The 50,602-nt window shown below is 42.6% G+C and overlaps 1 protein-coding gene across 1 annotated transcript; it reads right to left on the reverse strand.

The window, feature by feature from the left end:
• Window positions 1–4,704: 4,704 nt before the first annotated feature.
• On the reverse strand, window positions 4,705–50,208 carry LOC309383392 (uncharacterized protein C14orf132). The gene is made up of 2 exons (XM_081935883.1): window positions 49,693–50,208; window positions 4,705–10,288 (listed from the first exon to the last, which is right to left on the reverse strand). The coding sequence occupies exons 1-2, from the start codon at window positions 49,717–49,719 to the stop codon at window positions 10,064–10,066; spliced, it is 252 nt and encodes an 83-aa protein (XP_081792009.1). The 5' UTR covers window positions 49,720–50,208; the 3' UTR covers window positions 4,705–10,063.
• Between the last annotated feature and the right edge of the window lie 394 nt (window positions 50,209–50,602).

Below are 50,602 nucleotides of genomic sequence, written 5' to 3' on the forward strand. Positions count from 1 at the left end.
CAGCTTTTATTAATATTACCAATTATTTCTCAGCTCTGCCTCTTGCACTTTTTATCAGATCCGCTGCCCCATTTTTCATTCACAGTTCACACTGCAGTTTATCAATTCTGATATGGCAAGAATAGAAACTGCCAAGTTCAGGCTGTTTGGGGACCTCCACATTATGTGGAGAACTACGGCCTATTTAAGATTCTTTGCATGTGGGGAAAGGAGTGGAAGATACATCTCTCTCTCTCTCATACATACTATAAAAATAACATGATTAGGACAGATCACTATTTTCATTTCCTTTTTTAAACTTGTTCATTTGTATGCAAGCCCATTTTTTTTATATTGATCCTTCATCCACAGAAAGTAACCCTACTTGATCATGAATCTAAAATAAGTGAAAACGCAGAAAATAGAGATGTTCCTGAATAACAACCACTGGGATTCTTAAGAAATATCTCTCTCTCTCTCTCTCTCTCTCTCTCTCTCTCTCTCTCTCTCTCTCTCTCTCTCTCTCTCTCTCTCTCTCTCTCTCTCTCTCTCTCTCTCTCTCTCTCTCTCTCCCTCCCTCCCTCCCTCCCTCCCTCCCTCTCTCTCTCTCCCCCTCCCTCCCTCCCTCTCCTTCCTCCCCTCCTCTCTCCTGCTGCCATTCTCTCTTAATGTTGTCAGAGTCATGTCCCGAAGTCAACTGTTAGGACTGCAAACCAGTCCTAAGTGGAATAGAGCAATGACACCAGCAAAGTAGGACACTGAGGCAGTGAGGCTGTTCATCATAATATCCCTAGATATTTTGCACAAATAGGACCTGTTGCTATAACAACGTAGGAAGAAGGCTGAAGCTTTTCCACACTCTCCTTCGGCTCAGATAAGATATCTGGCTGCAATGTCATTAGCACACTTTCCATGTTCTGCTCACTTTGCTGGAAGCTTTTTTTTTGGGAGGGGGAAGGGGGAACAAGAGACATTTTAATCTCACCCTTGTGACACAACCTGACAGTGAAAACACTGCTAACTAAATTTATGCTGTAGGAAATGCCTTGCAATGACCTTATGGTATAAATCAAAGTTAGGAAAAAGAGATTTAATTGGTTTGATGATTGGAAGTTCCTAATGGGAAACGGAAGGGGAAAAAAAAACTTTATTGCACAGAAGACAGAAATGCTTTTAGAAGGGGTTTAGCATTTTTTCTGCCTGTTTTATGAAGTGAGAGATTAGAAGTCTCTGGGTAAGGAATTGAAAATTTATTTAAAGTTCATTTTTATTTTCTGCCCTTAATGCTTTCTTAGAAATGCATAATCTGTTTTGCTAGTGTGGGGGGGAATTGTACCACAAAGGAAAACGAGGAGCAAAAATAAATTTAATTCTGAGGAAGATTCATTTGAATAACTGGTTACAATACATTAGGAAAGTCTTAGTGAATGGAGCAAAAAACATAGGTGTTTAGACCTTATTCCCACTAGACATTCCCACAAGCTTATCAGAAGCATAGTAAATGGGAGTTTGGAAACCAAAGTTGAGGCACTTTTGGTCCTTCCTCTCTTTTTCCCCCTTTGCTCTTTCCTCCATATTTTCTTTTCTCGCCCAGAAAGCTTCTGGTAGTTTGCAACCAAAGGAAACAAACAGGGAAGGTTTCCATGGAAGTTTTGACTATGAAGAAGAGTTATCAGGGAGAGCTCCAAGCAACATAGAAAATGAGGGAAACATCACCATGATCTGCAAAGTATATGCAATGTTTGTCTTCAACATTCTTGTCTTCAAGGTCCCAAATTACTACTCCTGTAAAGGAAAGCTTGTTTTCTTACTGACAGAGAAAGTGAAGAGTTCCAGAAGATATGTGGTTGGACTTGGACTGTGGAGTTCTTGGTGCTTTCTGAGCTTGCTTGCTTGCTTGCAGGTGTTTCGTTATGCAACTAGATAACATCATCACTGCTAGGGAATATGGGATTTTCTCCGTTTATAGAGAGTAGTTTGCCTTGCTAGTGTTGGTGGAGACTGTTTCTTGATTAGGGTATTTTCTACTTGATTGTTTGTCTGGTGTTAACCCCTGCTTATCTAGGTATAGGCTCCTGGAAAGGATGCATTCTGCTCTTTTTGTTTCCTTCTTAGCTTTTTTGTCTTTTTTTGCATGTGTAAATATGTAAATACATTTGCAAAATGTGTAAATCATTTGTACTTGTGTAAACATTTGTACTTGTGTAAACATTTGTAAATGTGTAAACATTTGTAAAATATATGTGTAAATCATTTGTACGTGTGTAAACATTTGTAAATGTGTAAACATTTGTAACATGTGTACACATTTATAAAATGTGCAAATATGTAAACACATAAGAGATATTTACACACCATGCAGATCATGTAGTCCACCTCCCTCCCCAATGCAGGATTGTACTACAATAGCAGGTACCTATCCAAACTTCATTTAAACACATCCAGTAAAGAAAATACTATTACTATTGAAGGCAGTCTATTCTACTGTTAAAAGCTCTGTACGTAGAATTTTTTATGTTCAAAGAAGTATATATCCTCAAAATTTAAGCCCATTATTTCTTGGTTTGTCGTAAGCAATTTGCATGTAATCTCTTTGCTCTGGATAGTCAAAAATCTCTTTTTTACCTTCACTAATTCTCTCAACCTTGCTTCATAAATAATTGAATCAAAATATTTTTGATATGGATTGATTTCTTTATGAATAATCTTTTGTATAAGTCATGTAACTGAAACAAATCTCTTTCTGAATAGATAATTACTAGTCACCGGTCCAATTCACTCTGCAGCCTCCACGTAGCCCAATTAGTTTCTGTGTACGTTCATCTCATTCATATCTCATTCATAATGTTGCCTAGCAGAACAAATCTTTTTCTCGAATCACTTAGCTCAGAACGCTGCACTCTCTTTCCTCCCAAATATCTGGTTCTTCTTAATCACTGTTAAACGGAGCGTAATAGGCAGCTATTATCAACTGAAGCTTCCTACTTCCTTGCACATCCAAAACCACCGAGGTGATACGAATTTATTCTTTCTGACATAGTTTTTAGCCCTTTTATTCATAATTAAACCTACCCTTTCACTTCACTGCACGTGTTCACCAACTGCAATGAGTCCAGTTTGGATTTCTGAATTGGTGCCACACGTGGCATTGTCCTTGAAAAACATTTGGAAGCTCAAAGTTTGTCAGGACCAAGGAATCTAAAACGACACAAGGAGTTACTTCTGAGTAGTTTATTGTTGGTTGCCTATGAACAGAAATCTGGCTAAAGCAACCATCCGCACAACTGTTAGGCCACTGCCATCACCACTCCACAATTCATAGAGCTTCTGGATGTTCTTCAGGAGCAGCCCCATTGCACTGGTCTCCAATCTGGTTTTACTTGATTTTTAAATATTCCCTTCATCGCTAAGAATAGTTACTGTGAAATGGACGACTATATAAACTGCTTAAATCAACACTCCATTAAGAATTTTGAAAACCGATCACAAAAGTCAAGACTTGTATTAAGAATCATGACATTTCCATATTTGACATAGTATTTCTTGGAGTACTAAATGTTATAAACAAGGGATTACTGAGGATTCCATCATCATTTTTGGGAAAGCTTTTATTCAAATTCCATCTATCCAAATGCAACATTCTATACAAGATTGTGCAAGAAATTTCTGCTCAGATGATGAAAATCCTCATTCATTTTCTCCTTCTTACAAACACTTGAATCGTTCCAAAATGTTTTGAAAAAGCTTGAAGTTGAAATAAGCCAATACTTTTTTTCAATGGATATTTTTTCTGCTGATGGACACGGCATAGAATACAGAACCTATGGCTGTTAGTGGAATGCAATATAAGGATTGTGGATAGTAAAACAAAGAAAGATCAGGTCATGATGAATGGATGGTGAATGTGTGAATGAAAGTAAAATAAATACAACAATGTATTTGGTCATAGAAACTGAATTAAAGCGAAGCTGCAAAAGAAATACATGAAGAAGAATGAATGGGTCAAATGTGATTGAAGATAATGGGCTGGATTCTCAGGAGTACATTCCAGAGGAGTAAGAGCCAACTCAGTTCAGTCAGTTTGTGTGGTAGAAAGAGGGTGAAGACAGTCCCTCCCTAGTAGTTATCGGAATATATGCTTGATTTAGATAAGAGTGCTAGTTTGGCAAGGCTTTGTCTATAGATGTGGAATAATAAAGAAATCTGCTTGGAAGAATCACCATGTCTGTTTCTTGATTTTTGGGATCTGATAAGAAGAGATTGAGACAGTTATGTAGAATGAGATTAACGAGATCCTGAAAAAGGTAGCAGTGAGAAGTTTAAAGAACAAAAGGCAATACATGAAGTAGAACGTGGACTTCGTCACAGAAGAGTTTGAAAGGATATCAAGTTACGAAGAGGTAGAATGAATGATTGGGCATAAACCCGATTTAAATTCATTATTTCCCCTTATCTTTCATCATTTCTTATTCTCTTTCAAAGATATACGTAACATTGAGTGTGCTACATTTATATGTACTTATGTGAAAAATCTGGCTTGCCACAAATCCCTTTCAATAGATTTCATAGTGTAGAAGATCCATCTTTGATCTGGGAATAAATCAGTTAAATAAATTCTTTTCTGGATCCACAACAATATGATAAGTATTTTTCTGTTCATATGGGAGATAAGGGATTCATGAGAAAAAAACTTCCATCAAAGACACTGTTTGATATTGTGGAAGATCCATTTTTTTTGCAAGAATCTTTTATTTTTATCAAACAAACACCACAAAAAAAATCATAATCTTACATTACATCTTGTAGAAAGTGTGTCAATTGGTTACAATTAGCTTTCATGCGTCTCTTCCACAGTCATTACTTATATTCATATCAAATGTCAAAGATTCTTAATAAGTCTTACTATCAACATAGCATAGTTCTCATTTGACTGAAGTTGTTTTAGTGTCCTTTTGCCTAAAATAATCTATAGTTAAAAACACAACCACCTGATGGCATTTCATTAATTATTACAAAATCATCCAATAGCCTTAAGCCTTTATAACATATTCTAAATAAAGATTACTTGACAAAGTTTCTAAGCCTTTTTTCCCCAAGTCACTGTTTACAATTTGTGTCCAGGTTCCTTTTGTAATGGTAGTACATATATATATATTATTAACTGTATCCCTTATCCTTATCATTCCATTATTAGTTGTTATAATTAATATTGGTTAACAGAAGATCCTTTACTGTTTATATCCATTTTCTTCTCATCAAACCAACACATATGTGTGCCTTATTGCCTTTATCGATTATTTATTTAACATAACAATCTAAAAGTTACTAAACTATTACTTAAACATTGTAGTACCATTTGCTTAACTCAGTCATAAATATACAAGTTGTTTTGCAAAACCCAAGTAAAAAGAAAACATCTGGATTTTTCTCCCCTATTCAGAACCCCCATCTAACAAGACTATCTTATAGGAATAAAAGTATCAGTAGACCAAATGTACAATTGATGATGTTTCCCAAAGAACAAACTAGTATAAGAAAGTGTTTAAAGCAAGAATATATCAAGTATTTCATCAAAGATTATGAGTTTATCATAATCTTATCAATGAAGATGATAATTATTCTAATTATCAATATGTAAACTTCATCTTTACTTCATTCTGTAGCTTCTCATATCTTTTTCCTACTGTCATGCAAGCATACAATTTACCTGAGCTAAGACATGTTTAGAATAGAACGTAATTGATGACCTTCATTATTTTCAGTTCTGACCATTCCATTCTCAGTCTTTGAATGAGACAGATTTAAAACCAAGTGTCTTGGTTAAAGACAACAGAATTCACTTATACGAGGGTTTCTCAACCATGGGAACTTTTAAGAAACATGGACTTCAACTTCTAGAATTTCCCAGCCAGTCATGCTGGCTGGCTGAATTCTGGGAGTTGAAGTCCACATGCCTTAAAGATGCCAAGGGAAACTCTATTCTACACAATCAGGAACTATACAAAATAACCTTTTCCTCAGATAAAATGTTAAAAACCACTTCCAAGTTAACCTGGGAAGCTTGACATTTGTGTTACGTTATGTTAGCAACATAGAACTTATTTGGACTTAATTTTCATTCTTTGTTACATCCCTCTGTTTTTCTTATCCTGGATAATTTCTACACCTATCCAGGGATAATATGTCACCCAATTTCACCTGTGATTTATTCACAGTGATGGATATCTTCCTATTTGCTTTACCTCCAGATCAGTAATAAGGCTTGAACCAATGGCAAATATAAGGAGACTGATTTGGTCCTGTTGTTGGGCTTATATTTGACAATGGCAGTGCAATTGTCAGTGCAGTGCAGATAAACTCCTGATGGGCTTATTTGACAATGGCAGTGCAGTGCTCCAATTAGATGGAACGTAGAGATACCATTTTAATTAAATATATAGTACCTTGGTGTAACACTCATAAAATTTTCAAATGGCAGTTTCAGTCCCCAGTTCCTTGTTTCTTAATGGACATTCTTAAAAATTATTAAAGGCAAAATATTTAACATTAGTCCCATGAAAATACCAGGTTTCTAACAAAACCAGTGTCAGAATTTTCATTTTGGCACGCCCTACAGTATACATTTTAGGATTACTCTACTTGCCTGAATGGCTGCTGCCTTAAAATGCTTAAGAAAAGCAAGGAGGGTATGTTTTGCAAAACAGTGGCATGTTGTGCAAAGCTTCATAAACATGTGAACGATTATCACCAGGTTGCAAAAGAACAGCAAGAGAGAATACACACAGTCTTGCAAAATAGTTTTAGTATAAATAAATGATCTATCCACCTACTATAGAACTACCCACATTATAAATTTACATCAAAATTGTTAACACAGAACGTTGCAACTTTGTATACAAGATGCATTTTTATAAACAGCTTTGATTCTAAAGTTGTTGTCAAGACGGATTAGAAAATGCAAAGCAGCAACAGTTTATTACATCATACACCACCTGTTCACAGTTATCAAAACAAATGTTTCTCATTTATATTACTGAGGTTTCCAACATGATGTATGATATTTTCCCTTCTATTTAAAATGAATTCACATCGTTTTATAAAAAAGATTTAAGTTTGTAATTATCAGGAATGTCTGAAGAAGGCAGTGACCTAGCCTCAGTTGGCAAGGGCAAAAATACTTCTGTGTTGTTGCCAAAAAATACTAAGATATCCCCATGAAGCCACCTGGTGTCAAACTCAGCTGAAGAAAGAATGCACTTTTACTGATTACAGTCTTAATGCACAAGAGGACACCGTGATTTTAAAATGTTTGAGAAAAATGGGATCATCCAGGTGATGTAGAGAGCAGAACAAAATTAATGCAGGGTATAGGATTTGAATTAAGCTCCTTCATTACAGAAACTAAACAGTCTGTTTTAAGAAATGATGGACTATTCCTTACTAGAGGTATTTAAGCAGAAGTTAAATGACTATTTATTTGGGTACTGTTAATAGCAAGATTCTTGACTGAGCTAGGGGTTACAAAAGATGGCATCCCTTTCATCTCCATAGTTTGGTGAGAATGAGAAATGACAGAAAATCTGATCACTATGATTCATATTAAAAAATGGGTCCTTCTTGAACAATAATTAGTACAAGAGAAATAATCACATACCTGCAGTAACAATTTTGGTTTCCTCACAGTAAAGTATATTACAATGGTGTCATCTTTCCATTCGGTACTGTGGAATTATGAACAATTATATATTTATTTTTTTAAAAAACCTGACCTGTGGTAATTACCAGGTCAGCTTGGATTTCTCAAGAAAAAAGCCTTGTCAATCAGGAAACTTCCTGGCTATACCGTATTTCCTCCTCTGCCTCAATTCATCCAATCTAGCTGGACTGATGACTCTCAAAGTAAGTGTAGTCAGGAAGAGAAAGGATAAGAAAATTTCTACTCTCTTCCACAAACAGATCTTGCGTTCAGACATTTTTGGAGGAGCAACTAACATTCACAGAATGAGAATCAGCAATTCATGAGACAATGTGGAGATGGAATCTTGTTTTCCATGATAATTACACATGTTCCACAAGGTTACTTTTTATCTCTCTTTCTAAAATATTGTCAATTCTATGCTAGCTTTCTAGTTAATTCTAGTCTTTTCTTTATCCATAGAGGATATTTCAAACTTTTAAAGAGAAAAAGAAAGTACAGGTAGTTCTCTACTTATAACCATTCATTTAGCGACTGTCCGAGGTTGCAATGACACTGAAAAAAGGGACTTATGACTATGTTTCACACTTATGATCATTGCAGCATCCCCGTGGTCATTTGGTCAAGATTTGGATGCTTGACAACTGGCATATATTTAGTGTCCAATGGTCCTGGGATGACCTTTTGTAACCTTCTGACAAGCAAAGTCAGTGGGGAAGCCAGATTCATTTAATAACTATGTTACTAACTTAACAACTTCACTTAACAACTGTTGCAAAACGGTCATGTGTTGTAAGTAGAAGACTACTCATGCTGCTGACTTGGATAAAACCTCCATAAATTAATCTGAGTGAAACATTCTGCTAGCAAAATCAGAATGAGCAGCTGCGAGGGGGAAAAGGAGTATAATTTGCTGTATTCCATGAAGAAATTATTTGCTGTTTCATAGTATATGGAAAAATAGGTCTGCATTGTAAGATATGGCAGAACTGTGGGACGTTTTATATGGGATTATATGAAGGGAAAGGAGAAAAGTTTGGTACATCAGACGATGACAGCCAGTGTCATATGATGGTTTAGATATTGGAGTAGGAGCAGGGTCAAGTCCTTCTTCAATAGCCTTAAGCTAGTATTTCTTAGCAATCCAAGTAAAAAGTTCTTAGTTAACTTATTTCTCAGGGCTGTAGTAGTAAAAACTTGGAAAAGGAGTTTCCTTAAATTTCTGGAGGAAAAAAGATTATAAATGAATTAGATAAACAAAAAAAATCCATTATGTTATAAAGGAAACCAAGCAACCAAATTACACATAAATATGTGTGATTAAAAAATTTCTGAAAAGGATCAAAAATAGCCATTTTAAAATACATCTCCATAAAATTGGCAAAAGGAGAACAGATTTTATGGCATACAGTTACAGAATATTTCCGATAAGGTTCTTGGTCTTAAGAAAGATTGGTGCACCCTAATTTGCACCATAAACTTGAGGTGAGATAACTTTTGGAGTTGCAATTGGTTACCTCTAAATTTCTTTTCTCAAGCCCTCCAAGCCTATTCCAATTGGATAGTTAAAATTCAAGAAAATTATAACACTCTCAAAAGGAAAGATTCTTAATCCATCCTGTCCAATCAGTCTCCCCCAAATGAGAACTTCTAACTCCTAGGGCTGTTTTCAAACTCAGACATGTGGATATTTTTAGGACTCCTCGCATTTTTTTTTCTCCCAGAGAGAAAGCTTTGAAAAATTAAATCTGGCCTACAATAGGAATCTATCCATCTGTGAAATTTCTGTGAATAATGTACATTTCACTGGCGAGGCTCTGCACTACTTAACAGTAAACACCCTGACCTTTTTTCCCTAGCAGACTTCAACACGAATTGAAATTTCATTTGCTCTGTGTCTTTAGAGAGCACTAGAATTACACTGGTGTCTGCCGCAGAATATAACAACTCGGGGGGGGGGGGGGTTACAACAACAAAACAAAAAAAACAACTATGGAAAAAAAAGGTATCCAATGTTTAATCCAAAGGTTATTTAGATACCTTATAGATTCACAATAGAGGCCTTGATGAACAAATCTGCTTTTCCATTTATATACATTGACCTTTCATGTTAGATCCATATTTAATTGGCTATGATGTAAATTATGTTTACTCTCCACATAATATAGAAAAGTCTTTTTTTGTAAAGGGTATTTTGGTGATTTTGCTTGCCACTTGCTGTTAATTGGGACCTTAGATAAGAAATTACATCTACCTACCAATATGTATAAAGATTTACATTTTATATAGGTATGTGCACATAATGTTACATACATACACATACATACATCTGCTCTTAGGAACAATGGCAAAACAACTCTTGTCTCCCGGAGTTGTCTTCTTTACTTCTCAGAACGTAAATGCATACACAACTCCAACAACTACAATGTTCCCAATTGTGGCTATAATTGCAATCCATAACAAAATGGCATCATTTGAAGAACGAGATGTCTCTTCTGGCTGGTTTGGCAATGAGGCAGCAGGGTAGACATTGGCAGATGAATTAAACAAAGAATATTCTGTGCTGAATTCTTCATTGGGCGAGTCCATAAACACTCCTCCCATAACTGGAAGCTGCAGAACACAAATTTAAAACATAAAAGTTAATGTCCATGTGGAAGATGACTATATAGATACATATTGCATACAAAAAAGTAGCTAAACTCCACTGGTCAGCCAAGCTGCCGACTATGCTTTAGATAAGGTTACCTGTTTTTAAAAATAAGTTTTGTCTAAGCAGATGTACTGCATGAAATAAATATGTTTTGCATTCAAGTTACAGCAACATCTCCTTTCAAAGGATATCAAAATTTCATGAGCCCTACTCTTCCATGAAAAGCATGAAAGATTAAGGGAGGTGTCCAACAGTGGGTGATGAAAGTAAAATGCCCTTACAAGTAGAATATGACTATATGGTCCTCCAAAATAACACAGCCAGGCGCATCCTTGCTATGGATGCTTCAGAACGCACAATACTTTTATTGGGTTGATGGGCTGCAATTAGGCAACATAGTTAGAGGAGTCGGATATGATTTAGGACCTCCTCACCTCCTCCCCCTAATGGAGTCACTTCCCCTACCAGACTAGAATAAACATAGTTTATCATATTATCTTAATCAAAGAAATTATGTTTAGAATGTCATCCAAGCCAGCTGGCTGGGGAACTCCGAGAGTTTAAAGTTTTCATGTTTGAAAAACAATTTTTGAAGGAAACCCCTACTTGGAATGAGAGTTGATTAGAAGTAGGAAAGGGGTTTTGAATTGGCAACTTAAGCCAATTTATTTTAACCTTTCAAAGGCTCATTTTTTTTCTTTCCTGGCTATTGATTCTGTTCTCTCTTCACTCTTCCACTACCACCACCAACCTGCATTGGGTAAATAAATAGGAAAATGTTGTCAACTCTAAAACCATTGCTTTGGCATCTCCACATTTGCAAGCAGTTCATGATAAATACAAGTCAAAGATTTCCAGCTTTTGTTAGTATTGTCCAAGTGCTATTAGGAAGGAGAAGGAAAATAGGATTCACATAAATATCAATTATTCAAATGAAAGTATGGTTCAAAATATGAAAAAGGCTTTAAATCAAGATGTGCAATGAGCATTTTTAACTTTTATTAGAAACTTTCAATATAATAAAATATAGAAAATAAACAAGACCAAAGATAGAAAATAAGAAACACAGAAAAAATAAATTGACAAGAAACCTACAATTGTGCTTTCTATTCATCTTTTTATTAATTAATTGTCATAAACCCTTCCCAACTTCTTGTCTCATTTTCAACCTCAATGAAATTAGCATTTTAGAAAGCCCTTCATTTTATACAGATTATGTTCAATCCATTATCTTCATTTCATATAACTTTTCTCATTTGTTTAATGAAAAAGAATGATGGTCCTTACCTGAACGTTTCTTTACAGTAGACGAGAGGGAGGGGTGATTCCTAGGATATTCTCATAGCCTGATTGGTCCAGAAGACTGAGGAAAATCTCTTTTAACCTCCTTCTTTCCCTATGGTTCCCAGTTCCTCAAAACCGCATGAGCAAAAACATGCTGTCAAACAGACAACAGACAAGGGGACAACCTTCCCCCAGCCCCTCACCCCGACTGACTACCAATTACGTCTTAACAGGGGTGGGATGTCGCCCCTCCCTCTCATCTACCGAAAAGAAACGTTCAGGTAAGGATCAATGTTCTTTTTTAGACTCGAAGGAGGGGCGACTCCTGGGACGTACCCAAGCTCAGTCCCTGGGAGGGAAACTAAGACTCGGGGAGAGGGGCGGCCGCTAACTGCTGTAGGACCCTACGGCCAAAACACCCCTCAGTCGATGCAAAGGCATCCAGCTGGTAGTGGCGAATAAATGGAGTTGGGGAGGCCCGGCAAATGTCTTCGAATGGAGCCCTCATGGCCCAAGCTGCTGTAGTAGCGGCACTCCGTGTGGAATGGGCCATGATCCCCGAGGGGGGAGGCTGGCCCGAGGACTCGTAGGCCATAGAGATGGCCTGTCGTAACCACCTGCCAATGGTGGCTGAGGAAACTCTGGCTCCTAGAGAGCCGAGTTGGAATGAAATGAAGAGGGTCTCAGTTCTACAGAAGGAAGACGTGCGTTGAAGATAAATGCGCAAAGTGCAACGCACGTACAGCCTGTGCCAAAGTTGCTCCCTTTCATGGGAGGGAGTCAGACAAAAATTGGGGAGGATGACTTCCTGAGCTCGATGGAAGGGCGAAAGGTAGGATCCAACCTCAGGACCACTCTATCCTGGTGAAACTGGCAGAAGACATCCTTAGATAACAGAGCCCCTAACTTGGAAATGCGCCTGACCGAAGTCACGGCGACAAGGAACGCCATCTTGAGAGATAGAAATCTAAAGTGGATTGTGCGCAAGGGCTCAAAGGGAGCCCTTGTCAGGGCCCTAATTACAAGCGGCAGGTCCCAAGTCGGGAAACTATGAACGGGGGGTGTCCGTAAATTAGCAGGGCCCCTTAGGAACCTCTTGACAAAGGGGTGGTGAGCCAAGGACGAGCGATCTTCCCCTGGCAGGATCGAGGCCAGGGCCTCTACCTGATGCTGTAGGGTATTAAGGGAGACCCCCTCATCCAGGCCTTTTTGTAGAAATTCCAGAATTTGAGTGATTGAAGCCTCAGTCGGACAAATTCTGAGTGGGCTGCACCACTTAACAAACGCAGCCCACATGGAGTTGTAAATCCAAGTGGAGGGGCGCCTAGATGCCTCGATGGTTGCTATAACTCGGGAGGACAAGTTGGCACTTCTCAGGAGGCTCCGGTCAAGCGCCAGGCGGTCAAGTGGAGCCACTGGGGCTCCAGATGGATTAAGACCCCCTGGCACAGAGAAAGCTCCTCCCGGGAGATCCATCACGGGGGGTAGATGGAGACTGGACGAGGTCCGCAAACCAAGGCCAGTAAGGGGAGATCAGAATGATGTCTGCCCTCTCTACCACTACCTTCCTCAGAGTCCCCGGGATCAGAGGGAGAGGGGGGAAGGCATACAACAGGTCCGGAGGCCATTTGCTCTGGAGAGCGTCCGTCCCTTATGCAGCCTGGGCTGGAAAACGGGAGAAGAATTTCGGGAGCTGGGCATTCGTTGGGGTCATGAACAAGTCCACCAATGGATCGCTGAACATCTGACAAATCTTCTGGAAGAGTTCTGGTAGAATCTGCCACTCCCCATGGTCTACAGTCGCACAGCTCAACCAATCGGCCTGGTGGTTGGCTGTGCCCGAGATGTGCACTGACACCACTGACGCAAGATGTCTCTCCGCCCAGGAGCTAAGTTTCAGTGCCTCCAGCCAAAGGACTGTGGAGTGAGTCCCCCCTTGGTGGTTTATGTGGGCCTTTGTGGCCACATTGTCTGTCAACAGAAGAACGTGACGGCCCTCTATCGTGTCTCTGAACTGTTGGAGAGCCAGCCTGGCGGCCTTCAGCTTCAGCTAGTTTATATTGCGGCAAAGGTCCGACCGGGTCCAACGGCCCTGCGCCATCTCGGAGTCCATGAGCGCTCCCCAACCAAACAGGTTCGCGTCTGTAGTGATTGTCACTCGATCCAGCTCCCAGAACCCCAATCCACGTTGAAGAGCCAGAGACAGCCACCACCACAGAGATAGACGCACATTCACTGGCAGATGGATGAGTTGTTGGGAGTTGCTCAGGCATTTTTGCTGGAACGGGATGAGGGCCCACTGCAGAGTCCATGAATGAAGCCATGCCCAGGGAACAATCCCTATGCATGACACCATCTTGCCCAATAGGCGGGACAAGGTCAGGATGGAAGCTGACTGCCTTGCCAGGGCCCGGAGGTTGACCAGCTGGTCTGAGGATAGATGAACTGTGCCCTATATGGAATCTATCACCACCCCCAGATGTAAGATCCTTGTGGGCGAGAGGTGGCTTTTGGGAAAGTTGACCAAAAACCCCAGGGTCTGCAAGGTTCGGATGGTTAGATGGAGGTCGAGAATGGCCTGAGCATAAGAGGGGCCCTGCAAGAGAACATCGTCAAGATAGCATTGTAGTCTCACCGGGACCGAGCACAGATGAGCCAACAATGCCGCCAGGACCATTGTGAATGTGCGTGGGGCTTAGGTCAACCCAAAGGGGAGGGCCCTATATTGGAAGTGGAGCTTGTTGTGGGAGAAGTGGAAGAACCTGTGATGAGCAGGAAGGATTGGGATGTTGAGATAGGCTTCTGTCAGGTCCACTGATGCTAGGAAATCCCTCTGTCTGATACCCTGCAGAATGGACCTGAGGGAGGACATCTTGAAGTGCCTGTACACCAGATAATGGTTGAGGCACTTGAGGTCCAGTATCGCTCTCCAGCCCCCCGAGCTCTTCAGAACGAGAAAAAGGTTGGAGTAGTGCCCCCAGCCCGTATTCCATCTCCAGGACTGGATCTACCGCCTGGATGTCCAGCAGATGTTGAATGGCTAGGGACATCTGACGACGGCATTCCTTTTTTTTTTTCCAGAAAATTTTATTGGTTTTTTAAAACATTTATAAGGAAAAGGGTAGGTGGAATGGTATACAAATTTTGGCAGTTGCAAGTATGGCAGACGCCCCCTCCCTCCAAACTCATAAGATACATCTATGTATAAAACATTAATACAAAATCGTATAAAATCAGCAATTAATTCTATAAAAAATTTTCAATCAGCTTATATGTTATGATATATAGTCTAGATATAATTTCATTATTACTTTCGGTCTGTTTATAACAATGTGATTTTCTTATTCATTTTTGTGATCTGAGCTTTCTTAGTGTTGCCCCTTCTCCCCCCGCTGGCAGAGCTCCGGCCCCTCCCATGTCCTGTGTGACCGTTGAAGAGTCTTCTGTTTTTTCTAGGTTCGCTTTATTTTTTTCCATAAAGGCCTGAGCCTCTATGGGTGTATTGATTCTGATTCTTGTCTCCTCCCAGAATATCAGCATCCCTTCAGGCATCAACCATCTAAACCACACCCCTTTCTGGTATAATTTATTCGCCAATTGCGAATAATTTTTCCTTTTCTCCCTAATTTTTTTTGGGATCTGCTTCAAGATGGTTATCTCCCTGTCGTGATATGTCAATGCTTGCCCCCTTTCTACACCCAGAATTATGTCTCTTGTGCATTTCCTAAGAAATTTGATATGGACCTCCCTGGGTACATTGTGTGTTCTGGCATATGCTGAATTCACTCTATAGACCAGGTCTATCTCCCATTCCATCTGTTGTTTATCTTTGTGTATATATTCAGCTAGGATATTAGTCATGATGTCCCTTATATTTTCCCCATCTGCTTCTATAACATTTTGAAATCTAAGATAAAAGGACATTCTCTCAAATTCTGTTTTCATTTGTTGGATATCAAGTTCTTTGTTACCCTTCTGCAAAGCTTCTACTCCCCCCCCTCGCCTCCGCCACCCCACCCTCCACAAGGTCCAGTCTCTGTGAGTTCTTATAAATTTGGACTTGATTCTCTTTAATTTCTTCCTTCATTTCCTTTAATTGTTTCTTAATTTCTTCCTGGCCCTGTATGAGTTGCTGAAGCATTTTTTGCAAATCCATCTCTGTACTCTTAGGTTGCATCAGTTCTGTAATCTTTGACTGTGTGGCAGGACTGGATGTTGCAGATGTCGGTGCAGAGGTAGCAAAGCCAGGTTTTCCAGGTGGTGGTCTTTTTGGAGACATAGTTTATAAAGCAGAGAAATCAGTCAGAGTAGAGACTGGACAGCTGAAGAAGTAGAGCAGGCAGATGAGTTCAGGAGGCAGAAGATCCAAGCAGCTGGGAGTTTCTTTAGTCAGTCTAGCAATAGAGAAAAATTTTCTCTCCAGAGAGTTCAGGAAATAGCAATCCACAAGAGATTCTTCTGGGTGACACGGAGACAAAGACCGGAAGCCTGAATTTTAAAGGTGGAGTCAGGTTTCACAGTTCATGAAGACAACGGAAGTGTGCCATCTTGCCCTGCCAGCTTTGGGCACAGAGGCATAGCAAAATTTTAAAAGTTCAGGAAATTCTCAGTTCACCCATAAGTTCTGGAACTAAATCCAATGAAAGTCACTTTTACAGGGGTGAGGCATCATTAGTTGGCTCTCCCCCCTCCTCCTTCCCCTGGGGGCGAAAGCAAAATCTTCTCAAGCCGTTTGTCCAAGGGGGGGGGGGGAAACTCCCCCTCCCTCTAGCCGCACCTCCAGCAAGAATCCGAAAGTTTAACTTTTAAAAAAACGCTGAAAGTTCCATCAATTCAAAAGAGAGGGAATGAAGAAAGGAAGCCTCTCACCATACCGCCGCTGCTTCCTTCAGAAGTACGTTGTCCGATCGGCATGGAGCGAGACGCATGCGCGCCCTCCGAAACTGCTCCCCGGTGCCTAGAGCGAAGCGGAGAAGCCTCCACCAGCCGCCGCCGATGCCAGGGCCCTCCGCGAGCCACTCCCTTGGCAGGACGCCTCTCCAGGGCGTCCTGTGCCCCCCCAGAAGCGGGGGAAGCCCATCGGGAGAGCGGGAGCAGGCAAAGGCTTTCCCGTCGCCGTAGCCGCCGGAACCGGAAGTCCTGACGACGGCATTCCTGATCCCAGGATGGCGGAAAGGTTCTGAAGAAGGTCGGGGGCATGGAGAGGAAAGGTGAAGTCCGTTCCTGATCATGGACCGAACCCAGGCATCTGAAGTCACGCGATCCCACTGATCCGCAAACAGTTTCAGGCAGTCTCCTATGGGAATGCTTGGGTTGGAGTCATTTCCCTTTGTGGAAGGGGCACCCCCCCCCCTACGAAAGGACCATCTGAACTGGCCCTGGAACCTGCCTGTGTTCTGGTAGTAGGGCCTCTGGAAATACCTATTGGACCTATAAGGGGTGTATCTGTTGCTGGTTCTCCAGTTCAGGGGCCCTGTGCCTGTGGCACGAGGACAGGCAATTGTCCATGTTCTTGGTGTTGGTTGGCAAGACCTTCTTTTTGTCCTTATTTCCTATGAGAAGGGGATCTAAACATTCACCAAAAATATTGGGTTCAGAGTAGGGTGCAGCTGCCAAGCCCCACTTGGACTTATTGTCCATCTGCCAATTGCGCAACCATAACAGCCGCCTAGAAGTCACCGAGGTGGCCAGGGCTTGGGATGAGTACTTTACAGCATCTAGGGTGGCATCCGCAGAAAACTGCATGGCAGCAATGATTTTTGTAATATCCTGATGAAGTCTCTTGGATTGGAGTGCGATCCTGTAACTGACAAAGCCACATAATGGCTGATCGGTTGAAATAGGAGGCAGCTGCAGTGGACTTTATTGCCCACGCAGAGGCGTGAAATTTTATGTAGTGTAAGTTCCGCCCGCTTGTCCTCCGGTTTTAACTTATCAGCCACATCCCCTGTCACTACAGAAGCAGCATTAGCAAGGGAGGCTACTCGAGGGTCGAAGTTAGGCAATTGGAGAGCCTGGGAAAAGGCCTTCTCCATATTGTAGAAGCGGCGGTCGTTGTTCCCGGGATTGGGAAAGGTAGAAAGGTGAGCCTACTTATTCTTTACCAACTCTAGAAAAAGGGGAGGAGCAGGAACCTCCTCCATATTGGCTGCTGTATTAGAGAACATGACCAAGTTAGGGTCTCTGGGAGGGAGAAATGACAGGATCCCCTGTACCGACCTTAGTGGTCTTTCTCGCTTTGTGCAATAAAGGTTTAAACATGGGGGGAGCAAGGAGATTGGGAAAGGCTGGAGGATCTGGGAGAACCATCTCCTCATCCTTCGAGAACCCCATGTCCTGGCGCGGATCTTCCCTTAACACTGAGCCCTTGCTAACTACTGAGGGAGAAGGGGGCCTCGCAGAATGAAGTCTAAGATCAGAGGAGGCCCCTGGCTCCCTATAAGATTGCTGATCCCTCAAGGAAACTGCAGAGGCAACTCCCTTTGAAATGGCAGAGGAAATAAGCCTCTTAATGCTCTCAGGGAGTAATTCCAGATCCTATTCTCAGAGTGTCCCGGATCAGGGCCCTGTGGAGCTAGGATGCAGGGAGGAAGGAATCCCCTAGATGAACCCTCCGATAGGTCCTCAACCACCTCCCTTGAGCCATGAGGAGAGACAGGAGGGGAAGGAGAAATTTCCAGGCCTGATTGCCTGCATGCCCCAACAGGAGAGATAGAAGGGGAAGAGGTACTGAATCCCCTGGGGGGGACAAGCTGAATGAGCAGATTCCGGCCTTAAAGAGGACCTAGATCTGGAAGGAGAAGAATGCTTGTTGGCTTGGGCCTGCTGTTCTGCCCTAGCAATCACTTTTTCTAGAGCCTTCTGGCACCTGGTCTCATCCCTCTGGGTTGCGCTGGAGGGCCGCTGGGCCGCTGTAGGATTGACTGCTGCTGCCCTGGTTCTGGGCCCCTCCCTCTCCTCGGACACATTCTGGGCACCCCCTGGGGCCATTGAAGTGGACTGCCTGCTCTCCACCATTGGAGCTACTCACGTGTCCTGAGGGTGCTGCTGCATAAAGTCACCAGCCAGTGCAAGGGCCTTGTGGGAGGAAGGATTGGGCTACCGAGGCTAAGCTTGCTGGCCCTACATTGGCCGCGATGCAAACAGTAATTTTGGGGGCTTGCAAATGGCCGCTTCCACATGCGTGCCTCCAAAATGGCAGCCCCCACATGTGTGTGGTCAAGATGGTCGCCGTAAGGCTCCGCGCGCTGCAAATGGCTTTTTTTCTTCAGCCGCGGCTCGAAAAGGCTTGCTGCGGCTCGTTGCGACCAGGCGCGGCTTGTAGAGCTGAATTAACAGCCTGCAGCCTGATCGCAGCCTCTGGCAGGCAGCCCTTCCCGTGAAGCTGCGAAAAAATGCGCCTGATACCCTCTGCATTCCAGGGATCAGTCAGAGCTACCGAAGAACACAGGAAGGGAGCGGAGCCAATTTGCTCTCCCCCCCGGCTTGCTGCGAGATGGAGGACCCTGTCTCTGCAAGATAGCAGCTCAGACAATTTGGAATTTAGAATAGCCAATATATACAATCTAATCAATTTCAAATTTTACTCACTCATTCTGGGAACTCAAACACAGTGCTTGGACCAAAAGACTGAGAGGAACTGGGAGCCATAGGGAAAGAAGAAGGTTAAAAGAGATTTCCCTCAGTCTTCTGGACCAATCAGGCTGTGAGAATATTCCAGGAGTCACCCCTCCCTTGAGTCTACCAGAAAAAAATAGCATTCCCGAATTTTTAAAATATGTAAAAAATGTTTCTAACACGATTTCTGGCTATATCATAGCTTTAAAGGCTAGATTATTTGCATCTTCCTCCTAGAAGATGACCACCTTGATATTGTTGGATACTTCGGTGGCTCCAATGATCTTAAGAACTCTGCTGGTGGATGTGGAAACATCTCATAGGATTTCCTCTAGTGATAAAATAGAAACAGGAGAGTAGAAATTAAGGGTAATCCATAATGGGGAAAGAAAATGTGAGGCTTTGTACACATTAGGATTCCCTAAGAGATGCAACCCCTAGCATTAGACCTGAAATAAGGCAACAAAAAAAACCATGTTTCTATTAATGGCACAAAAGCAATGTGGGTTTAGCGGAAACATTTAAACAAGTTTGAGTGTCAAATGATATGATCCCAGGTTGAAAAGCATTGGGACCAGTATTATTAAAGTAATAAACTTCCAGATGAGGACTGATGGTGGATTAAGCAACACTGAGTACTCTGTGAGTAGGGACAAGACTGTGGTGGAATTGAAGCCAGGAGCTACTCTCTGGTTGACAAAAGTCCCTCTGGAGGCAAAGAGAGATGTTTGGGATTACCAAATTGCACTCTTGGAAGGAGACCATAGAAACCGAGCTTCTTGTGTTCTGTTGCAAGTTAAAGTTTGGGAACGAGGGGATTTACAATGTGCCTTCAACCATTGCGAAGCCTTAATGGATATTTGACCAACACATATGCCACTTTCTTAGACACCTCTGGACTTGTATTCTGAATTTCAATACAGAATATTCTGTATTCTGAATGACAGTGGAGATCAAAGACTTTCGGGAAGTACCAACTTCTTGAAATTAAGAAAAAAAACTATTTCAGTGGATTGGCACACTAAATGAAAAAATGGAATGGAATGTGTAAATCAGTGATCCATGTGAAAATATGGAATTGGTGTGTGCTTAGCTATAAATCTATAAACTACAGAAACCTATCTGTCAGCATTCCTTCCGTAAGAAACTCAAGACCCACCTGTTCCGGCTAGCTGGCCTAGCCTAATCGTAATCATAAGTACAATCTACTACTGACCTTCCTGGATGGCTTTTTAAGGGGCGGGGCCAGAACGTACTTCCGGGTTCAGCGCCGAAAGGGAGCGCGCGATCCGGTGCGATCCGGCAGGAACCCACCACTGGTCTGGTGATATTTGATGTGCTACTTTATAGTACCAGGCTGGGTTATATTAGCTGAATATTGTAGATACGTCAAAATACTTCGAGACAATTACTTTGAGGGGTGGGGGGCAGAGGCAGAATTGCAAAGAAATCTGAATTATAGTTCCTTAGACTTTAAATCTAGCAACATCAAGTGGAGAGTAATCAAATATAAATGAAACTGAAACGTAAATCATGATGAAGTCCCAGTTCACTTTCTGGTAATTCTGGTTAAAAAAAGGCTTGTCTAAGACACTGATGTCAGTTAGAGAAATTAGACTGCGTAGGTAATAGCGTGACCTGATACGCAAGGAAGCTTCTTGACTTATTAATAATTTTTTTCGTCTGTAAAAATGTTTTACCCATCATGAAAATATTTCTAGCCTTTCCAAAGGTTAAATAACTCTCATGCAAGCAGAAAGGGATTAAATCAAGTATATTTTCATTTTCCAACTAAAGCTTTACTTAGAAAGGTCCCATGTCTTTGACAGCTGAGAAATTGTTGGGAAATGCTATACTACCAAAAGAACTCTCCATAATAAATGTGCAGAAAGCAAACAATCTAATCACCTAGCATTCATTTTGGAAATCCAGTCCTGATGATTTTGACAGTCAAAACAAACACAGATTAGATTTTAAAGGAAATGATGCATCAGGGGTATGGAAAAGGACAATGAAACTTTGCCAAGAAATTTAAATGAACAAAGAAGTTTAAAATGGGCCAGTTTATTCTTACTAAATAATAGATAGAATGGCTTTTGAGGAGTACTCAGAATCTACAAAAGCAATTCTTCTTAGTGTAGCCTTTGAATTATAGAAAGCAGCCACTTCTGCATGTGTGTGTGTCTGTGTATACACGCTAACATAATCACAAACACACACCATGTTTGTATGAGGTGTAGCTTTCACCAATCTTGTACTTTCAAACATACCACTCCACCCAGTTGATGATGACAATGATGGTGAATATTCTACGCTTCTTCCCAAAGGATTTCCGACTGATGGAACGTGTCACTCATGCTCCTAATGGCAAAGAGATTCATACCCTGGAGGCTATAGCCTGAAGCCAGGAAAAAATAAAATTGGGGAAGAGGCTAATGCCAGTAAGCTGACAGCATCCAACTATATACCATCAAAATCTAAGTACAGGTATTCCTCATTTACGGTATTTTTTGGAGTATAAGATGCACTCCCACCTCCCCACATGTGGGTGAAAATGTCTGTGCGTCTTATACTCCAAATATTGCAGTGGGGGAGGGGGGCTGGTGCAGCGCCAATTAGTTGTTCTAGAATGGACCACGGGGGCGAACGTGCCATGGTGGCAGCAACGAATGGGCGATGGTGAATGAGCTGGGGCGAATGGGCAGTGGCAAAGGTGAACAGACGCCGGCAACAGGCCACGCCAAACGGGCCATGCCGGTGGCAAACAGGCCAGATGAATACCAGATGGATGCTGGGAGGCAGATCCTCTCCCCAAAAGCTAGGTGTGTCTTATAGTCCGGAAAATACGGTAGTATAACAATTGGGACTGGCAGGTCTGTCGTTAAGCAAAGCAGTCACTAACTGGGAAATCACATGACTGTGACTATGTTTGCAGTTTTATTTTGCCTTTCCTTTTCCCCCCACACTCCCATCCTTGGTAATGTTTATTCCAGCCCTGGAATAATTAGAAGTTAATTATTGTTTGTATTTACAGTCATTGGAGAGGAAAGGATTATAAGCAGGCTCACAATGGGGAATATATCAGGGTTCTTGAAGCTCCCAGACTGAGTGTACTTAGGGCTTCCAAGCTACCACATTCCTTCTAACGTGTATTCCCCACTGTGCGCCTGCTTATTCTCTTATAATCCCTTCCCCTTCAATCACTCCTCTCTGCAAGGGGTGGGGGAAGAAAAGAAATCTTAAATGAAAGTTCAGATATCTCTCTTTAAGGTGTTTAGCCAAGTCTCAACAGAGAAAGACTATTCTCAAGAAAAAAGAAAGACTTTTGTGGTATATCAATATTAAAAAACATTAAAAAAACAAATAAAATACAGTTCTATATGTTTTGTACATTTTATAATATGGTACAGTTGTACAGATGCTTACTCAGAAATAAATCCCACTTATTTCAATTGGACTTCTTCCCAGTTAATTGTGAAGTAGACTCCAATTTAATTAATCTGTTTATTTCGATTATCACTACCAGGACACAAATAAGGCATACTAGTCTTTGCCAGAAGCCTGGTTATGTTTCCTGCCATTTTTGATTGGTGAATTAAGATGGATGAAATGTGCTTTACAGTTGGAACCAAGCATGGAAGGAACTCTTAAAATCTCTCCAATGCATACAATCAACCATCTAATGCCAAATGGCCATAGGATGGTCATTTTTCCCAACATCTTGAACTATGTGATTGTGTAAATATATTTCCAAGCTTTATGCATCAAACTATTAAATTCTCCCTAGGAAAACCTGAATTAACTTTAAAGATCCCCAAAATTTGGAAAGCTGGCTTATTAAAGAGTTTACGTTTTTTTCATATGCAATTCTTTTCTAAAGTTGATGCAAAACAAAAGTATGACAGTATATTTACATTACCTTATTATTTTCTCCATTTCTGAAAATACAGGATAAACAAGAGTTAAGCCCATGACACGAATCTGGCAACCTTCAGAGGTATGGAAGTATAATTCTCAGAAATCTTCACCATGTGCTGGCAAGTATTTTGGGGAGTTTAAGGTCTTTAAAGGTCATGAGGCTATAAACACTGCTAGCCACAGGGTTATTTTGGGAAGAAGATAAACAATAGCCGGATATCAAAAGCTGACATTTTATATTAAAAAGATGGCAAAGCAGCATTTCAATTGCCTCTTGGGTGGGAAAGCCAACGTAAACTAAGAAGTTATCTAATTCAGGAAGAAGTCTTTCTAGAGGGCAAGAATCAAGTTTTTAATGATTGTTAAATAAAGTTAATGAAGATAAAAATAGGTATATAGGTAGAGATTAATATGGAACAAAAATGCAGGACAGACACAAGAGGAATAAAGAAATTATTCCAAAATATTTATGTAGAGATGGTTATAAGTCATCATTCTGACCATTGATGAACGGAATTATAGTAGAACAAATGAAAGTGACATGGAATGGAAAAGACTGATTTAGATAATTTAATATAAACTGTAATGCTAACTAAAGGCTTATATGAGTTCGACTAAGAGTATGGCAAACTATGGAGGGAGAGTCTAAAGTACCTGTGGTTGCAAAATCACAAAAATTTATAATGTTCTGGGTGTGGAAACAGACAAGCACAGTTAGGCTTTGCAGGCAACAAGATGTAGGACGAAGTAGACCTTTGGTACCATTTGGCAGGGTTCCTCTTACACCAGCATTGTACTGGTACTCAGAATGGGGGATAACTTAATTTAAATTATAGGCTGTTTATTTATAACTGCCAATGGAGGAGGAGGAAAATGCAGGATGCAGTTGAAGGGGATCAAAGGCAGAGAGTAGAGACAAAAGATTTAAGAAGAGAAGGCAGAGGTAAATATTGGTAAAAGAAGGAACGGGGGCAAAGCAAAGGATCCTGGGAAGTGGTGGATAACATGGGGGAAGAAAACAGTGAACATCCTGGGTAGGACATGAAGGCCCCACAGTTGGAAGACATTTTGAGAAAAAAACGTATCTATATTTATAGGAAGAAATATCTGCAAATAGTAGCATCTGGATACATATTTATATTATACAAACTCCCATACCTTATTTCTTCACATATACTGTTATCTACTAGATTCCCCAAATCATCCTTACTGATTCATGATTAGTCTGCATAAGCTAGATCACTGTATTCATAAATTTTAATGTACCTCAAGGTAGAACAGTTAAATTGATGCACCTACAATGATAATAGAATAGTATTTCAATTCTCATTTAAATAGTGAAGCTATTGCTATACAATCTTGAAGAAACATGCATTCAAATTCCTTTATCCTGGAGAAAGGAAGAAAAAAACTACTCACAACATGTGACATGTAGTTATTTTCAATATATCACACATTTGCACAGCCTGATGTACAAAATACTGAAAGTTTGAATAATGCTAACTTGGAAGTCTGAAGTTTACCAACTAGCAATTAAAATGTTATTTTCAAAAGCATTAGTACATGTAATATCCTTATTTTGAAATTCCTTTTATTTTTCTTCATGTACCATTTTGACATTTTAATGGGGGTTAAAATGCACATTTCTAGACTGATGGTTCCTAATACGAGTAGCCATTTCCCATATTGTGTTATTGTGTAGATTTATAAATTATTTGTAAAAACCAGTTATTAGTCTAGATGTCTTCTGTAGCTAATAGATAAATTAACAGAGAATACAAATGCCATAGCTGTTACTCATAATATTATAGCCCGGACGTCTTCATCCATTTGTTCTAGTGGACATCAACTCTTATAATTTCCAGATATGCTGTCTTGGAATCATGGAATATGAGGTCTAACACATCTGAAGGGTTTCAGGTTATAGAAGAAGAAACAAAATGAAAAGACTATTTTCTTGTTCAAGGCTACCTATAGGCAGGTTAGGATTTTGGCCAAAAAAAAAAAAAAAAAGATGGTATATTAGATGGATCTTTGTTCTGATCTTGCAGTTACATTATTTCTCGGAATAGCAAGTCATTCAAAAGAGAAAGAACGTTGGTCTTACCTGAACGTTTTTTTTCAGTTGAGTGGAGGGAGGGGTCACGCAAGGGTTAACATAGCCTGATTGGTCCATTTGACTGAGAGAAAACTTCTTAGCCTTCGGCTTCTCCCGTTGGTTCCCAGTTTCCGCGATGTCACGGTCTGCGTCTGTATAATGAAAGAAACAAGGACAAGCCCCCCAGGGCCTCCCAATCCTACCCCACCCAGGACCCTGTCTAACTAACTAGGGTGGGAACATGACCCCTCCCTCCACTCAACCGAAAAAAATGTTCAGGTAAGACCAACGTTCTTTTTCCAGTAGAGTGGAGGGAGGGGTCACGCGAGGGACATACCCACGCTAAGTCCCAGGGGGGGTAGACTGGGTCCCAGGGGAAGGATCGGCCGCCACCCTCTGGAGAACCCTCCGCCCAAAGGACGCCTCAGCCGAGGCATAAGCCTCCAGGCGGTAGTGCCTAATAAAAGGCGTGGGAGAAGCCCAGGTAGCCGCTTGGCAGATATCCTCGAAGGGCGCCCTGGTAGCCCAGGCCGCAGTGGTGGCTGCACTACGGGTGGAGTGAGCAGTTATCCCCGAGGGGGGGGGATTTCCCCAAGGCTCCGTATGCCTCAACTATGGCCAGCCTAATCCATCTCCCAATAGTGGAGGAGGACACCTTTTTCCCAAGCGAACCCGGTTGAAAAGAGACGAATAACGCCTCAGTCTGTCGAACGCCCTCCATCCGCTTCAGATAAATGCGAACGGCACGACGAACATCTAACCGGTGCCACACTTGCTCTCTCTCCCTTGATGGATTGGGGCAAAAGTTTGGTAGCACAATCTCCTGGGCCCTGTGAAAATGCGAATTCACTTTCGGGATGAACGGAGGGTCCAAACGCAGGACAACCCTGTCCTGATGAATAATACAAAGGTCACTGCGGGAAGAAAGGGCCCCCAACTCCGATATGCGTCTGGCTGATGTAATGGCCACTAGAAAAACCACCTTGAGAGTGAGAAGACGCATGTGCACCGTCCTAAGTGGCTCGAATGGGTAACCCGTCAGTGCCTTCAGAACGAGGGTAAGATCCCAGGTTGGAAACCTATGTACTGGGGGCGGACGGATGTTAGCCGCCCCTTTTAGAAAACGCTTTATCAACGGGGAATGGGAAAGGGTAGAGGACCCCTCCCCCCCTAAGATGGTGGATAAGGCCGCCACCTGCCGTCGAAGGGTATTGTGGGACAAGCCAACCTCCAGTCCCTTTTGCAGGAACTCGAGCACGTCCGGAACCGTGGCCCTAGAAGGATCCATCCCAATGGGAACACACCACTTCGCAAAGGCCGCCCAGGTGGCATTGTAAATTCTAGTCGTGGACGGCCTCCTAGATGCCTCTAAGGTAGCTATAACCCCCGAGGACAGCCTCTTTCCCCTTAGGATCCCCTGCTCATGAGCCAAGCGGTCAGATGAAGCCACTGCGGCTCTGGGTGATGTAAGACTCCCTGGCAAAGGGCGACCTCCTCTGGGGGTATCCTCTAAGGATCTGTTACCGAAAGCTGGACCAGGTCTGCGAACCAAGGTCTCCTCGGCCAGTACGGGGCTAACAGGATGACAAGGGCCCTCTCTGTTACTACCTTCCTTATGGTTCTGGGAATGAGGGGAAGAGGAGGAAAGGCATAAAGAAGGCCCGGAGGCCACCGGCTCCTGAGGGCATCTGCTCCTTCCGCTGACGGAGTCTGGAACCGGGCAAAGAATCTTGGCAGTTGGGCGTTGTAGGGGGAGGCGAACAGGTCCACTAGTGGCGTGCCGAATCTGCGACAGATCTTCTGAAACAACTCTGGGGACAGCTGCCACTCACCATTGTCCAGAGTTGCTCGGCTCAGCCAGTCCGCCTGGTGATTGGACACCCCCAAGATATGTTCTGCCACAATCGAGGCCAAGTGTCTCTCTGCCCACAAGCCCAACGTCTGCGCCTCCCGCCATAGGGCGCGGGAGTGGGTCCCTTCTTGACGGTTGACATGAGCTTTTGTTGCTACATTGTCCGTGAGCAGGAGGACGTGGCGCCCTTGCAGATGTCAATGAAAGGTCCGGAGGGCCAGTCTCGCGGCCTTCAGTTCCAGCCAGTTGATATTGTGGCTGAGATCTGAGGCAGTCCAGCGTCCTTGGGCCATGTCGGTGCCCATCACGGCCCCCCAGCCAAAGAGACTCGCGTCCGTCGTGATGGTTACTCTCTCCGGTTCCCAAAATGACGCCCCTTGCCGTAGCGCTGGGGACATCCACCACCGGAGGGAGAGTCTCACCTCTGCTGTCAGACGAATCGGGCGCAAAGAGTTGCTCATCATCCGTTTCTGGGCCGGAATCAAGGCCCACTGAAGAGGTCGCAGGTGCAGCCGAGCCCAGGGAACTATCCCTATACAGGACACCATCTTCCCCAGGAGCTGAGATAAGATCAGGATGGAATCAGACCTTTTTCTTCTGATGGAAGCAACCAGCTGTCACAGACTGGTCAGGCGGTCCGGGGATAGGCGAACCCTCCCTGACTTGGAATTGATCACTGTCCCTAGATGGAGAATCTGTTTGGAAGGGGACAGGTGGCTCTTGGGGAAATTCACCGAAAACCCCAACATCTGGAGCCAACGGATCGTCAGTCGGAGATCCGACATGGCTCTGGGGAGGGACTCTGCCTGGACAAGGACATCGTCCAAGTAGCACTGGAGCCTCACCGGAAGGGATTGCAGGTGAGCCGCCAGTGCTGCCAGAACCTTGGTGAATGTTCGTGGCGCCGAGGCCAGGCCGAATGGGAGGGCCCGGTACTGGTAATGCCTGCCCCCGTGGGAGAACCGGAGGTAACGACGGTGAGCCTGAAGGATGGGGATGTGAAGGTAGGCCTCTGTCAGGTCTACTGAGGCCATATAATCCCCCTTCCGTATGCCCTGCAAGATTGACTTCAGGGACGCCATTTGGAACCGCCTGTAGACTAGGTAGCGGTTCAGGCGCTTCAGGTCGAGGATTGCCCTCCAACCCCCCGAGGCCTTCGGGACTACAAACAGGTTTGAGTAGTAGCCCTGTCCCCTCTCTGGGTCCGGAACGACCTCTACCGCCCTGATTTCCAGAAGATGGGAGACGGCGAGGTCCATGAGACGACGGCGTTCCGGATCCCGTGCTGGGGGAAACACCCTGAAGAATCTCGGGGGTTTGGAGAGGAACTCTAACCTTAGTCCGTGGCGAACTGTCGCCTGGACCCACCTGTCTGACGTGACCTGGTCCCACTTGTCCGCGTACAGGGCCAGGCGGCCGCCGATGGGATGACTCGGGTTCGAGTCATTTCCCTCTGTGGAAAGGGCGGCCGCCCCCCCTCGAAAGGGCCGCTTGGACTGTGGTTGGTACCTGGAGCGGTCCTGATAGTTTTGCCTATTGAACTGCCTGTCCTGCCTGTACGGTTGGTAGCGCTGTTCCTGATCCCTGTCATAGGTTCTAAAGGAATTCCTGCGATACGGGTGACTACGGGACTCAGACTTCTTGGTGGAGGTAGGCATGACCTTTTTCTTATCATTGTTCTCCACCAATATCGGATCTAAGGCAGACCCAAACAGGTTAGGACCTGTAAAGGGGGCAGCTATCAGGTCCCATTTTGCTTTGTTATCGATTTGCCAGTTCCTGAGCCAAAGGAGCCAGCAGGAGGCCACAGACGTGGCTAGGGCGCTGGAATCGAATCTCACAGCGTCCAGGGTCGCATCAGCCGAATACTGACACGCCGCCATGATCTTTGTTAAGTCTTGGTGGATACGGTCATCCTGGATCGGGATACGATCCTGGAGCTGGCGGAGCCACATCACCGTCATGCGGTTAAAATACGAGGCTGCGGCCGCCGCCCACACTGCCCATGCAGAGGCCTTGTAATTTTTCCGCAAAGTGAGCTCCGCCCTCTTATCCTCCGGCTTAAGTTTGTCTGCCGCATCCCCCGAGACCGCCGGGGAAGAGGAGACCAGGGCTGCGATAGGTTGATCTATAACCGGGAGCTGGAGGGCCTGCACAAAGGACTTCTCCATATTGTAGGCGTGACGGTCGTTGCTGCCCGGAGGAGAGAAGTTCGAGGGGTGAGCCCACTGACTAGTGGCTACCTCCAAGAATAAAGGAGGGGCTGGGATCTCTTCCTTATTCGTGGCCGTATTTGAGAACATGGCCATGTCCGGATCCCTGGGTGGTGGTACCGTGGGGTCCCCTGTCCCCACCTTGGTGGTCCTCCTAGCCTTCCTGAGTAAGGGCTTAAACATAGCCGGGAGAAAAAGGTTGGAAGAGGGAGGCGGCTCGGGGGCCGCATCCTCATCCTCAGAGAACCCCCAATCGTCCTGGCGACGTGCCTCCCCCCTGGAGAAGACCTCACTCATGAGCGAGGGCGAGGAAGCCCTAGACCTGCTAAATGGGGTGACCCTACTATGATGGGAGGACCTGTCTCTTTGAGCTATACCCCTAGAGATGGCTGCAGAGATTAAACGCTTCAGGTTTTCTGGAAGGTGTTCCAGATCTTCCTCATCACACTCAGAATCATAGTCCGGTGGAACCGAACCCCTAATAGGCCTCCTACTCCTGGAAGGGCCTGCAGAGGGGCCTTCCAATAGGTCAGCCCTATCCATTTCCCTTGCCCCAGGGGAAGCAGTTGGGGAGGGTGAATCCCCCTGCCCCTCGCTATCTGACCTGGATGGGGAAGCAGAGGGTGAGGAAGGGCTAAATCCCCTGTTAATGGATGGAGAAGGACAAGAAGCCTCAGGTCGGGGAGATCTGGATCTAGGCCTGGGATCCCGGGCCTTCTTCTTCTCGGCCCTCTCAATGGCTTTTTCAATCGCCCTGGAACGCCTGAGCTCATCCCTTTGCAGAGCTCTGGAGGGCCTGTCCTCTGCAGAAGGCCTGGAAACTCGAGGCCTAGTTGGGGCTGTGGGGCCTGCCTTATCTTCCTGTGCCTGGGAAGGCGCGGTTTGTGGCGCCTCGGATCTCGCCGCCATCGCCCCACTCACGTGCCTCAGAGGATTGCAGGTAGCCTCGGCCCTTGTGCTGGTGGGAATTGCCCGCTCCAGGCCTCCTACTGGCCTGTCCTGGCACCTAGGCTGCTTCGGGCCTTGTTGTGCTGCAGGCCCGTTCCACGTGGCCAAAATGGCCGCCGGCTTCGCCCGTTATCTTCTTCAGGCGGTCGCTTCAACAACGCGCCGCCTCGATCCTCCCCAGTAAGCCTCAGAAGCTGGATCTCTGTTAAAAAGGGCACGCGCCGCTGCTGCGGGCTGTAACCGGCCCGAGAGAAAGGCGCGGTGAGAATAAAGGCGATCTGCCGCTTTTGCGCCGAAAAACCCCAGCGCGCTGCGGCTGCTTACCAGAAGTGTATTCAGTCTCGATGCGGGCAGATGGGGGAGGCTTGGAGAGCTGCGAGATCGCCCGGCACGCCCAAGGCTCCAGGAGTCAGTCCGGAGCGATCAGCCCGCAGGGAGGGAGAGGGGAGTAACGGCCCCACTGGGCTCTCCTAGCCTCCCGAGGACAGTAATAGACTGTCTTGCTGGGCGCAGCTAACAACTACTAATATTTTGTTAATTTGGAATACTCAATTAGTCAAATTTATCTGAAATAGTTTAAACTAAGCACTAAACTCTCTCACTAGGAACCAAACCTTAGTCTTTGGACCAGACTGAGAGGAAACTGGGAACCAACGGGAGAAGCCGAAGGCTAAGAAGTTTTCTCTCAGTCAAATGGACCAATCAGGCTATGTTAACCCTCGCGTGACCCCTCCCTTCACTCTACTGGAAAATCTACAGATTTCACTGTCATTTTGGACATGGCACATTTCATAAACCTCGGGCCCTCTTTGAATGAAAACATATCCATAAAATAGGATCGATATAATCAGGGGTAGGTTCTGCCCGGCTTTACTGCCCTTTCGCTCTCTCACGCACATGCACAGTTTAATTAAAATTGTTCTGCGCATGCACAGAACTAAAAAACAAGATGGCGATGACGACAACAAAGGAACCAATTCGGGGGCATGGCAGGCCTGGGTTACTACCGGTTCCTGCGACCCAGGCTGTCATAACACTAGCGGTTTGGCTGAAGTGGGCTGAACCGGTAGGAACCCACCACTGAATATAATTAACTATCATTAAGTGCTGTACCTTATGATTCTTGATTAATGTATCTTGTCTTTTTATGTACATTGAGAGCATATGCACCAAAGACAATTCCTTGTGTGTCCAATCACACTTGGCCAATAAAGAATTCTATTCTATTCATGTCAAATCCCACTTTTCTGTGTCATTGTGATGTGTGTATGTGCCTATTCCTTTGTGGGATATTTAAAGAACCCTGGGAGTGTATGCCAAGAATACATAATCCCAACAGGGTCAGCCAAAGCATGAAGGCATGCCAGCTACCCAGCTAAAACAAACAGGGATCTATATTAGGTGGTAACATTACAGGAAGATGTTGTAAGCGAATGTTCACTTTAGTGACAAGTGTAAAGGCATCATTTCATACTGTGTGGGAGAAAGCAACTTGGTAAACCACACTGATACTTTAACAAGAAAACCATATAGATATACAGTGTAACTGGATGATGGGCCCCTTGGGTCAACTGGCACTTAACATGCTGAGGAAAAGCTAAGAATCTTTCAGAGTAGAAATTGTGGTTATGACATGACTAGATTAAAACCTTTGGGACATCTACTTCCTGATATTGCCTTGCAGGAAAATAAGATCTGAAACTGCAAAGACAGAGAAACGTAAACATAGGAAAACTCAACACAGTGGAAGATTAATGAATAACTTACACAGGCATTAGCAAATTAAAATGGACAGGAACTGGACTCCTTCAGTCAAAATATATTATTTACTACTTAGAACATGAACAACAATGAAGGGACAGTGTTGTTTCCATAATAAGGAAAAATATAATAAGGACACTACTTGGTGCAATGTAGTCAATGATCAAGTAATATCAATTAGATTTTAATATGATGAGTATCTAATTTATACTCCAACCATGCATGCATAAGGGAGGTTTATGAGTTTTATGATCAACATCAGGCTGAAATTCACATAACATGGAAGCAAGTTATTCTGCTTATGGTTGGAGGCAGCAATGTTTATGCTTTAGCAAAAAATAAAAAAATAAAAAAAAAATCCAAGAACTTTAAATTGTGTTCATGTTCAAACTCCAACTAGTATACAGAAAAACAGAATGGCTATAGTTGGCAAAGAAATTAGACAAAATTTATATACTGTACTACGATATGGGCATACAGCATGTGTTCTACATTGGCGAAATCGGACAAAAGCACTCCACAGAGCATGCCCTGAATAATCAGGTATTGACTCCGAAGCAGTTAACTCTAGCAGGGGCAGTTCAGGGTGGTGGCGGTTGTGCCGGACAGACCGGGGGGGGGGACGGGACACCAGCGTACTAACCAGTAGCTAGACGTCCGTAGGCACAATGTCAGCGAGGGATTGGAAGCCGAGCTCTGCACTGTGGCTATACCGCCGCTTTATCATTCTAGACTGGCTCTGGAGTTTGGAAGTTAGAGGAACTGTTCTACATTGGATTTTTTTTTTCTGGGGCTAGTTCTAGTTAGTGTTAGTGTGTGTACGAGGGGGAGATCTAGCTCTAGGTTCCCCTTATGTGGGTTATCTCCCCAGATATTGTTGGATTTCAGTTAACATCAGCTTCAACCAATAAAAAGAAATATAAGAATTTGGAATGTTACAAATTCCTCTTCCCCGATTTATAAAAAGACTACAATTACTGGGCAACTTAGAAAAATTAGAAACATAAATGAAGCCATATAATTTAAATATTAATGTTTCATGAATAATAATGATTTCCAGATTTATGGGTCATTTCAGATAACTGCATTCAGCAAGCATTAATTATAGTGGAATTCCTCTCTTTCCAATCTCAAATGTATATTTATAGACAAAAATATAAGTATTTTCAAAAGGCTGTATTGCGTAGTCCTTGACTTACAACCACAACTGAGCCCAAAATTTATATTGTTGAGACATGTGTTCAGTGAGTTTTGTCCCCTTTTATGACCTTTCTTGCCACAGTTATATGAATCACTGCAGTTGTTAAGTTAGTAATAATAATAATAATAATAATAATTTTATTTGATTAGCCGCAACCCTCTCCCGAAGGACTCGGGGCGGCGTACAATCAAACAGATAAAAATACACATAAGACAAACATATATACAAAAGAACAGAGACATATACATATGTGCATGGAGGAGGATGGACTTAAGTGAAAGACAGTTAAAAATACAATTTAAAATCCCCTAATAAAATTACCAAATTAAAAAACCCATCAGGAGCGTTACTAAGTTATGGTCGAGCCAGGCCAGCTATTTGGAAAAGGTGGGTCTTGAGCTTGACACGGAAGGAGCGGAGGTCAGTAGTAGTCCTAATATCCGGGGGGAGGTCATTCCACAGGGCTGGGCCCGCCACAGAGAAGGCTCTGCTCCTAGGCGCCGCCCCATGGCACTGTCTGGTAGACGGCACCTGGAGAAGTCCCCCTCTGTGCGAGCGGATGGGTCGTAGGGATGTATGGGGCAGAATACGATCCCGCAGGTAACTAGGTCCTGAGCCATGGAGCGCTTTAAAGATCGTAATCAAAACCTTGAAACGCACTCGATAGACCACAGGAAGCCAGTGCAGCTCGCGCAGGAGAGGTTTCACATGGGAGTACTTGGTACTCCCCATAATCACCCGCGCGGCCGCATTCTGGACCAACTGCAGTCTCCGAGTGCATTTCAAGGGAAGCCCCATGTAGAGAGCGTTACAATAGTCCAGGCGAGACGTCACCAGCGCATGGGTGACTGTGCGTAAGGCGTCCCGGTCCAATAGGGGGCGCAATTGGCGCACCAGGCGAACCTGGTGGAACGCCCCCCTGGCCACGGCTGTCACATGTTCATCCATGGACAGCCTGGCATCCAGGAGGATGCCCAAATTGCGCGCCCGCTCCACGGGGGCAAGTTGAATGCCCCCAATGGCCAGAGATGGAATTATCTGGTTGAACCGGGGGGCCGGAACCCACAGCCACTCCGTCTTGGAAGGGTTGAGCCTGAGTCGGTTGTCATCCATCCAGACCCGTACGGCTTCCACACACCGGGACATCACTTCGATGGCCTCGTTGGGGTGGTTCGGGGTGGAAATATACAGCTGAGTATCATCAGCGTACAGATGATATCCCACCCCGAAACCACGGATGATCTCACCCAGCGGCTTCATGTATGTGTTGAACAGGAGCGGCGAGAGGACCGACCCCTGTGGCACCCCACAAGTAAGGGGGCTTAGGGTCGACCTCTGCCCCCCTGCCAACACACGTTGCGTCTGGCCGGAGAGGTAGGAGCCGAACCACCGCAAAACGGTGCCCCGGACCCCCAACCCCTCCAGTCGGTGCAACAGGATACCATGGTCGATGGTATCAAAAGCCGCCGAGAGGTCTAATAGGACCAGGATAGAGGAACAACCCCTATCTCTGGCCCTCCAGAGATCGTCTACCAACGCGACCAAGGCCGTCTCAGTGCTGTGCCCAGGGCGAAAGCCGGACTGGCGCGGGTCTAGATAATCATTCTCCTCCAGATGTCGTGGGAACTGAGAAGCCACCACACTCTCTACAACCTTCGCCAAAAAGGGAAGATTGGAGACAGGACGATAATTGGCCAGCTCCATAGGGTCCAGGGAAGGCTTCTTGAGCAAGGGTCTCACCACCGCCTCTTTCAAGGCGGCCGGGAGAGACCCCTCACCCAACGAAGCGTTCACTAGGCCCAGGAGCCAGTCGCGTGTAACCTCCCAGGAAGCCAGTACAAGCCAGGAGGGACACGGGTCCAGCAAACATGTGGTAGGTCGCAGTCGTCCACGCAATCTGTCCAAATCCTCGATGGCAACCAAGTCAAACTCCTCCCAAAAAGGTTTCTCAAGACTCGCCACTGGCGTCTCGACAGGGCCACTGAAGGGGACCCAATCCTTCCGGATTTGAGCGACTTTATCCAGCAGATATTTCCCAAACTCCTCTGCTCTACCCTGTAGAGGGGCCTCCCGCGGCCTCTGAAACAGAAGGGAGCGGGACACCCGAAACAGGGCGGCAGGGCGGTTCTCTGCGGATGCAATGAGAGCGGCACAGTAACGTGGTTGTTAACTGAAGCTGGCTTTCCCATTGACTATGTGTGTCAGAAGGTCACAAAAATCGATCACATGACCCAGGGCACTGTAATCATTATATGAGTCAGTTGCCAAGCATCTAAATTTTAATCAGGACCATGGACATGCTTCGACGTTCGTAAATGTAATAGTCATAAGTCACTTTTTTCAGTGCCATTGTAACTTTGAACAATCACTGAATGAATGGTTGTAAATTGAAGACTACCTGTAGTTAAATCTAGAGGCTGATTCTTTCATGAATGTACAGGTCTAAGATCAAACTGTAAACTGCAAGTTTAAAAAACTTGCGAAGTCTGCAAATAAAATACCATAATTATATTTTGTATATTGTCAATTCCGTTGCAGCTGTTTCTTGCTTTTAACTGGTACATTTGGGGAAAGAAATTGTAGATTACAACAGCTGCCATTGTTAGTTTAGAAATAAAAATCTGACTCCAGTCTATTGTAGGAAAAAGAAAATAGCAACAGCAGAGAGCTCTATTATTATGTTACTGTTGTACTAAAGAGTCAACTATAAACTATAAAATAGATTCCTTACAGGAATACTATTATGCATAAATGCTTTGGATATAAATTAGATTCCACATTTGAAAAATTTAGAAATGCCTCAATAGTTTATCATTCACAAATGTTTTCAAATCAAGGACTAGGTAGTTTAAGCGTATGCAAATTTTTGCCTGAATAAAAACAGCTACCATCATATCTGCTCCTACTCCCTCTGCAGAGGGACACTGGCATTGTCACCAGTGCCTATATAGGTTCTGAGAAGACATGATCAGAGCTCCTCCTGCTGGTTTATTATTCACATTTTACATGTGCTGCAGCAGGGGGGAAAATGGGGGACACCTCGGCTCATCAATCCTTTACAAGGAGAAAAGCAATTTTAAATATTACACAATGCTATATCAGCACTGAACTGAGTATATAATCAAACTGATAAATATGATTAAAGTTTGACAGTGACATTTACCTCCAAAGGAAGGGCAAATTATAGATTCTCTAAGAATTAGAAATGAGTAGAACTCACGTGATCATCTAGAAAAAGTACATACAGTGTTTGACTGATTATGTGCCATCAAATCAATGTTGATTCTTATCAACCACATAGACAGGCCTTCCCCAAAACAATTGGTCTCTACCAAAGTCTTCTAAGAGTATAGACATCTAATTCTTTTGCTGGTTGCCTTTTTAAATATATATATATATCTCCTTCCATATTTCCCACCATTACAGACTTCTGAAGGGAGTATATATAATATAACCAAAATATAATTTAAGCCTGGTCAAAGTTCACAAGATTTGTTTGTTCAACAACCCATTTATTCAACAACTCATTTATTGGTTTTCTTGGCTGATCATAATATTTTCTGGAGTCTTTACTAGTAGAAAGTTATCCTGTAAGCATCAGCAATAATGTTGATGTGTCTTGGACTTTTCTAAAAGCAGGTTGAAAAGCAACTTTTCCATGTTGGGCTCCAATCTGCTTCGGAGGATTCTAAATATTACTACAGTATCATGTGAAGTAAACTACAGTATCATGTGAAGTAATGTTATATGATGATTTGCACACACTTTTATATTTTAATTCTTTACTACTGGCACAAAGACTGACCTCTACATGTCAAGGTATATTTATTTGATAAGTTCAAGAATTTTGCGATTGGTAAAATCAAGATTGATATTATCTGATAACACATAATCAATGTTTAGTTTATGGTATTGTGGGATACAAGTTATGTGGAATCAAGGCAACATGATATGGCCTAATTTTGGGTAATGTGCATTACATGAATATAGCAACTGTATTTTCTTAAGTTAGATTTAATGTATGTACTGCACCGTTCCTTCTCCATTTGAATTTTCCATGTATTCAGCCAAGTGATCAATGATTTAAGAGAGATTTGCAGAGTAGTATGCTAATATTACCCTAAATGGGAACAACTCAGTAAATTACTTACTGCTACAGAAATAAATTCACTAGAGATTTTATTTTACTTGTGCAAGAAAACTTTTTTCTCTGATAAGACTAGATGGACTATTTAGAGGTATGCAAAGTATGTATATGTAAACATTTGTCTGCTACAATCTGTTGATAATTCTGTATAGAGAGATTAAAAACCTTAATGTATTTTTTCATTGCACAGCATGATGTATTTATCTTGACATCTAACTATGTACATTGGTTGTATTCTGAATGAAAATTATAACATTCTCATTTTGCAGCAGCACCAGCAAAAGAAGAACCACCATGAATGACTGTAGCTGTCAAGAGGAGGAAAAATGAGTATCTCTAAAATACTCAAAAATTAAAAATGTACTGCTGTTCTATGAACAAAGTATTAGGAGGCTTAAATGAAACTAAATGAAAAGGTGTGAAAGGATATACATACAAATAAGAGTTACATCTGGTAAACATGCTACTGATGTTAGAATTATTCATCTCAGCACCACTGAGTTGTTTACAAATGAGAGAGCAAAATCACTAAAACGTACATAGATATATCTTTGTAAAACCTACTATCACTTTAAAAAAACATCTGAACACTATACTAAGATATAGTTTGGTTGACAAATGTTGGGAGATTCACAAAATGAGTTTTTCTGCACAGCAATCCCTATTAGGAAAGAGGAGAAGCACAATTTATGCTTTAACAAAAATGTATTGGTTTTTCAAGAATACAGCTAAAGAGTTTTACAGAGAGTTATCAAATATATTTTCTATGGGTTTGTAGAGATGAAAATAATGACATCCACCTATCACTCAAAAACTCAGGATAAAATGCTTAATAAAAATCACAATTGAAATCCCCCTTAGGAATGAAAAGTATTAAAACAACATAATATAAAGGAAGGAAGAAGGACAGCTAATAATATCCTGATAAATCCTAATTGGTAATAAATTAAGCATATACAGTAAGTTGAACATCTATGTAGAGAAAAGGTGCTATCATTTGATTAACTTATCACTGATTTATCAATATTTTAAAAGAAGTTCCAGAACTAACCCCCAAAGGATATAAACCTGTCAACAAAACAACTGAGAAGGTAAGGTGGTTACAAAAATCTTGTATTTCAACTAGAGCTCTGCAAAAGATAAAAGTGACAGTGCTTATAAGCAAGAAATACAGGCTTAATTTTTATTCAATTCTATATAAGCTGAATTTGTGTTACATTTGCAAAGACAAAATGTATGTCGTTTTTATCTACCTATATACTACTAAAACTTGCTATCATGATCTTAACTGGGGAAAACAATACATCATTGGGCAAGAAAGTATCCAAAATCTGGGACCCATAATTCCTGATGGAATGAAATTTGGGGAAATTGTGGCTCCTTCAGTGCCATTGGCGCTGCTGCATTGCTGTTGGGGCCACTTGATCTTAATTTTCAATGTTTCTCAGAAGGGGATTTCTGAAGTTCCCTGCCAGATACAAGACAATTCAATGGGGAAGATGGCAGGAAGTCAGTAGTTGCTTTTTTTCAATTGCTTTTTTGCCCACCCTTGGTCATTCTGTTTCTCTGTTTGTTGTTGTTAATTGCGAAGTCATATCCGACCCATTGCGACCCCATGGACAACATTCCTCCAGGCTTTTCTGTCCTCCGCCATCCCCCGGAGTCCATTTAAGCTCAAGCCAACTGCTTCAGTAACTCCATCCAGCCACCTCATTCTCTGCCATCTCCTTCTTCTTTTGCCCTCAATCGTTCCCAGCATGAGGCTCTTCTCCAATGAGTCCTTCCTTCTCATTAGGTGGCCAAAGTATTTGAGTTTCATCTTCAGGATCTGGCCTTCTAAAGAGCAGTCAGGGTTGATCTCTTCTAGGACTGACCAGTTTGATCGCCTTGCAGTCCAAGGGACTCTCAGCAGTCTTCTCCAGAACCATAGTTCAAAGTTCATAGTTTCTCTGTTTAGTTTAAGGAAATATCTATTTAATGGTGATCCTCCAGGGCACAAGTTGTCTCGTTTACTTATAAATATAAGTTGCCATTCTTAAATCAGGAACCCAAACAGCACTTAAGACTCATATACAGTTTTACAGCCCTCTATAAGTGGTTTACAGAATCAGCATATTGCCCCCAGCAATATACTGTAGGTCCTCATTTTATTGACTTTGGAAGGCTGAGTCAACCTTGAGCTGGTGAAATGTGATCTGCCAAATTGCAGGCAGCTGGCAGTCACCTGCGGTACTGCATTCTAACCACCGTGCCACCAAATGCAATAAAGAGGATGTGTAAAATGGTCACATGCCCAACAATAATTCACTTTACATGGCAGAGTTGACATGCACCATTAGGTGAAGCACGAAGGACGAATTAATTCACTTTGACTTGCAGCCTTGCCTTGAAGAAAGAAGCTTGTAAGCCACCAATATACTACCAGCCAAAGATAATTTGGCTGGCTGAATCAAAGGAATAACAGTGGTCTTCTCTATTCCTGAGAAGTTGGGAGATGCCTTGTGCCTTTTTTGTTTTACTTTTTTTTTAAATGAAGGCAAGATTTGTTTTAATATTTTTTTAAACAAATTTTTTTATTGTTTTTACAGAAAATTCTAGGAAAGGGGATAATGGGTGAATTTACAAATTTTGACAGCTACATTATGCAGGAAATGGCACTCCCCCCAATTCTCATAACTTTCACTTATTAATACATTATATAATTACTACTTAGCAATATTTTGACAGCATATTTTTACCTTATATCTTCAAGTAATTTCAATCTATTTTACATCAAACAAAAGAAATTCCCTGTATTAGCAATTGCATTATTTTTCTAATTCACTTTTGTGATCTAAGTTTTCTCAGTGTTGCCTCTTCTCCCCCCACCGGCAAGGCTCCGGCACCTCCCGTGTCTTGTGTATCCCGTGTAATGTCATCGGTTTTATCTGGGAGCACTTTGTTTTTTTCCATGAAGGCCTCAGCCTCCATAGTTGTATTAATTCTAACTCTAGTTTCCTCCCAGAATATCAGCATACCTTCTGGGAGAAGCCATCTAAACCAAATTCCTTTCTGGTATAATTTCTTCGCTAAAAGCGATTTTTTTTCCTTTTATCTCTAACTTTCTTTGGGATTTGTTTCAGGATGACTATCTCTCTATCCTTGTATTTTAACACTTTCCCCCTTTGTGCACTCAGAATCTCATCTCTTGTAGTCTTTCTAAGAAATTTAATGTGAACCTCCCTTGGAACATTGTGTGTTCTAGCGTAGGCTGAATTGACTCTATAGACCAGGTCAATATCCCATCCCATCTGTTGTCTGTCTTTTTTAATATATTCAGCCAATAACTTTGTCATAATTTCCCTCAAATCTTCACCATCAGCCTCAATTACATTTTGAAATCTAAGAAAAAAAGACATCCTTTCAAACTCCATTTTTATCTGATGGTTCTCAAGTTCTTGGTTTCGTCTCTGGACCTCCCTCACCTCCCCCCTCATCCCGGCCGTCCCCTCCTCCAAAACTTCCAGTCTTTGCGTATTTTGAGCCGTTCGGTTTTGATTTTCTCTGAGCTGTTCGTTCATTTCTTTCAGTTGGTTCTTCAGTTCCTCCTGCCCCTTTAAGATCTTTTGAAGCATCTGTTGAGTTAAGTCCTCCTCCGGGGCCTTGGGCTGCAACAGGGATGTTAATGTCTGTTGCCCACTGGGGCTGGACGTTGAAGATGTAGGAGCAGAACCAGCAAAGCCTGGTTTCCCAGGTGGTGGTCTTTTCGGTGCCATTTTAATAGAAAAAGCTCAGAGATGGCTCTGTCCATACAGTAAGAAGACAGCTGACAAAGTGGACAGCCAAGAGAGATCACGAGGCAGGCAGTCCAGACAGATAAAGACCTTTTCTATAGATCAAATCCAAACAGTAAAGTCCATTGATCCAAGTCCAGGATATAGTATATCAAGAGATATCTCTGGGTGTCACGGAGACAAAGACAAAATGCCAGCAGTTTCTGTGGGTGGAGTCAAATTTCAAAGTACATGAAGACAACGGAAGTGTGCCATCTTGCCTTGCCAGCACCGGGATCAGAAGGCAACAAACCAAAAGTTTTTAAAGTTTTCAAAAAAGTCAGATCATCACCTCATTTCCACAATTGCAGCAAAGTATTTATCTGCTGTTTGCTATGAGTGTGATTTCATTCCAAAGCTCCCCCCCTCCTCCTCCGGGGGCAGAGAGCAGTTTAAAGCCGCTTTTCCAAGGGGGGGGGAATCCCCCTCCCTCCAGTCACACTTCCCAGGAGCAGATTGAGTGCTTTAAAAAGCTGGCAATCCTTTTTTTTTTTTTGCAGTCAGAAGAGGGAATGGGGGGGGGGAGAATTTCACCTCACCACATTGCAGCTGCAGTCTTCCAATCATCAATTTCGCCCAGCTGCCTCGACGCGAAAGCGCGAAGGAGCATAGAAGCTCCTCGCACCTCCCCTTTTGCCTCCTGGTGCCTAGGGCAATGCAGGGGGGGCCCCCGTGGCTGCCGCTGAGACAGAGAACCCCCCACTAGCCGCCCCCTCAGCAGGGGCCCCTATGAGGCTCCCTGTGCCCCCCCTGATCAGGGGGGAGCCCACCAAGAGCGTGTGGGGCGAGCGAAGCACGCCCGTCGCGATCCACAGCCGGAACCGGCAGTCGATTTGTTTTAATATTTTGTCAGCTTAACTTTTGATTTCACAGCCTTCCAAATTTGGGCACAGTTCTTTGATGAACAAAAACACAATTTTGTATGCATATACAGACATGAAAAATACATACACATTCTTAAAAATGTCATGAAAAAATAGGATGGATGGATTAAATACTGAATGCTTGGTAAAGGGCCTGGCTGATTTGAAGCTAATGGACAGTGCATGTCTCTATGAAAAATGTTGGAATGCAGTTAGGAGTCCTGATGCATATCAGCATGAATGACACAAAATTATAAGCATTCCTGAGTGGTCTTGAGGGGCAAATGTAAGTTAAGAGATAGGACCTCTAAATTAACCTTCTATAAAATGTTGCCTCTTTTACTTCAAGACAAGATGATAAATTTTGGGGGTGTGGATAAAATGATGTTTTAGGAATTATCGGTTTAGATTTATCAGGCATTAAATGACCATTCTGAGAAAAAAGAAACTTACACTAAAGGAATGTTTTCCAGACTTTGGGCACTTCAATTTAAAATGTGAAACAGTGTAGGAGGATTTTTGGGGAAAGCGAATAGATGCTTCGAAGCATCTGGCTTAGGAAAACTAATTGCCCAAATGGGAGCAGATATAAACATATGAACCCGGATAGGAAGCCAAAGCAGATAAATAGCCATATAAGAAAATATTAACATCGAAGACAATAGGCCAGTGATGGCGAACCATTTTTGGCTCACGTGCCACAAGTGGGGGGAGCGCAGGGGGGTCGAGTGCGGGCGTGCTGCACCCATAATGTAACACACGACTCCCCCAGTGCGCATGCACGCACAACGCACGACCCCCCCATTTTTACATTTTTTTTGCCCTTCCCAGGCTCCAGGAGCTTTATAGGAGCCTGGGAAGGGCGAAAAGAGCCTCCCCCGACCCTCTGGAGGCTTCAGGGACTGTCTGGAGGCTTCCTTGAAGCCTTCGGAGCGCTTAAAACCACCCTCCGAGCAAACCGGAAGTGACTTCCGGGTTGCTCGGAGGGTCGTTTTAAGTGCTCCGAAGGCATCAGGGAAGCCTCAGACGGTCCCTGAAGCCTTCAGAACGCTTAAAACCACCCTCCGAGCAAACCAGAAGTGACTTCCGGGTTGCTCGGAGGGTCGTTTTAAGCGCTCCGAAGGCATCATGGAAGCCTCGGACGGTCCCTGAAGCCTTCGGAGCGCTTAAAACCACCCTCCAAGCAAACCCCGAAGGCTTCAGGGACAGTCCCTGAAGCCTCCCGGGGGGGGCGGAGGAGGCTCTTTTTGCCCTCCCCAGGCTCCTGTAAAGCCTCTGGAGCCTGGGGAAGGCGAAAAATAGCTTTTAAAAAGGTGAACTCAGCTGGCCAGCGCGCGCATGCGCGCTGGCCAGCTGACAGGGCAGCGCCTCGCGTCCCCTGACAAATGGCTCCGCGTGCCACTTGTGGCACGCGTGCCATAGATTCGCCATCACGGCAATAGGCGATAGAGAACTCTTTGAGGGAGATGGTTCAGAAATGTGAAATATAAACATGCACCTGTGTTTTTATATTTCAAACATGACTTTAAAGTAGAACCTGAGGTTATCAGAAATCTACTAGAACGCAAATAATCTGTTGGATATGGTTTTCCATAGAAATCAGTTCTACAGAGAAGACAATATAGGGGACATCATAATAAACAAGCTAGAAATGTCAGACAGACAGACCAACCATAAATTTTGGAACTGTAAGAAATAACAGTAAAAAAAAAGATCAACACAATCTTAAAAAGAATAAAATCAGAAAGATACAAAAAGAAGGAAGAAATTTAGTAATGCTTAACTGTATAAAATACATATTCTTATAGCAAAAAGAGGCAATATTTACACCCGCAAGTTAGTCTCAAAATTCCAGATGTGTCTAACATCCCGAAAAGATTGGAAATCGCTAAAGCATGCAGATACCTATGTAAGTTGATGTTGTTTCTGCCATGAATAACCTCTGCCAGAAATCCAGATTTCCTTTCATTTCATTTCTACTTGCTTCACTACATTCTTTGAACATGATTACTGTATGTTCTTATATAAGAGGTCACTGACTGTTTAGATAAACAGCATCAGTTTTACTAATTAAAAATAAACTGTCTAAATAATTAATTTTTATTAAAGCACAATTTCACTATTTATTATCGCCAAAGTACTTTGCATTTTGGTAGCATCTACAATTCCCTCTTTTAGGGCTATTGATAATTAATCAAGATAAACATTGACAGGTATTTAGACAGATCTTTTCATATCAAAGGTTATGATATGATTTCTTATTCCTGAAGGTATTTCATGTCATGAAGCATTTCGTCCGAAGACCAAACTGTACTAACACATTTTATCATCAATGAATTTCTTGATGCACTCATCCTAATTTTCCACATCATTGCATTTCACTTCAATCTAAGGAAGAGTTTTTACAGGGCTCTGAATCTTGCCAATGTAGCAATGATAAGTTAGAAAAGTATTCAACATTTCATCTGAATAGCTTCTATAGTTTTAATTGGAGGACGCATATCGTAAAAGAATTGCAAGAGATAAATTACTAAGAAATAAGCCATCTAGAATTTAAAAGTCAGGCCTCATTAGTTGCAGCTGGCATGCTTGTTTTGAAAGAGATAATATTCTCTTCAACGACATCTACATAACTTTTCAGTTCCTTTATGAAAATCACTCTGAATTATTTTTGTTTCATCCAGCAGAGATATAATTTTCATTATATAAGAAAATCTTTATTAGAAATAAAGAACTTCCTCTAATTGGGCATATATTTTTATTACAGCATGCCTTATTGGGACTATGGGTTGGATAAAGGCTTAGACATATTGAAAAATAGCTCCATTGAAAAAGTATACATAACGTATTTCACTATCTTAAATTATTTCTACACCAATTAACCAATTTTTGGTATTCTTAGCCATGGAACCTCTTCAGAAAGTTCCTGATTAAAATATATAAACTACATTTGCACTGCATGATTAATCTTTGTTTCTTGGCTGATTAAGTAATCCACTTTTCTGGGTTCAATATTCACACACTGAATCATACACAGGCTACATTTGTGCAACACGAGGCTAAAATATGATTAATGGATTTGCATTGTAAAGACATAAAGTGATGTAGCAGCTTTTGAACTGGATTACCAATAAATCCTCTGCCTGAGAGTAATGCTGTTTCTGGTTATATTATTTTTTTGATTGTTTTAATATAAACACTAAAGAGAAGAAAAAAAGAAAAAGGAGAGGGAGTGCACATGCAAACAGACAAAAGGGTGGGGGGGAGGAAATAACAAAAAGTTATATTACACACAAGAAATCATTTAGCCTAGTTTTTTTAACATTAGACCTCGGCTGTAAAGAATAATGTTCAATCATCTACTGAGGAGGGGAAAATGTTACCCTGTTTCCCTAAAAATAAGACCTCCCCGAATAATAAGCCCAATTGGGCTTTTGAGTGTATGCACCAAAATAAGCCCTCCCCCCAAAATAAGCCTTCCTCAAAAATATTGCAAAACAGCAGCAGCCATGAGTTGACCATGCTTGCTGCCTCCTGCACCTCAAAAATAATAAGACCTCCCCAAAAATAAGGCCAAGTGCTTATTTCTGAGGTAAAAAGAAAATAAGACCCTGGCTTATTTCGGGGAAACATGGTAGATTACTTTCATAAGAAAGATACCCTTTATTCAAGAGGTTGTCATCCAGTTGAATATTAGCTAAGAAGTATTGAGCCAGACAGCAAAAGAATTGGTGAGATCATTTCACTGGATTCCTTTAAGTGGAAGATGGACAACTGCCTATTAAGAATGCTTCAATCTGGATTTTTCCCCAAAAAATCAATTGCAAAATTTCCTGTAAGTTTGGAGTGCAAAACATGATAAAGCTTATTATAATCACCATAGTAAGTGTCATGTTTAAAAAAACCTGCCCTAAAGTACATGATGCAGCTCCAGCCACTCTGGGTTCTTCCTTAACTAAAACTTCATGCAAGCCACATCTACCCCAAAATTGCCTTTGAAAAGTAACTCGCTCTTCTCCAGATGCTTTCCATGATCTCTTCCCATTGCACATGTGAGATAATCAAAACTGAAGTCCAAGATATCTAACAATGTTGCTCGTAAGCAATCAACATAACTGAGACTATTCACAGGTTGGAAATAGAGAGAAGCTTTCACGTCAAAGAGGAATAGTATTCTTTCTCCCACATTCCTCCCAAATAACCAAACTATAAGAAACTCAATAATGATCTCAACTTACAGTGTAAGATTTACTGGTGATAAGAACTATATATTGCTATGATCAACACAATTTATAATTCACTCCAATCTTGGTAGACTTAGAATGGTGAAGAAATTATGATGAACAACGAAGAAAATGAAAATTACTTAACAAAACACATAATGCTAACAAAATCCTATGCTGACTCCCAAAATCTTATTGGAATAAATGACCAATTTAACTAGACTAATTTAAATTACTTGCAAGATTCAAAAAGGATTTTATGTGCAAACTGCTAAAGGGGAATAAGTTTTAAAGAGTTTACTTATTAAATTTACAATATATCCCACTTATTTATTTATGTTATTTATTCCATGTCAAAAATTAGACTAGAACTCAGTTTCCTGGTTTCTAGCTTGTGCCTTAACCACTAGTCCACACTGGTATACTCTTTTCTTCCATTTTTCTCCATAACAACCCTGGGAAGTAGGATGACTGGACCAAAATCCCTCATTGAGCTTCTGTGGATTAAGACTTGGTTTACCACAATCCTACTCTAACGTTTTAATTAATGCATCACATTGACTCTCAGTTTACAATGTTTATGTTGCTAAAACACTTTACCAGAAGTAAGACAGATTTATTAGCTGACTTGATAAAATTTCAAGGTTTGCAGAACAAAGAAAATCTACAGGGAAAACAACCAACAGCATACTGATGGTCTTCATGTTATGACAATTTGCCTTTTACGGTTGCAAGTTGTGAGGATCATAAATCTGATCATTCATATGACCAATCTGATTTTATGACCATTTTTGCAGTGATCATTAAACACAGTGGTTAGAAAGCAAACAAGGCAATCATTAACTGAATCAATAGTTTGCTATGGGCTCGTTTAGCCAAAAACGGAAACAAAATGCCGGTTTTCAGTGAAATTGTGGTAAAACATGGTCATGTGACCACGGAATATTGTAAATAGCTTTAAATGGAGGTCGGCTGCTGAGTGTCTGATGTGTGGTCACATGACTCAGGGGGTGGGGGAGAGACTTTGAATCTGGATTCTAAATAATCCCAGAGAAATCCATCATAACTTTTAATAGTCACTAATAAGAACAAAGATTGCTCAACAATTATGGAATTCTGACTGGCTGTTACACAGGGAATGAAATGTAATTTTAAAAAGAGGATCACTGAATGGAAATAGCTTACTGTATAGTATTTTACTCAACACAGTTAAATACCTTGACAGAAACAACATAACACCTATGATCAAACTATGCCAACTTGTTAACTCTTATTTCGTTAATTCACCTCATATAATTGTTATCTGAAAATAGAACTGTTCAAGTTTGTATCAAATTTTGAAATCCATCTTTTTCTAAAATAAAACAAAAACATCCTTTTTACACAAAAATGACATTTTAATAACCATTAAAAAATAAAGGCAGAAGCCGTATCAGATTCATGTTACATTTCAAGACTGCGTCTCATACCTTTCAGAAAATACAAAGAATTTATACTTATTTATTACTATTTAAAGTGATCTAGCTATAAAAGTATTTGAAAATGGAAATGTCAATATTTGAGTATATGATAGAAAAGAAACTGAAATATTTAAACGTGAACATTCATGGTGAAGACATTTATCTCAGGACAAAATTCATACTGTGTTCTGGATAAAATCCTTTCTGCTCTCATCGTTAGTAAAATTTATACTTATAAATTAAAAACTGCCTGCTCAAGTGGATGCCATTTTCATGACTTTTAATAAAACAAGTTAATGTATTTTTCAAGCCTGATGCCTCATCACAAGAAAAGTATTACATCCATCTGTAAGGCAATCTAATTTGAATTAACACGAAATCACCCAGCAGAAATTTGAAGCTTTGCAAACTAAAAATAATCCAACCAGCAGTATTTTCAGCCCTATTGCTACTATCCTATTTTTAAAAACAAAGAAACCTTGCTTGAAATGTCCAATTACACAACTTCTGTTTGCTGCAATTCCCAATTAAGCTTTCAAACACATTTTTGAAATAAATTCTAAAGGCTCATTTTGCCTGGAAACAGAGTAGGGAGGAACGGAACAAAACAAAACAAAAATTGATTAGATCTTTTTTCTTTGTTGCTGTTAAATTGATTTTTTCCCTCTCCTTCAACTAAAGAGGATGCTGGGAAATATACACAAGGCCTTTTCAAGAGGGCACCTACACTCATTTATTTGGTCTTTGGTCTTTACCAAACTTTCTTTGGTAAGAAACAAATATGTCTGTTCCCAATCTGATGCCCTGTAGATAGGATGGAACTATTACTGCCTTCGCTAACCTCCAGCCATTCTAGCTGGGAAAATAAAAGGAGCTGTAGTGCAACCGATCTGGAAGATAGCAAGGAAATGCTAGATGGTGACCATAGGAGAGCAAGCACAGCATGCCTGAGATGTACCATATTGGGAAGACTAGAATAGGAAATTATTCTTCAGTCAGTAGGCATTGAGGTCAACCAGCAGACCATCTGGTGAAATATATAATTAATTAACATATGGTTATTTTTCTCTTTTGCCTAAGAAAATTAAGCGTTAATCCTTTACTTATGCTTTACTCTTTTGCGTAAGACAGGGAAGTAAGATAGTAGTTTTACTTCTCAAAAATGGTCAGTGCTCCGAATTCAGACTACACTTGCCAGGATTTCACATTCACTACATGTTGATATACATTTTCATATTTCTAGTGACAAGAGACATTTAGAAAGTTTAGGATATTTTCCCCCTCCCTAAAGGTGGATTGATTGTGTTGTTGATTAAATTGCTGTCAACTATTACTGACCAGGTAGATTTTTCTTCCAGATGATCTGTCCCGCAAAAGGTTACTCAATACACTCTATCCAAGTTATCCATGCTACCAAAGATAATCAAAGTATTCTATATTTATCAGGCTTTCAGCGGTACCAAACAATAGTATAGTAGTAGCAGCGTAATTTATTTGAACAGCTAAGACACCCATTTATACCCTTCTGCAGGCGAAGTATTTTAAAAGGGACATTTTTCATTCAAAACCCACCTGTCTTTTTGTTCCCCACACCATCTCCTCCCACATTCAGTGATTTAACCTAATTAACATAACTTAATTAACAGGTTTTTTTTTAAAAAATTACGGGACCCCGTTTTTTCCAGAAAAGGACACACAATCCCTGAGTCTGAAATATGCAGAAGCCATCACTGGCATCCGAAACATCCAGCCTTGTGCAATTGCTTGCTTTCTTTCCCACCCGAAGGCATCCTCGCCTGGAACCGAGTCAAAGCTCGGGCAGCTCCTCTCCTCTTTCGCTACCCTGCCAAACATCCACGAAGGGCGGGAGGAAGAGCGAGCCCGAAGCAGACCCGGGTCTGAGCCCAAGGAAGCGCCCTTCGGCCGACCGACGGAGGCCACTAATCGCGCCACGGCGGTCCAATTACCTGCGCGGCCATGAAGGAGAGGTCCATGGTGCTGTGGGACTCAGAGCTGCTGCTGCTGCTACTGGTGGTGGTCGAGACGAGGGTAAAGGTGGTAGCGAGGCCACTATCGCCGCCGCCCGGCCCGGACGCCTCTCTGGGTTGCTGGGGAGCGGCCTCCCGCAGGACCAACTTGGGGCGCGTTACCAATTCCAGCTCACTGGGATGGCGGCGGCAGTGCCGTCGCGACCGCCCGGCTGCAATCAGCTTTCTGGGAACATGGTCGGCCGGCAAGCTGGCCAGGCGACGGCACCAGCGCCCGCAGGACCGACGCCAAGGCTCCAGTCTCGGCGAGGGGAAAAAGCCGCGCGTGGAGTCCTGCCTGCCTGCGCGCCCCGAGTTCGTCACGCCCCTCCCCGCGGAGGCTCAGAGTGCAGAAGAGCCGAGAGAAGCTAGCGAGCGGCCGCTCCTTCCAGGGAGGCTGCGAGGAAGAGAATGGGAGGGGGGGGGGCTTGTGCCCACCACCTACTGACTGATGTAGTCGCGAGTCTCCCCCGCCCCCGGAAGCAGGCTTCCTTTCTGGCAGCAGACGGCTCGTCTGGGACGCCCGAGTCAAATTATCTATGGTCGGCGGATACAAGAGCGTGTTTGTTTTGATCTAATAAGCGGTTTAGTCAACTGAAAGGCAGGCATATTACCTTCCACAGGTGTCAGCCGCTGCTACTTGTTCGAGCGGGTAGCATCTTTACTGGGAATAAAGTTCACACTTAGGGAACTGCTGCTCACCCTGGTATGGGAAGAAGAGTACGTTTTCTTCTGGTTGAGCAAACTTGACAGATTTAATCCAAGTGAAGAGGTCAATGCTTTGATATACTCAAGTGGAACGAATGATGTAGGAAACTTAGGCATCCAATTGAGGAATGAGGTACCCAGT

This window comes from Natrix helvetica, assembly GCF_964273705.1.
Source record: "Natrix helvetica genome assembly, chromosome: 1".
Classification (NCBI taxonomy): domain Eukaryota; kingdom Metazoa; phylum Chordata; class Lepidosauria; order Squamata; family Natricidae; genus Natrix; species Natrix helvetica.

Coding starts and splice junctions, on each gene's coding strand:
- LOC309383392 (XM_081935883.1), bottom strand. CDS start 49,719: ATGGACCTCTCCTTCATGGCCGCGCAG. Junction 10,289..49,692: donor TCTCCTTCATGGCCGCGCAG/GTAATTGGACCG, acceptor TGTGTTCTGCAG/CTTCCAGTTATGGGAGGAGT.